Source organism: Leptopilina heterotoma, unplaced genomic scaffold, assembly GCF_015476425.1.
Source record: "Leptopilina heterotoma isolate Lh14 unplaced genomic scaffold, ASM1547642v1 Lhet_57, whole genome shotgun sequence".
Classification (NCBI taxonomy): domain Eukaryota; kingdom Metazoa; phylum Arthropoda; class Insecta; order Hymenoptera; family Figitidae; genus Leptopilina; species Leptopilina heterotoma.
Window position 1 is genome coordinate 510,682 of NW_025111127.1, and position 72,089 is coordinate 582,770.

Below are 72,089 nucleotides of genomic sequence, written 5' to 3' on the forward strand. Positions count from 1 at the left end.
TGAACCAAATACGTTAACTAAATCTATTTATTTGAATCAAACAAATCTTTTCTCTTGAAATAATCAAATTTTTTAGTTATATTAAATAAAATTTTTTGGTTAAGTGTAATAACCATTTGGTTAATACAAATAAACGTATTGGAAGAAATTTTTTGGTTGAATCAAACAAACGTTTTGCTGACTGTATAGCAATGCATTTATTTGGTTAATTCAACCAAAATTTGGCTGTTTCGAACAAATTTTTTTCTATAGATACCTACTCGAAAACCACAAGTTATTTTCTCTCTCACACACTAATGGTCGTTCACTTATCTTACCGTTTCACTTACTATTTTGTACACGGGAAAAAAAAGAATAATCAAATTTACCATGAGGAGTGCACGGAGAAAAATGGAGTTTGAAAAACTGGAAGTCAATATTGAAAAAACAGGACTCAGTCCAGTAAAAGTACATTAATTCATTTCCATCAAGCACACTGAGAGAAATGAATGGTTAGAGCAACTACTTTTTTATTAGTAAAGGCAAAATTTATTCTCCCGTCTATTTAGTTAGTAAAATCTAGTAATTTTACCAGTAAGTTTTAATATTTTGCATATCAAACGTAACTATTTAGAATTAGTAAATGTGAAATAGTAAATGCATCCACAAAAATAGTTGGCTTTACCATTTTCGTTAGTAAACGAGAAAAAAAATGTCGGCTTGACATATGACGCATAACATAGTGTTGTCCTCTTAGTGCATTTGTTAAAGTTTTATGTGGTTATTTGTTTCTAACTTTTTGTTATTTTTGTGATAAGAAGAATATCGAGTGTGTGGAAACTGATGAAACTGTCAAAAGAGATATCGAGAGTCGAAGAATGTAAAGGACGTGTAATAAGTGCAACTTGTGAATATTTTGTATACTCGAGGAAAAAGTGCACACGGAGAGAAGGGCGTAGTAGATTCTACTGACATGGCAGTTAAATCTACTAAACAGAATCGTTAGGTTTGGACTGACGGTACAGACAGTGCCATCTACTGCACTGTTTAGTAAGATAGTAAGATATACACTGAGCAAACAGTATATTCTACTAAACAGAGAGGTGTCGTAGTGTATTATACTAAACATACAGTTGGCGCCACTAACCGGTGCACTAAATGATTTACTAAACGCGTTCTGTCACATTTACTGCAACTCTTCTCTCCGTGCAGTGTTATTTTTGTAAGGATAATGATAATTACTTTTCTAATATTATTCGCACATTAAAAAATATGTTTATCATGTCTTTATAGTGTGCGAATAATATTAGATAAATAATTGTTGTCATATATTTATTTATTGTAAAATGAACTAAGCAAATGTACCTATTAGAACTTTTATTAGTGGTCCCTACCAACTAAAATAGTTGCCTTTACTAATAGAAAATGGTAAATCTTTTACTATTTAAAAATGGTATCTTCAACTGTCCAATTAGCAGCAGTATAGTTTACTAACCAAAATCGTTTTCGTAAGCATTTTATTGGTTGCGATAACTACTCTGTTCTCTCAGTGCATCTTAGGGTATTGCGTATAGTGTATAGAGGGCCTTAGTTTCAAATGTCACTGTAAACAGCATTGAAACACAGGCGAAGATTATAAGGCGCGCTGCAGTGTGCATAGTAGAGAAACTGGACTCAGTCCCCTACTTCGAAATTTTCGCAATAAAGGAACGCAGGCGCGGAACCTGTCAAAATAAATGGCCGACGCAACGCGAAACGGGTGTTTCTTTTTATTCACTTCGTCAGTTTTATATAAAAAAAACAATAACCAATCATTAAAAAAAAAGAAAAATATGTTAAATGCACTCTTTATATATTCATATTCATTAATTCACAAGTTTTATTCTTCCCACATTTTCATACTTACAATTAACAACTAAATGCATCGGAAAATCTTACAATCACACGGGATTGAACACCTACCTAACCATACAACTAAATATACGCATAATTATAAATCGCACGCTTTTACATTAAGCCTCTCGGCTACGCAATCGATGGGGGGAATTTTCTATTTAAGAAACATCCCTTACCAATGAAATAAATTAGATCATGCGTGGATTTTACTTTGTAATTAATGTAAGTATAGATGTCAACAATAATAATAATAAAAAAAATAAACAAAATAAATACTAAAAAAATAAAATAAATAAAAAAAATAAAAAAAAATAAATAAAATAAAAAACAAGTTGTTCATTTCATGACCATTTAGCTTCCTCAATGTATAAAAATTGCGGTTTTGCAAACTTTTGAAAAACTGTACAAAAGGGTTCGTCCAGAAGATTTGTTAAAAATAAAATTATATATAAATCATTTATAATTTATAAGTTGTTATCGTTGTTATATAAATATTTGGTGAAATTTACACTTTCATTTGCCAATTGCTTCTTTTTTATGATAGAATAATCATTTCAAAATATTAATATTAATATTAAATAAATTATGAAAAAAATACAAAATTTGAATTTTGTATTCAAAATTTCTTTTCTTTAATAATTAATTTATTTTCTTTAATAAAAGAAAAATATTTATTAATTTGATAAATTTTGATAAAATATATACTTTGTATACATCAATCGATTCATTTTCTTGTCAGGAATGTAACTTTGAGAAAAATTAATGAAAATATTAACAAATAAAAAAATGATTTCAAAAAATACAAAAAAAATTTTTTTCTAAATTTTAAAAAAATTGTATAAAAAAAATTTTTGTAGATATTTTCTAAAATCCTTGTGTCAGATTTTAGGTATTAATGACTGCAATAAACCTGCAAAATTTCAGGACAATCCATCAAAATTTGTCTGAGATAATTTGTACACAATTTTTGTGACATACACACACACATACACACAAACACACATACATACACACATACATCTGGACATTTGCTCATAATTATTATTGAATATACATATGTTTTAGATGAAAATGAGTCCATATAACCTTCTTTTGAAAAATTGAAAATCGTCACCAATGCAAAGCTTCCTCATGAGGAAGCAAAAAATAAAATAATAATAATAATAATAATAATAATAATAATAAAAATAAAATAAATACTAATAAATAAGTATCCAGTAAATCTGAACAAATTTTGAAAAAACGATTAGCCATATTGCAAACACTATTTTGAATAACTATGAGGTCATATTCGTAATCATCGACCCTAAAAACCCCTGAGTAATAAGTTTTATGCCAATCCGATTAATTTTACTTCCTCATAAGGAAGCTTTGCATTCGTGACGATTTTCAATTTTTCAAAAGAAGGTTATATGGACTCATTTTCATCTAAAACATATGTATATTCAATAATAATTATGAGCAAATGTCCAGATGTATGTGTGTATGTATGTGTGTTTGTGTGTATGTGTGTGTGTATGTCACAAAAATTGTGTACAAATTATCTCAGACAAATTTTGATGGATTGTCCTGAAATTTTGCAGGTTTATTGCAGTCATTAATACCTAAAATCTGACACAAGGATTTTCGAAAATATCCACAAAATCTTTTTTTATACAATTTTTTTAAAATTCAGAAAAAATTTTTTTTTGTATTTTTTGAAATAATTTTTTTATTTGTTAATATTTTCATTAATTATTCTCAAAATTACATTCCTGACAAAAAAAACGAATCGATTGATGTATACAAAGTATATATTTTATTAAAATTTATAAAATTAATAAATATTTTTCTTTTTCACAAATTGAATTTCAAAATATTGTACGTGAATTACGTCACGAATTTCTATTTATAATGAGGAAGCTAAATGGTCATGAAATGAACAACTTCACGGAGAAACTTTTAATACCACTAATTCTTAAAACTGGTGAGACATTTTAGTATGTTAGGTTAGATTCAAGGGAAAAACGACATAGGTTATAGAAATTGCTATTGAGACTATCAAAAACACTCATTCAGTATATATTTTACAGTTCTTCATAAGGAAACTAACGAAAATTAGTATGTTGTTTTAGAAAGAAAATAATAATTTTTGCAAAGTTGGGAAAGCCATGAAAATTAAAAAGAAACACAACAAATTAATTGTCTATAGATACTCATAGAGACGATAGTGATACTTGGATCTGATGGTAGATGGCATTAGTGTATGTCACTGTAACTGTAGGTAAATATATTTAACACGACGTAAGAACCTAACCTATATTATTAACGCACACACGCACACGCAAGTAAAGACACGACGATTGGTCACGGAAACCGAAAGATCGCACGATTCGTTAGAAGTACACAGCTGAATCGTCCTTATATATTAAACGAGTGGAAAAATATGTGCCTTCGAGAGAGAGCATTTTTTAAAATAACTTACTAATCAAATTATGTAAATAAGTAAAAGTCGTGAAAAAAATTATGTTATATTGAGGAACAGTTCTTGAATTTAATTTGGCATGAGGAGACATTCACGTTTATTAATAAAAGGTTTTTTTCTTTCATACACGTGTGAATTTCAACTTCGAAAACATTAGGGTTAGTTCGCGACGTCAGGTGATGGACTCGGTGATGCTCGGGCGAAATCGGTTAAGTCCGCCCGCAGTCCTTCCAAAATTGGTATGTTACGTTAGAATGTCTGTTATATATTCTATCTATATGTGGAAAAAAGGTTAGAATTACCGTATTATTTCACAAACAAAAACTAGCATTTTATTCTTTTCTAAAGAAAAATAAGACTATTTCTAATGCAGATAGTAATTTTTGTACACCGAAGGTTGCTTAATATATAACGAACTTATCATATTTTCGTATTAATGTTGAAATTATTAGCACAACGCACGAAAAATCCTCACATTCTAACGTACTTTTAGAATAAAGATAACCAAATATATTTAATATTAGAAGAAAAAGTTTCTCCGTGTTGTTTTCATTTGTCGTCCGCCATATTTGATCCACCATTTTGAATTTTTTAAAACTTACATTACTTACTTCATTTTCGGATTCGTTATCAACGAACCCGAAAACTATGAATAGCGTTACACTTATGTTTTTGTAACCGGACAGTTTTGCCTGGGTGTGAAAGGGTGTAACAAAGTCACATCTATGTCTTATAGTCCTATTCAGGCTGTATTTTAAGTGCAAGGTTATCAAAATGCAATAAAAAATTTCTCTGGAGAAACAATTTTGACCGCTTTTTGTCATTTTCGCCCACTATGTGGTCAGCATTAGTTTTTCGCGCCTGAATGTATCTAGTAATAAAAATTATAGAATGTATTATGAATAAGTAGCACATTTCATAGAGATTTCAGGGAGTAATTCTGGGAGTTTTTATATATATTTTTGTAAAAAATCATTTAAGAATACCACACGGAGAAAAAATTAGCTATTTCAGCTGTCCCGAAAATAATATGATTTAAACGTTAAGGGGAGGAAAAAATCTATTTTAGGAAAAAATTTAAATTATATCCTTTTTGGTAATACTTTTAGACACAATATTTATTTCATTACTTAATCAAAAAATAAAATAGCTTGCAATTGCGAGATTCGAATTTTTTTCATTATTATACATATATTAGGCATTATAAAATTTTTCAAATATTAAGACACTTTTTACTGATACAGAACTGTAGGGGAGAGTCTCCAGTTCTGAGACGGGTTTCATTTTTGACCCGTAAATTGTAAACGGGTAAACGAAATTGTAAATAAAATACACCGTTCGAAAGGTAACAGAAATACGCAACTTTTATTAAAAGAAAGTATAGTGTTTCGATGAACTCAAAAAATTTTACGATACATTTACCGAGCACATCGCTTTTTTCAAAAAAAAAAATGTCTCCAGTTGTGAGACACTCATTAAAAATTGCTAAAATTTAATAAGTTTGACATAAAACGTTATGTTTAGTAGAAATAATTAAATATATTAATAATATATATATTATATACTAAATAATAATATTTATTCGCCAAAATATGACTATCAAATAAACACAATTTAATAGCTTCAACAAGAGCATTAAAATTGATTTCTTCTGAATCAATTGACTTTTTTCCACTTGACATGCCCAAAAATACTAGAAAAAAAATCAAAACAACATTTAAATAGTATGCCTGCAAAGTCGTATTTTTTATGCTTCCCAGATGGGTGTTGACACCGTCTCACAACTGGTGATATGCTGTGTCTCACACCCAGAAATTGGCGCTATTTTGAAAAAGGAAAATTAAATTATTTTCAACCGTAGATTGGAACAATGCAATATTGCATCACAAAATATAAGGAACACACTAAAAGAAAATGCATTACATTTACCTTTTCCAATTAATTAACTTGGAAAAAAAGTACTTTGCATTTATTGAAAAAACGCTTTTTTGTCGATTATCACACACAGTGTTGGTATTTAACAAAAACAGTTTATATATCCGCTTCGGCGTACACGAAAAAGTTGGCTCATATAAAAAGAAATGTTTTTATATAAACCAATCGTCTTTTTAATATTGCATGTTAAAAAAAATTGACTGTCTCACAACTGGAGGTGTCTCACAACTGGAGACTCTCCCCTATTTTTCATTTATATTATAGGTTCTTGCTCTAAAAATTACTATTTCTATTGAATATACTTTTAAAAAATAGTTTCTAAATTTGAAAAAATAATCTTTGTAATTAGTAATTATTATTTAAGAAAATAAACACGTATGGTGATATAAAAATTCATTTTTGTCAAATAAGTTAAAACATCGCTAAAGAAGTTAAAAGAAATTATCTACATTTCGGGCAGACACTTCGTGACTTTTCCACTAAACTGTCTGTTTGATATTCTTAAGTGATTTTCTACAAAAATATACAAAAACTCTCAGAATTACTCCCGGAAAAAATTCTCGGGAGACTCCGGGATTTTTTACAAGTGAGTATCTTTTTATAGTGAAAACAATTTTTATCGTATTTCGATTATTCTTAAATTCTTATCGTTTATTACAAATATGGAAATGCAATAAAGTAATTATTGTAATTGAAAGATTCTCAGTGAAAAAATCTTATAAAATCTTCTTTGGGTTGCGATTTGTATGTTTTCAAATAATACGGTTTTTAATTTTCTGATATTTCTTTATTAAAAAATCATAATTCAAAGACCTGTTAATAACTTATGTATATGTTTTATATTATACAGGTTAATCTTCTTCATGTAATTACTCATTAAAGAAAGAGGATTTTTTTTGTTAATATAATAATACTAGAAGCTTTACCGGTCATGAAGTTGCACAAAGTCATTAATTGTTAGGTTTTATTGTTAAGTTGAGAGACGAGAAAGGAAATCGTTAAAAGCCACTAATGATGTAAAAAGTCATGAATGCAAGAAAGGATATCAAGGAGGTATAATTTATACGATAAAGAGGATTGACGACTTTAAAAAACGAAATTAACAATGGAACCCTTTTAAATGTTTGTTTCTTATTTTTTCATATTGATTGATTTTATCATTAAAATTAACATTTGATATATTTAAAATTTTTTCTTTACTATATTACTGCATTTTTTCAGAAATCTACTAACATAAGCAAAGGTGGGCACCGTTAACTTAAAAATTAACGTCGTTAATCGTTAATTCGTTAAGTGAAAAAGTTAACTTCTTTAATAGTTAATCCGTTTACGAACAAGAAAATTAACGGAAGTTAACGTTAACCGTTAAAGCTAACATAAATTTAAAAAAATTGGTAATTGCATTCTAATGTACAAAAAAAATGTTCTTTTTCATTAATTTTTATTTTTTTACATCAAATCTAGGAGAGACATGTTTTCTTTCCTAAACAACTAAAGTTTCGACAAAATATTTTTATTATGATATCCTGCTAAAAATAAAATCAGGAATAATAACCGTTAAAACTTCAAATTTGTGCGTATCCCTTTTTTCACAATAGAATCGTGGATCTGTTGTTATGAGCTTCGGGGGTCACCAACCTGATTTTTATTGCTCAAAAGTTTTGCAATTTTAACATTCAAGTGAAATGAATATAAATTCAGAATCTAAAAATCTCCACGATTACAAATATCTAAAATTTATTATAAAAAACATTTTTTAAGGAAACTGTAACGTATTTCGAAAACCGTAATTGATAAATAAAAAAGATTATCAGTTTTGAATTTAAGTTCTAAAGGATATAGGGAAATTTCTACACGGGATATTGTATAAATAATAAGAACATAACGTTAGAATTCTAAGTCGATGAAAAACAAGTATAATGTTTAAATAAATATAAACGTAAACAAATAAAAAGATTTCCCTTCAATTTTATGACGGTCAGTTCGATACCTCCATGTATTACAATCCTATCTTACGGTGAAGGTTAATACAGTCCTATCTTGCGGTAACGTTTTATACAGTTCTATCTTGAAGTGACGGTTTATACCATTCTATCTCAAAATTTTCAATTTTTCAGTTTTTTGCTAAAATTATAGAAGAAAATATTCTGTATTAGATGGTAACACCTAAAATAGTTATATTAATTAGGATATTTATAAAAAACAGTAATTAGAAATAATAACAAGTTTTATCTTCCAAGTAAAAGTGTTCTATCTTTCTTTTGTTTTTGTATCTGTCAAAAAAAATATACACATGTGATTCGTATAATCGCGTTAGAAAAGCAAAAAAGAACAAAAGGTAGAAAATGGATATCCCTTTGGATTTAAGTATGCCATCAGGAAAAAAATTCTTTACTGAATAATAATAAAAATATATAAATTTATAAAGTGATTATTTTATCTGTTAATTTTGCTTTATTTTAACTTTTCTTACACCAGGAGAGACTTGTTCTGACGTAGAAATTGAGATCATTCGAATTCAGACTCGGATTGACTATTTTGACTAATATTACAGATACTTTTATTATTATAATTATATTGTAATTTATAATCTTGTTATCGTTTGTGAAATATATAATAAAATACTAGTATAATATAATCCTTGAAACATACTTATTAATTCTATATTGGAGTGACGTTTTCAACGTTTATTAAAGTAAAATAATGTAGATTTTTAAATTATTTTATTATTATTCTATTTGTATTCTCACTTGTGTAAAAATTTTCTACAATCAAAACCTCGTTTACTTACTTATTTAAATATTTGTATCTATACTTAAAACTCATAAAAATGATACGTTTATTTTAACTAATAATAATTGATAATTAAAATTAAACAAGAAAACTAACAACATTATTTTTATCATTCCACTATCCCGTGAAATATTAACCTGTCATAAAATTAGGTTAATTAACCTTTAGAGACGTATTAAGAATGCATTTTCTTGGCTTGATTTTATATAATTGTGTTTTATTTATGTATATTATGATAGAAAAATCTTTAAAGAATTACATAAAAATTATCTTATGAATATCAAACTGTCATTAATATTTTTAATATGGAATTTACTTTTAATTTGGCTCTTACGCAAAATTGGCAAATTTGAGATAGAATGGTATAAACGGTCACTTCAAGATAGAACTGTATAGAACGTTACCGCAAGATAGGACTGTATTAACCTTCACCATAAGATAGGATTGTAATACATGGAGGTATCGAGTTGACCTTTTTCCAGGTAAAAGAGAGTGTCGACTTTGTATAAAAAACATGACTACTTTTGAATTTTTCTGATTAATCATGACTTAAGTCTGATGTTCTGTGGCTGCAATCATAACAAAAGCAGTTTAAAATCATCAGAGATTCTGACTAAATTTCTGTCGCTTTGTGACTTTATTTTTAGTAGGGTAATTAAAAATTAAAAAAAAAGAAATTTAACGGACCTTAGTTAACGAAAGAGAAATGTAACGGAAGTTAACATGTCCGTTAACTGTTTTTAAAATTAACTTAAAAGTTAAATCGTTAACAAAAAAATTAACGGAGTTAATTAACGATTAACATATTAACGCTTTTCTGCCCACCTTTAAACATAAGGTAGAACGATGGTAAATTGTATATTGAGAAATACCTTTAATTTCAAGTTTGAAATGATTGAAACAGGAATTTATTTTACTTACACAAAATTAATAAATTCCACATCACACGCGGTTGGGTTTGTCACTGTGTGGGTTTAAATTAATTTTATTTTTAATAACTAAACAAATCGCGAGCGCTAACCGACAGAATAAAATTACAAAAACTTTGCGCTTTAAGTTAGGAAAATAAAGAGACTCTAATACTTTGACAAATGAACGGGGGTGATGTCGGACGAATCCTCAAATAAGCGATTAATAAATTAAATTTGATTTATTGGAGTCTATTTTCACCACTTGTTCTCGACATGTTCCTTATTCTTTTCATTAATAATTTTAATTTCTTAGTTCAAAGAATTGTACACACTATGTGGCAACAACACATTCAATACACACAATATATACTCTATTTTCTCATGGACGACCCAAAAATGACGCCTTGTCGACATCGCACAAGTCTTATAAAAAATTTTGACTGATATGCATGCTCCTAAAGGACTACATCCCAGGAATGACCCAAAAGTCATAAAATAATTATTTACCGGAATTTTATAGAGAGTCACAAAATACCTCCTGTTACACTCTTCCCTTTCAGATGTAACGATATAATGAAATTCCATTAAATTGAAACAATTTCTACCTGAAGCAATTCAAATCATGTATTAGTTCAAAAAATATTAATGATAAATCGTCCAAGCGCCCATCCTGCCGGAAGGACGTTCCGAAAAAAAGGCTTTTATAAAAAGGGAATTCAACTTTTCTTTTCTGGCACTCTTTGGGGTTAAAGTAGACGAAAAAATACATATTTTTGACTTTTTAAAATAATAATATTAAACCATTTTTCAAAGCCTTCAAACTTGCTATGTTTTTAAACAGTGAAAAAAACATTTTTTCGTAAATTGAATGTAAAATCCCCAAAAATCAATATTTTTTGACCGGACAAGTCTCTTTCTCTTCAGAAACGTTCAAACAATGAAACCTAATTGTTTAATTAAAAAAATCATTTTTAATATTGTTCAGTATATCCGAGTATAGACTCAGGCGCGAGTCCCTTCGAAATTGCTCTATAAAATTAATATGGAAGCAGATAAATATAAAAATAAATATATCGTTGGAAAGGTAATGAAACAAGCTTTCAAATGATGTACATATCGAGTCTTTAAATTTATAAACCTGGGCTAAGTAATCTCTTAAATAAAGCGGAAAGCGTCCTGCCGGCAGGACCGGGCTTCGTCATTCTGTGACTAAAAATTATGTGAATTTTTGGAAAACTGAACTTCTTCAAACTACCCGGCCCTTAGTTTTGAACTTACAAGCTCGAAATTTATATGCGCTGAAAGCTTGTTTCGTTACCTTTCCAATGATATATATCATTTTTTATTTATCTGAATCCATGTTAGTTTTCTTTAGTGATTTCGGAGGGACTCACCTGAGTCTTTTTCGTCCTGCCGGAAGGACGTTGGACGATCTATCATTAAACAAAAGAAATCATGACAATAATAATAATGTTATGCAGATTCCTCATATTAAACGCTCAATGTAATATTGTAAAATTTCAGTTTTTATTGTCGACCAATTACAAAATTGAAAAAGTGAACAAAATAACTTCTATGAAATGAACATTATCTTTAATAAACTATTCGTCTTCGTCGACTACGTAATATCAAACCAAAAAATAATATGTTTTAGTTTTCCGATGAACTGTTGCCTATGTTTAAGTTCTTTTTGTATTTTGTTGGCACGATCACTGTGATTTCTTCCACATCGCGTAGCTCTGGACGTTCTTCTATGACCTCATCTAAAAAACTTGGTTGTCTGTGGAGTAAACAATGCACGCGAACGACTCTCTGGCGTTCCTCTTCGGAAAGCTCCAATGGTGACTTTATTTGAGTTTTCTGAAAATCGACGACTGATTTTAAAGCGTTTTCTTTGATCAAAAAGTAACAATGCAGTCAGGACACTCTAGACAGTACAGAAATTCATCTCTTCCACAACTAGCGCAGCGTCCCAAAATTCGCTCATGTTCGACTCCGTGAGGAAATATGCAATTCACCGTGCCATATCCTTCCGCTCCGCAAAAGGTGTAAAAGCCTGGGTAGATATGGTAATGAACATTCACTAAACAAATATTCCCGTGCTTTGCAGTTGGTGCATCCAGGTGCAATCTGCTTGGCGACTTAAATAACATGGGTTTGGGTTGAATGATCTACCACCTTGGACTCCTTCTTCTCCAAACGCAACTTCGCTCTCATAGTGGTTGTTGAACGTCTTCTGGGTTCAACAATTCTCCCACTCTAAATCTCTGTAGTGCCTCACGAAAGCTGGGTAGTCTTGAGAAGTAGTGTATTAGAAATTGTCGACACCAATGATTTTCTATCGGCAAAATCATCAACGAACTCTTCAACTGCTTGCTCGAGTCTTCGAGGAGGTAAAGCAAAAGTCTCCCTAGAGTCTCCTCAAGAGCCGCATCCTTAAGTTTCTTACGTTGAAGAGCAAACTTCAACTCGCGACTTTGAATCATCCTCTTCTGGAGCTGCAAATTTTCCAGTTGGTCGACTAAAAGATCGAATTTTCTGACAGTTGACATCGCTTCCGAGATGCTCGGAGATAGATCCTGCAAACCATTACAATTTTCGAAGACTTCTTCTAGGTACTTTCAAATCAGTAACGCTATATTTTTATATATATTTACCAAATTTATCTACTACTTTGACTATTGACGAACCAAGAACTTTGCTAACAAAAGCAGGACCCAAATATTTATAAGCAAGCTTTGCTGAGTAATTTTGAGACTTATTACTTAACTTTTTATTTAGCAAGTCGTATATCATTATATTTTTTAAGTTGACTTTCTACTTTATGTCTAAGCTCATCAATTAAACTCATATGCCCCGCCCCAAAGAAAACTGAGTCATCAACAGATTCGTCCCAGTCCTTGACAGTCTCAAGTTTCTTACAATAGCCTCCCTCCCATGGTTCAAGAAAAAAGGAGAGACCCTAGTTCCTGTATGTGGTACCGTATTGTATGCCAATTGTAACTTTGATAAATTCTCATCCCACTTTTTGTGGTCGTGCATTAGGAATTCAGCGATCATGGGTTAAATGGTTCGATTAAACCCTTCGATCGGATTAGCTTGAGGGTGTTTTATCGGCGTTGTTATTTGTTTAACCTCCCTTGCTATATAGCAAGGGATAACGCAAAGGAATTTAATAATGGGGAAGTGGGATCATACTTGATATCAAGTATGATCCCACTTCCCCATTATTAAATTCCTTTGCGTTATCAGTCACAACGGCCTTGGGGGTGCCCCAACGATCAAAAACCGAATCAAGAACTTTAACAACCATCTTCCCATTTCTTGTACATACAGGAAATAATTCGAGATATTTGGTATACTAATCTAGGACGATTTTCTTTCTGAGTGCCGTTAAAATGTCTAAGTTAAGTTCTATCTTTCGGAACCAGAAAATCGATAATCGTTTGGATCTTTTACGGGTTTGGTCTCATACCAAATTTGTAGACAATATAACCGAGAAATCTAACATCTTTACACGCAAAGCAACTTTTTCCCCGATTTATGAGCAATTTATCTTCCCGAAAAACTTCGAAAACAAACGACGAAATTTGTAGATGTTCATCAAAATCTTCACGCACTGACGACAATACAATCGTCCAAATAAGTGAAAACCTGATCGCACCACTTTTTTGGTAAACCTTTATCCGAAATTAAAACCTCTAAACATTGTTTTAAAAAGTCCATTAACCTCTGGTTGATGGAGCTCCTGTCGGACGGCATCCACAACCATTTTGTAAGGAATAAGCCAATTTTCTCGACGCTTTCTCCGCTGATCGTCTTTGTCCACTGGTAAAAATTACTGGTTGTCATTGTAGCTCATAGCAGAATCGTCTAAAATTAAAAAATCAAATTTTATTTCAAAATGGACAACTTAATACAGGACCTAAACCTCTGATTTACTTCTAATGTTAAAAATTACATTTCTTGTATATAATATCATTTATTTAAAACAAAATTGTGTTTTTTAAGATTCAAAAGCTTGCCATTTTCTTAATTTTTGATGTTTTTGAGTATTTCGAGGTTTAGGTCCTGTATTAAGTCATCTATTTTGAAATAATGTTTGATATTTTTATTTTAGATGATTCTGCTATGAGTTACAGTGACAACCGTAATTGAAAGTAATTTTTTCCAGTAGACAAAGCGCCCTCGGTAGAAGAAAGGTATATATATATATATTTTTTCCAATTTAAAATTCTTTTTTTAAAACTTCTTAGCATACACAATGACATGTAAAAACTTTTGATTAATTATATTTTAAAACTTATGAGCAAACATTTTTTTAAAATCTTCCGATTTTAGGGCTAAAAAGTTACAAGACCCCTTAATGGCTGATAATTTACGCAAAATCTCAGACCACCATTAGATTTAGGAGCAACGACTGCTGCCGGATTAGAAATACTAAAAGAAGTCACAAATGTTCTTCGTCCCTTAGAGTCCGCTACAAGAGAATTGTGTAAAAAAAATTTGTAACTGTAAGTATGGTGATACCACTAGTAAATGGATTGCATAAACAACTATTTTTGTATTATGCTGAAAATATAATTTCAAAATTCTTAAGGGGAGATTCTTATTGCGGCAGTCAAAAAAATTAATTTCTTTTTATTGTATTTTTTTTTTGTATTTTTTTTTTGTAGAATATGTGTGTATAGCGATTTTTAATCCGAAGAATATTTTCGTTTTAATAGAGTCTTGAACTCACCGGGGTCCCGAGCACTGAGTATTAAATGTCAGGCAAATCGAATCGATTTTTAAAAATTTTGCAAATCTGACCTCAGAATCGTAAACTAGTGCAGTCACCTGAAATTGACAGTAGAACTGTTAAGTAAGTATTAAAAATAATAAACATTAAAGTCTAAAATTTTTTGCATAATTTGATAACACCGGCACACAAAAAAAAATTTGGATTGCCAGGACTGCTATGTATTTACACTACAGTAAATATGCATATATTTATGTAGTTTCGTAAAGCGATTCTAAAAAGACTATAGAGTGGATTGAGAAGAAAAGGAATGAAGCATTTATAAAGAAAAAGAAGGAATACTATGTGTGAGCAAGAGGATATGGAAAAACAAAGATGTGTTTAGTTTAGAACCACAAGGGCTTTCGAAGAGATTAAAATCGTCGAACCACTTCTCTTTTTCTTCGAGATTGCTATCCTATCGTTCCTCCTAAAAAATTATGCAGTTTAAAAACAAAAAACTTTCATCCAGAAGCTATTCCAAAATATTTGTTAGGATCAGGTTTTAATTAAAGAGTGATAAGCAAACGATTTGTACAAGTCATAAATTAATTATTTTAACTTTATAGTAGTCAGACACCTAAAGCAATCTTTTTAATTAACACTGCTTAAAAAGTGCAATTCAAATTTTTTTCAAATTCTTTTAGGTGATATTGTTCCTTACGATCACATAAAACTAATAAACCAATCATGTTTATGGAAAAAAAATTTTATTCGATAAAAAAATTAGTAAATAAACAAGTAAGAATACGACAGTAGTCGGCCACCTTCAAAAACCGTAAAAAAAATTTTTTCAATTACAAAAACTAAGGTTTGTTTATGATGATCTCAGAAATGATTAGCAACAAACAAATTGCTTTTGTCTCATACGGTTTTATAGTTATTCAAAATTTAAAAGTGTCCGACAACTCTTTGGTTTACCCTTTTATTCAAATTTTATTTCTGATTTAAAGTAAAATGGAGTTTTACATTTCTTCATATTGATTATAATTTGAATTAATTGTCATATTTGATTTTACATGCAACCTTTATCCTTCGATGAGATAAGTTTTCAAATTCAGCTTCTTACAATTTTCAATGTTGATCTCCATTATTTACTATATCTAACAGAGATTAAAAAATGAGGCTCTTTTCTTTCGTGTTGTTTTCTTCTAAGAGGATAAATTGATCTTGATGCTGCTGCATCCTAAACGATACAGTAGCATCTCCGAATAAAGTGGAGTAGCAACGACCGACTAACAACAGAAGCCAATGACTACTGAAATAAAATATCATTCTTAACTTCTTCGGTACTTTTCGCGAGGCACATGATTATTCAATGTCAGTCACATGATTAACTGCGCGCTGCATTACTCCAAAAGTAGTCAGGATAATCATCTCAATAACCGAAATTTTCATTAATTTCAATTTGTATTTAATAGGGCAATTCCGGAAGAGTTGGAATATTTTTTTTTAAACCACTGCCAATTTCTAGAACATTGATAAAAACGCATGTATGTACACCGAAAAAAATATAATTTCAATTTTAGACTATTCCTCTTCTTTTGCAGCATTTTTTCCTCTTATGTATGGGCACTAAAGTTTTCATTTCTAATTAAGAGGATTTTCCTCTTTTACATTTTCCATTAAATGTCACTTTTTAAGCAGTTTGAAGGTGCGTTCAGAAAAACAAAAAACAGCTTAAAAATCTTCTTTCTAGTATAAATTTGTTTCAATTTGAGAGGAATAATTTCAAACAAAGAAGAAAGGTTAAAATTCATCTTTTAGTTAAAAAAACTTTTAAATATAAACAAAAATTCCTCTTTTTTGTAAATGAATATTCGCATATTAAAAATAAAATGTAAAAATAATTGTTAAGCGGAATTTTCTTCTCACTTTGAAATTTTATTTTTTCGGTGTATGGAAATTTGAACTGATAAAATATCGCGTCCAAAGTGTATGACCTTTCATTTAGGCATTGCTAAAAATTTTAATTTTTTCGAAATTCAAAATGGCGGCTCAAAAATGGCCGACAAAATATCTAAAATTTTGAATAGTCAGAAAAATATATTCTAGACTTATTTTCTCATCACAAATGACTAAAATTAGTATACAAATAACATCTATGATAAAATTTTATCACTATGACTAATTTACCAATATTTTAAACAATTTTTATAAACAAATTGTTTTTTTAATGTCACAAATATTGAAAAAATTTGTTTGTTTACATATAGCTCTTATTTTGATAGTTGCAATGAATGTTGAGGATAAAAATAGTTTAACATCATTACTTAACAATTTTATAAACAAATTAAGAATTGACAATAATTGAAGCTGAAAAATAGTGTCTTCTTCCACCGACTTTTTTACTGTTCTCTTCACTGAGAGAACAGAGTAGTTATCGCAACCAATAAAATGCTTACGAAAACGATTTTGGTTAGTAAACTATACTGCTGCTAATTGGATAGTTGAAGATACCATTTTTAAATAGTAAAAGATTTACCATTTTCTATTAGTAAAGGCAACTATTTTAGTTGGTAGGGACCACTAATAAAAGTTCTAATAGGTACATTTGCTTAGTTCATTTTACAATAAATAAATATATAACAACAATTATTTATCTAATATTATTCGCACACTATAAAGACATGATAAACATATTTTTTAATGTGCGAATAATATTAGAAAAGTAATTATCATTATCCTTACAAAAATAACACTGCACTTTTTCCTCGAGTATACAAAATATTCACAAGTTGCACTTATTACACGTCCTTTACATTCTTCGACTCTCGATATCTCTTTTGACAGTTTCATCAGTTTCCACACACTCGATATTCTTCTTATCACAAAAATAACAAAAAGTTAGAAACAAATAACCACATAAAACTTTAACAAATGCACTAAGAGGACAACACTATGTTATGCGTCATATGTCAAGCCGACATTTTTTTTCTCGTTTACTAACGAAAATGGTAAAGCCAACTATTTTTGTGGATGCATTTACTATTTCACATTTACTAATTCTAAATAGTTACGTTTGATATGCAAAATATTAAAACTTACTGGTAAAATTACTAGATTTTACTAACTAAATAGACGGGAGAATAAATTTTGCCTTTACTAATAAAAAAGTAGTTGCTCTAACCATTCATTTCTCTCAGTGTTATAATGGATCTTTGTGGTGAAAATTATTGACCACAATTATTTAACAACTCTATAAACAATTGTTATAAACAATTGTTATAAACAAATTTCAAATTAACAACAAGTAAACATGTCAAAATTTCGTCTTCTCCTTTACTATTTTTTTCTGTAGGATTAATGAATCTTGAAATTTTAATTTACCTATTAATATTTTTCAATAAAGTTATAAACAAATTATTTATTTACATTAGCTGAAGGTAAAGTGGTGGTATTGGCTTTACTCTCACATAGAAATGACATAGAAAATAGTATATGAAAAGAAAATAGTATATTGTGCATCTAGGAAGGAAAATAGAAGATTTCCACCCGTGGTGCACATACTATTTTTTCTAACACACGTAAACGGAAAGTACAATTACTTCATATACAAAATTTTAACGACAATAGTGTTTTCAACCGAAAGTTTATTATAATAATACATAGTATAATTTTTTAAAATGATTAATTATTAAAAATTAACAATTTTAACAATAACAATAAACAACAATTTAACAATTTTAACAATTTAACAATTAAATCAATTTTAAACAAAAAAAACAATTTAACAATTTTAACAATTTCCAATAAAACATATATTAGGCGTAAATAAAGATACATTTTATCTTTATATACATTGTTATTAAAATATATTACATGTGATTTTGGACGACAGGGAGGTAAAGTACTTTTCTCTCCCCGCTATGACGTCACGGGGAGGTAAAGTATACTTTTCTCTCCCCGTTATGACGTCAGAGGGAGGTAAAGTAACATTCCCTCCCTCTCGTCGGAAAAGACATACTTTCCACCCTCTACACAGGTAAGAAATGATGTACTTTCCGTGCGTGTGTTAGAAAAAACTATTTCTTTATATTCAATTGTTGTTAAAATGTGATTTGCTTACAGCAATTGTTTATAACTTTATTGAAAAATATTAGTAGGTATATTAAAGTTTCAAGATTCATTAATCCTATTGAAAAAAATAGTAAAGGAAAAAACGAAATTTTTTCATGTTTACTTGTTGTTAATTAGAAATTTGTTTATAACAATTGTTTATAAAGTTGTTAAATAATTGTGGTTAATAATTTTTACCTCCAAGATTCATTAAGAGAACAGTAAAAAAGTCGGTGATAGTAGATACTATTTTTCAGCTTCAATTATTGTCAGTTCTTCATTTGATTATAAAATTGTTAAGTAATGATGTTAAACTATTTTTATCCTCAACATTCATTGCAACTATCAAAATAAGAGCTATATGTAAACAAACAAATTTTTTTCAATATTTGTGACTTTAAAGAAAAGAATTTGTTTATAAAAATTGTTTAAAATATTGTTAAATTAGTCATAGTGATAAAATTTTATCATAGATGTTATTTGTATACTAATTTTAGTCATTTGTGATAAGAAAATGTGTCTAGAATTAATTTTTCTGACTATTCAAATTTTTAGATATTTTGTAGGCCATTTTTGAGTCGCCATTTTGAATTTCGAAAAAATTAAAATTTTCAGCAATGCCTAAATGAAAGGTCTTACATTTCGGACGTGATATTTTGTCAGTCCAAATTTTTCCTGAAGCGATTTCAAATTAACCCGTTGACTGTCGCTGACGCATATATATGCGCAAAACTAAACTGGCCAAAAGTGGTTCATGACGCATATATGCGCAACTTAAAAAAGGTGATTAAAAACTTCTTAAATGTTCCTGAAACCGGTTACTCGGCGGTTTTCGAGGTCGCTGATTACGAATATGACATTCGTTTTCCAAAATTCAAAATGGCGGATCCAATATGGCGGACAACAAAATAAAAAAATTGATCAGATTGACTTGAAACGTAGTACTCGGGGGTTTTTGGGGTCGCTGATTACGAATCTGACATCAGTTTTTCGAAATTCAAAATGGCGGATCCAAGATGGCAGAAATTTTTTCAAAATTCGTCGAATTTGCTTGAAACTTGTTACTTGGGGGTTTTAAGGGTCGCTGATTACGAATCTAACACTAGTCTTAAAAAATTCAAAATGGCGGATCCAATATGGCCGACGACAAAATAAAAAATTAATTATAATGGCTTGAAACTGAATACTCAGGGGTTTTTAGGGTCGCTGATTACGAATCTGGCATTATTTATTCAGGGTATTTATCGAAATTTTATTTCACCAAAAATTATCATACATATGTCAGATTAACCAGCTTCAAACAAATTCAATAAATTTTAAAAAGTTTTCCGCCATATTGAACCAGATATTTTGAATTTTGAAAAACTGATTTCAGAATCGTAATCAGCCACCCTGAAAATCCCCAAGTATTCAGTTTCAAGACAATCTGATCAATTTTTTATTTCGTTGTTTGGCATATTGGATTCGCCATTTTGAATTTTGGAAAACTAATGTTCGATTCGTAATCAGCGACCCTTAAAACCCCTGAGTAACAAGTTTCAAGCAAATTCGACGAATTTTGAAAAAAATTTCCGCCATTTTGGATCCACCATTTCGAATTTCGAAAAACTGATGTCAGATTCGTAATCAGCGACCCCAGAAACCTTAGGGTACCAAGTTTCATAAAAATCCATTAAAAATTTTTTCAACACACTTTTGGCCCAAACAGTGAAAATCTCGTTGACAGCCAAGGGGTTAAAAATGTAGTTTTAATGAAACAAAAACCAAAAAATTTGATGTTTTTTTTGTTCAAACCATCATAACTTTTAATCTTTAAGTCAAAAGTTAAATTTTCTTGCAAATTCTGAAAGAGGACGAAAAAATACATAAGAAACACGATGTGTTAATTTTTTTAGCGAACTTTTGGGACTAAATGGGCTAACTGACAATCAGTGACTGACTTTTGCTTCTGAATCAGTTAAAGATAACTGTTTTGCAGTAAAAAATAACTGAAAATCAGTTATTTTTAATTAATTTTCAGTAGAAATATTACTATTTTAAAACTGGTTAAACATATTTTTTCTCGTTTTTTATAAAAAAACAGATATACTTATATTTTACTTCCTCATAGAGGAAGTATTGCAATACCAAAATTTTTGAGTTCGATTTTTTGACATATCTTTATGTTATTTAACCTCAGGAGTTCAAAAATGACATTTTTAAAAAATGTCATTCCGTGTGTGTGTGTGTGTGTGTGTGTAAACATCACATTTTCATAAATATCTCGAAATCATGAAGAGCTTTTGGGCTGAATTTTTTTTAAAATTGTAGATCTCACCTGCGGACATAAAGCGATAGTACTTTTTGATATATTAATAAAGTTTAACTAATTTTTTTTTTATTTTTAATTTTGCAAAAAAACGTTTTTTGCCCATAACTTTAAAAAAATGTTAGGATACCTATAAATGTTTTTTCATAATTTTGTAGAGTTTTTTTAGACGCATCTTTTGAGCCCTGATTGAACATTTTTCGTCCACATTGACCGAAGATAATAAACTTTTAAAAATCAAAAATTTTGGAAAATAAGACTTTTTTGAAAATTTTGTTGAAAAACGTAGAAGTAACTTTAAAATTATCGTTACCAACTTGTAGAGCATTAAAAAAAGCTTCGATTGACCTATTTTTGAACCTAATTCGATAATAAATTTCGAAATTATTGGTATTTTAAAAACCAAAAATTGTAAAAAATGACATTTTCTCAACTTTTTTGTTTGAAAATTTTGATTTAACTATTAAATTATTGTAACTATCTTGTAGTGTATTTAAAAATACATTGATTGACTCCAAATTCAATCACTTTTACCATATTTATAAAAAGTTATTCATATAATTATTTCTATTATTTTTATCTCTATGAGGAAGTATACAACTTGGCAGCGGTTTTTATTTTTGTATAATTGTCCAAATTTTCGAGTTATGAATTTTCGAATTTTTAAAATTCCTACCGAGTTTTTTTTTACAAAATCATTCATTTAAAAGTTATAATTTATTATACTTCACCTCTACACTGTAAAAAAAAGGTACTAATTTAGTACCAATTTTGGTACTAAATCGTAATTTGGTTCTATTTTAATACCGAAATTAGCTCTAATTTAGAACCTTTTTTTTACAGTGTAGAACACATAATAATAAAATGTTGCTGGAGGTCGTATCTCCTTAAACATCTTCAAAACTTATTAATGAAAAGAAAAGTAAAAATAATAATAATTTAATTTTTTAGTAATTCAAACAAAAAAGGGTCTCTTTCAGGAGAATCACCCATATATATATATATATATGTGACCTGGTCTATGAAAAGGGACCTTACATGTCAAAAAATCATTTTTCACTTTTTTTGTTGATTCGGATAGAGTTTGAAACGCTCTTCAAGATGAAAACTGATGTTTTTTATCATACAAATTAAAATAACAGTAGTATAGCTAGGAGAGTTCTGCCCCAGGTTCTGATCTCGGCTAAGTACCCTCAGTCGGTAATGCAGATTTCTACTTTATCAGCAGTCGGTAAGGTAGGATCTGACAGCAATTTTGACTCAACCGATAAGGTATGGATCTGTTTTACCGACTGAGTTAGTTTGAAGTTAAACCGCTAGATGGCGCCACCAGCGAATTCAAACCCCTATGGCGGGATATTTAAATTTTTATTTTTAAACTTTCAAGTGGCTTAGAAAGGGTTCTCTGTTTTACCGACCGATTTTTTTTAGTTCCGGCCGCCACCGCTAGATGGCGCCACCAGCAAATTCTAATCAGTTTGGCGGGTAATTTAAATTTTTATTTTCATAGTTTTAAGTGGGTTAAAGGGGCGCTCTGTTTTACCGACAGGGTTCAACGATCAACCGATAGATAGCGCCACTAGCGAATTCCAAACCCTCTTGGCGGGAAATTTAAATTTTTAAACTTTCAAGTGGGTTAGAAGGGGTGCTCTGTTTTACCGACAGTGTTCAATGTTAAACACATAGATGGCGCCACCAGCGAATTCAAATCAGCTTGGCGGGAAATTTAAAAATTTATTTTTAAACTTTTAAGTGGGTTAAAAGGGGTGCTCTGTTTTACCGACAGGGTTCAAGATTAAACCAAAAGATGGCGCCACTTTAATTTTTAAATTTCGCGGGCGTTACTATCCACCATTTTGCTTTACCGACAGGGTTCAAGATTAAACCAAAAGATGGCGCCACTTTAATTTTTAAATTTCGCGGGCGTTACTATCCACCATTTTGCTTTACCGACAGGGTTCAAGGTTAAACCAAAAGATGGCGCCACTTTAATTTTTAAATTTCGCGGGCGTTACTATCCACCATTTTGCTTTACCGACAGGGTTCAAGGTTAAACCAAAAGATGGCGCCACTTTAATTTTTAAATTTCGCGGGCGTTGCTATTCACCATTTTGTTTTACCGACAATGTTCAAGGTCAACCTAGTAGATGTCGCCACAAAAATTAGTAAAAAGATTTATAATTGGTATATATAATTTATAAGACTTTTTGAATTTCGTGGGCATTGCTCTCTACTATATTTTTCTACATAGTTTAAGGTCAACCAAATAGATGGGTCCACTAAAATTTAATTTTACAAGCGTTGCAAACTACTATCTTGATTTTTTAAATTTCCCGGGCATTGCTTATAATTAAAATAAGTTTAGAGTTCTACAATTAAAACTGATGTAATGTTTACTAATGCAATTAAAATTTATTGAATAAACAATAAGCTGTTTGAATTCAAATTGAATTACACCAGATCGGTAATGCAGATTTCTACTTTATCAGCAGTCGGTAAGGTAGGGATCTGGTAGAAATTTTAACTCGGTCGATAATGTAGGCATTTGTTTTACCGATCGAGTTAGTTTTAGGTTAGACCGCTAAATGGCGCCATTAAAAATTTAATTTCACAGGTATTGCAGTCTACTATTTTTTGTTTTGAAATTTCCCGGGCATTCATGTCCACTATTTTGTTTTTAGAACATAATAATCCAATAAATGGTGCGTGTTCTTGAGTGTGAAATATAATAATAGTAAGTAAATAAAAATTATATAAATATTTTATACCATTTTAACATCACTTAAGCTTGTTTATGTTAAATAAATTATTCTTCTAATTTCTATTTTTCTAGAACCTTTTTTCCGAACTCTGCAATAATATTTTTTTCTTGAATTTCTAGTTTACTAATATAATTTTTTCATAACATTACTAAACATAACCTTAAAATCCATTGTATTAAACATAACCTTAAAATCTATTTTATTAAACATAACCTTAAAATGTATACCTTATTATCTAACGTAATACTAGTGAAGGTATGTAATTAAATACAGTATTAATAACATTTCATACATTTATTATATTCAATATACAATATTTACACTTGTTTTATTTTAAATTCAATATGGTTGTATGGACCACCAATATACTTCAGCCGTAATTGTCCAGAACTAATAGCTTCTTGCATCTGATCCAAGCATATAGAGTCATCAGTGAACATTGGTACAAATCTTGAAGGTAGGAATGTATTGAACTTTTTATCCACCTCAACGACGACCTTGACTCCATACCTGGTGTTGACAACCTGGATCTTCGTTATAGGATACTTATGTCCAGGAGTCAGCTCGGATAGCGGCTTCGTAGCTAGGAAAGCATCCATGCGACCAATGGCGTTGATTTTGGTTAGATCCATCTTTTCTTAGAGATAATACTTTGTGAAGTTACAAAACAGAATGAGCTTTAGAGCTCAAGGTGCCTCTATTTATACCCAAATATCACGCATTATCCCCACCATTACTTTTACGCATGCGCAGTACCCCTACCACTATTTTACGCATGCGAAATAGCTTTTTATGTTTGTAAAATACCCCCACTTTTTATTATTGAGCCACGCCCACTTTGTGACGTCATAAGACAAGTCTAGATTAGTTTTAACATGTTTAATAGTTTTTCACATGTGTAATAAAGATAATAGGATAGGAAAAGGTTAATTAAAGTAAACATTAATAGACATTTAATACATTTATTCATTATATAGGAAATTTTCACAATCATTATAAAAATCTTTCAATGTACAATCATTGTCAACTTCATCATTATTTTCTATATTATTTCGTAGTACATTCGATGGTTGTATCAACCAATTTCGTAGATTACATACATTTTTCACAGCACAGTTGCTAAAGCTACGTGTGTGATTTGTACATGTAGATGAACTATCTACGCTTAAACTTTTTAGCGACGGACATTTAAAATCATCTAAATTAAATACATTTAGCGTATATTTTTCTAACCATTTTTGTTTTTCTAAACCTTTTACATAAACAGTAGGTGTACCTATTAATACTTCTTTTATTATAGGTTGTAATTCTTCATAAGATACGTCACCAGCAGCCCAATCGATACCATGATAATTATTTGTAAGCCATCGATTCTCACATTTGTATCTTGCAGGCAATCGACTCCAGGCATATGGCGGCTCGAAGAGGTAGACCAATGGATGAGCATCTTGTTGAAGTGGTAGAATCGCCAACTCTTTGATGACAAACTCGTTGTATGGTCTCTTGAAGCACTGAATATCTACGACGTACGCCATGGTATCTGAAATAGAATAATGGCTCAAGCCTTAGAGAGACGCTCTCTTTATAGCCTTTCCCCCACCACTCCAAATACCCCCACTACCGATGTCTTCTATGATTGGTCATTATTTCCACCAATCACGTTACTTTTTTAACAACGCCGCTGATTGGTGTATACTGTATAATGCGGTCGTGAATTATAAGGCAATATGCAGCTGTATTGGCTGGAAAATTTACACTTGCTTCAAATTCCAATCGCACATCTACAGATGCTTGTTTTAGAAATTCGTTTTGTTTTGAGCAATCAATAACAGCCAATGGTGCATAATCTTTAAAGTTATTTCTAGTTAATAAAGGTTCAGATTCTTTTCCATAGTAGGATGGTTGAAAATTACAATACATTTCATATAGTATGGAAAATTTGTTTTGAGTAAAATTTAAATTTAAATCTCCATAAGGATAGTACTGTGAGTTTAAGAAAAGTTTAACATTGAGAAGATTACAGGTATCAAATAAATTTGCATACCTTCCTTGATCTTCTTTTCGATTTGTTTGAAAACCAAGAATAACATATCGAGGTTTTTCAACTTGTGTTGAAGTTTTTACAGTCCACACGTGCTTTTGAGTGGCAGGAATCATAGGATACTCATACAAATCCCATGATCTAAAACTCATTGTTATAAGTGAGTCTTTTTCAATAAATTTCAATAATTCAATTTTTTGGCGATCATTTACCATTAAATATGGAATCAACCATTCAACTTTATTAATTATAATTTTAAATTCTTCACGCTCAGCTGCTCCAATGTTTACTACAGCATTGAGATCAGTACGAGATCTTGTTAAAATAAGTTCATGTTTTGCATTTACAACAATCTTTCGATAGTCTTCAGCAAAACCAATAATCATACTTAGTGGAATATTTACATCAAAATATCCAGCATCATTTGTTACTCTACTATCATCATCATAAGGTAGATAACCAGCATTTTCAGAGTAAATCATTTGATTAGGTGTTTGAGAAATTAGATTTTTCATTGTGGTTGTAATACCAACATTTTTAGAGCGATCAATTTCAACACCATTTAATTCATAACGAATCTCATTAAACAGGTAGGAAATACCATTGCTAATTAACTTTGTATTAGTTACAAGCGTATTGTTTGGCTTAACAATTCTGCCAGTGACGTGTAAAGTACTTTTAGAGGGAAGAATGTACAAGTCTTGATGTTGAACTGCAATTCGAATCTCGTCACTGTTATTGAATGCTGATGACACGTATGGTTGATGTGCATGAATCTCATAGTGTGCCACAGAATTATCAAATTTAACTGGACTTAGAATGTTTAAAATTTCTTCCATTTTTGTTACAACAACAAATAAAAAGTATGTGAAAAATTAATTTTTTCCCTTGTTTTCTTGATAAACTCTTAGGCCGAGCTGCTTCAGAAATAGTATGTTCTGAGATGTTAGTCTCTTGCGAACTGATTGAGGAATGAATGACTTCTGACATGGTAACTCTTTTATATAGCTTCCACCAGTTTTTCTATGAAATACAATTCCCATTACGTTGATTTAACGTGTAATCGAATTGTTATAGTTTCACCTCTAAAATTTATTAAATCTCCGTCTTGATCAACGATTCTTACTTGAATATTATGTATTGTCTTCACGGCGATTGGAAGGTAAATGACGTGAGATGGAACTTCCACAATCTTATATCCAGCTGGTACAATTGGAAAAAATTCGTGAATTGTGTGTACCTTTTTATTATTTATGTATGCTCCAGTAGTAATGTTACATTCAATTCTGATAGCATTTACCTTAAGAATGGCTACTGGTACATCTGACGTATGAGGCTTATTAGCTGTCAATATTCGTGGAGTAAATCCTAATAATTTACCAATTGAATCGTTTTGTTCAAAACTCACTTCAAGGCTGCTTGTTATTTCACTACGTAAAGTATTATTGTTAGGTTTGATTCTTACAATTTCAGATCCATTTTCAATAGAGTTTTGAATATATTTTTCAATATCTTCAATTTCATAACTTCCAGGAGGTATAGTAATCACTTTATCACCAATATAAAATTTATTTTTACCTTGATCGATATTAGGAATTGAATTGAAAGTTAGTAATTCAACTAAGCCAAGTACATAATTTTTATTAGATAATAATTCTATAGGAGGAAAATATTCTGCCTCCAGGACAGATGAATTACCTGAGATAGTCAGAGTAAAAGATTCTTCCATGTTGATGACTTTTTATAAACTGATTAGGTGGAATGACTTACAATCACTTATATAGAATATATTTTTGAGTTAATTCAAGCTGTCCACATAAGAATTGCAGACATAAATGACCACAATTAAAGCTATTATAAACTTGATAATTTTGATGATTATACTGTATTAAAGTATTATAACCTAAGTAATTGACAAGTTCATAGGGTGGTTGAAGATTACCAAAACTATCAAAGTATACTGCTTTATTATTAACTTTTTTATATGCAACCCAATGAGTTCCAGAACCATCTTTATCATCTAAATTAATAATGGCGGATTCATTTTTTCGAGGACCTCTTATAGGTAGTTCATTTCGCATAAAAACTCCTCGAAAATGAGGAATTTTCATTTCTTTAGCATATTTAAGTAAATCTAGATCAGTAAGTGCTCGTTGAGGTAGCTTTAAACTTTTTTTTTCGTACATTGTCTCTTAATACCTTGTCCTTTAACGTATGGTTTTAAATGAAGTCCCAACCCTTGTCGGTATGGTTTTAAATGTAGACCTTTACCAAGTGCAACTGCTTCCAACTCTCTATTGTGACGCTGAGCTTCCTTCAACTGCTCTTTTGCTGCACTTGCATCATTAACAGCTTTTGCTACACCAGCAGCTCCCCCAGTAAGTGCTCCAAGTGCACTTAGCCCAGCAAAAATTGGAATTAATGGTAACAGACCACCAACTTTTGATGGAACAGGTAGAATTCGAGGTGTTAAAACCTTTTCTCTACCACCTGCTTTCCTTACAGCTTTTCGAGCTGTTTCAATAGCTGACTTTATTGTTGATCGAGCATCATTACCAGGAATTATTGATTTTCTTGCAGCATCCACAATTTTTCTAAGATTTACTCGTTTTTTTGATTTTGTCTTCTTTACTCGTTTCTTTGACTTTGTCTTCTTCTTTACTCCCATTCCAAATTTTGATTTTGCTTTCATAGCGTTTGTTATTGCGTAAGCTGCAGCTCTTTCACTATATTGTGCGTCTGGAGCAAATACACGTTGCCACGCTTTGTCAGCTAATACTCTATCAGCAGCGTTTCTTTTTTCAACGTTTTCTCGATTTTTCGAGTAAGCAATATCGTGCTCTTTACAAGCGGCGTCTAATGGATTAACACCTGGATCACCTCGGTCTAGACGTTTTGCTAACTTTGTACCAGGTCCACAATATTGATAACCTGGCAAATGTAATTCAAATGGCAACTTGTTTATAAGTTTATTAATTAAACCTTTTCCTCGAGAGTGATGATATATAATCATACCTTACTCTGTGAAAGTTAAAATTAGAATGACTTGTGAGCTATATAAGCGCTGTATTTATACCTTTAGCGGCAGTCTAAATCAGGATGCGGTTCAAGGAACAACTTCACAAGCTGCCAGTCGTCAATCTAGACTCGATTGTTGAACAACAAGACAAGAAAGTGAAGCGTCATGGTAGCTTGTTATCAGGTAGTATTCGAGCTATTTTTTGTGGACCATCAAATTGTGGAAAGACAAATGTACTGCTTTCTTTAATTTTACATCCTAATGGTCTTAGATTTGATAATATTTACTTGTACTCAAAGTCTCTACATCAACCCAAGTATAAATTCTTGGAACAAGTTGTAAGTAATGTTGAAGGAGTAGAGTATTTACCATTTAGTGAGCATGAAGAAGTCATTACTCCTAAAGATGCAAAACGGAATTCAATATTTATATTTGATGATATTGCTTGCGAGAAGCAAGATAATGTAAGGGCATTCTTTTGCATGGGTAGACATGTTGATGTTGATTCTTTTTATCTTTGTCAAACATATGCCCGCGTTCCTAAACATTTAGTACGTGATAATGTTAATTTACTAGTTCTTTTTCGTCAAGATGAGAAAAATTTAAGACATGTTTATGATGATCATGTTAATACTGACATGACATTTAATCAATTTCGAGAATTATGTTCAACATGTTGGAATTCAGACAAATATGGATTTGTAGTAATTGATAAGGATTCTGATTTAAATGATGGAAGATATAGAAAAGGATTTGATAGCTTTGTAACACTATAAATATAAGATCATTTCTAAAATATTGTTAGTTCAATATGAAACCTTGTAATAATAACATGTTTCATAAAGAAAAAGAATATCTTCATCAAATTGCTAAAGCTAGTGAGGCAATTAGGCGAAAACATCGTATGTTAAAATTAGGAAAAGAAGAAGCTGAAAATGTGTTAAATGAAACTTTCAAACCGATAATTCAACCCTTACAAAAAATTATCAACTTGACAGACAGTGAACATGAAAATGTCAAGATTGAAAATGTTAAGGTTGAAAAGAAAGAGCAGAAAGAGGATGATAGCATAAACTATGAAAGTGAAACTGAAAAATCTCCAGATGATGATAAAATAAGTAATAAATTTCTATACTTATTAAATCATAATAGAAAGCAATGTTTAGATTCAACATACGGCATACGTAAGCTAAGTGATGGATCACTTATGATTGGTGATTCACCAATAACTCTTGAAGATCAGTTTGTTAAAATTGGTGATAAACGATATCTTCAAACACCTGGATTACTTGAACTTTTATTCAAAAGTAAACCTACCAGATCGTTTATAAGTGAAGCTGATGAAAGAAACTATAAAGAGATTCTGATTGCTACTAATGCACACAAAAAGAAGTACAGTTCCTCTGAATCAATACGTACAGATAAGAGTTACAAGTATTTGAATTTTATATCTCAATTCTTCCCTCGAACACCTACCAAACAGCCATCTGTAAGCGGTAGTTCATTACCTAAATTTATGATTACAAACAAACATTTTCAACGAGAATATATCTATTGGGATGATCCAAATGAGTTGGTTGACCGTCTTAGACTATTAATGGCTTCTCAAGCTGCTGGAAATCCTAGTCACAATAATGAAATCATGTCTATCATTGAGGAACTACGTGAAGCTAAAATTATATATTAAGATGTGTTTTAGCAAATATCATTCATTTCAACAATGAGCATTGACGTGTTCGGACATCCTCTCAATCAAAGAGGAACAGCAAGACGAGGGCCTCCTGGAGTTGGTTTTAAACTTAATTCTCAAGGTAACTTTGACGTTGAAGGAAGAAAACTCTGTAATCTTGCTAACGCTGAAGAAGAAAACGACGCTGTCAATTTAAAACTTGTACGACATATGATAAAACACGAAGTGCGTTTATTGTATGAAGCTAGTGCCTCACTTAGATCAGAGGTGGACAATAACAACTTATTTCTAAAAGTTCTTGAAGACTCTATTACAGAAAAAATAAAAAATTTTGAAAAAGATATAAATCAAGACTTATCTTATCGAACAGCTGAAATTATTAGTGAATTGGATACTCGCTTAAGTGCTCTTGAGAATGAACAACAAAAAATTAACAGTAGTGAATGAACTTCATACTCAGGCTAGAAAAAATTATCCTCGACGGCGAGTTGAAATGCGTGATATTGATGAGACATGGCAAGCAGATTTAGTAGAAATGATACCTTATTCAAGAATAAATAAAGGTTTCAAGTATTTACTAACAGTTATAGACATATTTTCGAAATATGCTTGGGCTGTTCCAGTAAAAAGTAAAAATGGAAAAGATGTTTCTCATGCAATGCAATCTATATTTGCTAAAAAACGCATACCAAAAAACTTGCATAGTGACAAAGGAAAAGAATTCTATAACTCACAATTTGAAGCATTAATGAAAAAGCATAAAATAAATTTTTACTCAACATACAGTAATATGAAGGCTTCTATTGTTGAACGGTTTAATCGAACACTAAAAAGAAAAATGTGGATGCAATTTAGTTTACGAGGAAATTACAAGTGGTATGATATATTACCTACTCTTATTTCCAACTACAATAATACAAAACATAGAACAATTGGAATGAAGCCTAAAGATGTTACTTCAGAAGACGTTGAAATTTTAAAAGAAAGGATCTCTAAACTGAGAAAAATTCCTTTAAGACGACCAAAGTATAAAATTGGTGACAAAGTTCGAGTAAGCAAATATAAAAACGTTTTCGAGAAAGGATATACACCCAATTGGACAACAGAAATATTCACCGTGGATCAAGTTGTATCAACTCAACCAGTGACTTACAAGCTCAAGGATTACCAGGATCAACCCATCAGCGGAGGATTTTATGAAGAGGAACTTCTTAAAGTAAAATATTCAGATATTTATCTTGTGGAAAAAATTCTCAAGACACGTGGAAACAAAGTTCTTGTCAAATGGCTTGGCTTTGATAATTCTCACAATACGTGGGAAGATAAAGCAAATGTATAATCTATTATTCGCAAATCGTCCCTAGTAACTTAACGCAAATGTCAATCAACCAGCAAATCAATCAAAGATTAATGTTAGCGTAGAACCTCTCTATAAATCAAAACTGCTTCCAACAACAGACCTTTACACTGCCAGTGCCAAATTTAATTAACATTAAATCAATAATGAGTCATTAATGAATCATTAATGAATCAATAATGAATCAATAATGAATCAACAATGAATCAATAATGAATCAATAATGAATCAATAATGAATCAATAATGAATCAATAATGAATCAACAATGAATCAATAATGAATCAACAATGAATCAATAATGAATCAATAATGAATCAATAATGAATCAATAATGAATCAATAATGAATCAATAATGAATTAATAATGAATCAATAATGAATCAACAATGAATCAATAATGAATCAATAATGAATCAATAATGAATCAATAATGAATCAATAATGAATCAATAATGAATCAATAATGAATCATTATTAAATCAGTTGGCACTGGTATTGTAAAGGTCTGTTGTTGGAAGTAATTTTGATTTATAAAGAGATTCTACGCTAACATTAATCTTTGATTGCTTTGCTGGCTGATTGGCATTTGCGTTAAGTTACTAGGGGCGATTTGCACATTTAAATTAATATAAGTTTTAATCATATGTTATTATGTATATATGGAAGGTTTTTTTAAATAAAAACACATGGAAATTGTATATAATTGCATTATTTATTAACAAACCTTTTATTTTTTTACAATCATGTTTTACAAAATCATTCGTCGATTTTAGGGATCGCATAATGTCCCCACGGTAGAGTGTCAGTACTCCCCGGTAACAAATATCGTTTGTCGTCTTGCGGACTTAAGGCTACTTTTATCTGTTTTACAGTTTCGACATTGTGTAACCGAGATCTAATGTTATATTGCGTTCGAGTTTGAATGTCAAAATCTCTCAGACATTTTACATAATCATCAAAGTGAATACTCTTTTTAACAACGCCGGATTTAATGCCTTTAGCTTTTTTAATAATGTCTTCACCTTCAACCCGTACGCTGTACATCTTACTCCGCAAGCCAACAAATTCGGTAACGATCTTGCCGTTACATTCGTCTTTCATTAGACCGAGAATCTTTTTGTTGGCTTGCGGAATGCCGTACACGTTGTTTGCGGGATAGTCTGACGTATCGAACTTTTGGATGTCATTTTTCATGTCATTGTAGACATCTTTACATTTAATTTCGTAGATTAGACTGTCTGTATCGGTATACATCAGTTTACAATTGTCGCCGTATTTTTTTAACATATACCCGTAGTGAAAATCGTAAATAAGCGTTTTGGAAACATCGAGCACACTTAACCCCACATAGATCGGTTTGTTGAGTAGTACCTCGGTTTTACGCAGTTCAATGGCAACCAGATTTTCGTCGAATATCGCTCGACTATGGAAATTCGGGCGAGAAATAAGGGCTTCAGCTCCATAGCGGCCAAACCATTGGGTGACAAGCTTAATGTCGACATGTTTACGGACATTTTCCATTGTTTTACCGTATACCGCATTGTTCATGAGCTTGAACAAATTTTTCTCGAACTCATTCTTGGCGTTGGTTCGCATCATCGTATTATAGTCTATATATGGTTTAAGCCATGTTGATTGCTTAAACTGTAAGACTCGATGAATTTTAACAAGCTTAATGCGGTTGGCGACAACTTGTTTTAAAGTGCGGTAATGGATCACATATTTTTCTTTTGGTTGGAGAGTTGTTAATAATTTCTCCTGTTTCGAGAGGGGTGGTTTCGCATTTTCTGCGCAAAATGGCATATCTTTGTGAGTATCGTGGAGATTTTCAGGATACTCCAAGTCAACTTCGAGTATGTACCCAACAGGTGAATCGTCAGGCACATTAAAATCGAAGGAGTTGTCGACATTATCAACCCATTTGAAGCCGCCATAAGGGAGCGCTTGAGCCATTGCCCAGCCATATAGATTATTGGCATCGAAGTACATAATATAGCTTGTATCTTCATTTTTGTCAAATTTCTCCATATACGGATTATTTGCTTTAGTATATCGGTTGCAACATTGGCTAATGCCACCTCTAATACCAGACTCAACAAACATAATCATATCGATGTCAGTTATAAGTTGCAATCCTATGCTCGTGTACTTGAGCATAGCATCCCAAGTTAAACCGGGGGTTGTGTAGTAGTGGGCAGGATCTAACCCGTACGCTTTTACACATTCTTTTCGGAAATTTTCAAAGACATCCGCAAGTAACAATACATCTGTTTTCATATACAAATGTACATAGTCGTATAGATTTTTACAGTCAAACTCGGTCCATACATTTTGCGCATGCGCATACTCGTCATCAGAAATACCGGCGTCATACAGAGTACTATAAAATTTCTCGATCGGGGGCAATTCGGTTTCGTCGAGTTTGCTTTTTGAGTCAAAGTACTCGTAAGGGAATACACCTTTACGCGTTAGTAATTTTATTTTATCAGGATCTGTCACCGTACTGGCAAAAACGGAGTTTACAATTTTATACTCGTCTAGGTACGATGCGAGTTTTTCTAGGGATGCTGCCATGAATCGCAATGAGTCAATGAATCGAAATTTGACCTCACTCCCCTTGACATGTTTAGTAAAAGAGATATACTTCTCTTTGTTAATGGGGAGGAGGTCAATTTTCCCTTCAAAGCTCGTCGAGATCGCGTGAATTATAAAATGGGCGTCATAGCCACTTAGGTTGTGGAACACCACGGGAATTGTTTGACAATCTTGATAGTTTAAATTGCATGATTCATGGGCAGCACCCCTATATTTGCCAGTAAGGTGACAGTGATCGCGGACTTTCTTTTCGCTTGCTAGTATTTTCTCATGACAAATGTGACATATTGTCGCTCGCTTGAAGTCACTGATTTCTTGAGGAGTTAAGGCATTCATTGGTATCGGATTTTTAAATACATTATCAATTTTTTCAGATAATTGCCTTAATTCCTCAGTAAACCATTTAGCAGGATCAGATTCATTTTTCGGGCATGGTACATATTTACATAACGATTCATCGTAGCTGCATTTTATATAATAGCCAATACTCAATAACTTATGGCGCTGGAATACTTCAGTCTTACTTAAATTGTCTACATCTTCATCGGCGGGAAGAAGTAGACTTTCGCAGTCGGCGTAAATTACATACGGTACTTTCTCTTTATTCTTATAATTTTTAAATGTGATCAGACTCTTGTTAGGCGTCGGTAATTTAATTTTACACTCATTCATTTTTTTACAATTTTCGATGTGTGCGTTCAATCTATCTACAGATGAAAAGTAGTGTAAGCATCGGTCACAGATATGTTTTTTACCATTTTTAGCCGATAATTGTTTCGATACAAGGCGTGACAAATCCTTAATCCATACATAATGGAAGTTTATAAAATTATCGTTGTCATACAATACATTATCATCATCACTTTCATCCGCATACATGTCGGCAACATACAAGAGATTTACATGCTTATCTCTTTTTTCTGTAGTAAGGTGAAGAGGATGTGTTGAGAAGTCCCCATAGTATTTTGATAAACCATAGACATTAATTGAAATATCATTTAATTTTTCAAATTTCGGGACATTTTTAAGCGTCACTGAAAATTCAATTCCGTCAAAGTTCAATTCATCTTTAAATTCTTTATAACTGGTAACGCGCTCAGGATGTGATACATTTGGATGTAGGGCTGACAATACTGCCCACTTGAAACATTGATTATCTTTATTTTCAACATTAATGCATGCATGCTTGTTTTTTATTTGTGGAGGTAAACCGATGTAAGAGCTTGCACGCATTGGATTATATTTATTTACATTTATTTCAAGCCTTATAATCGATTGAAGGTTCCAATTCGAACCCTTTGCATAGAACTCTTCGACGCTGTGCAAAATCGGATGTTTGATGTTCTCATCAAACCAATCGTCTAAAAGGGTTGTGGGAAAGATGCTGTTGGCCTTGGTTCCAAAAGGAATAGGCTTAACAACCTCCACATCATTCTCAACCCTCTTAAAATTGGCGATGAGAACACCATACACTACAATAGGTCCATTTTTATTTAAGGCACCTCTAATGTGGTCCTGAAACAGTATGGACGCGTCGTTTAAAAACGAGCTTACGTCGACGTGTACTAGGTTCAAGACCATATTAGTGTACAGTCTACACGCGAAAGCACTCTCACACTCTGCCCAGCGAACACGTTTCTTAATGTCTGGGTCACCGATCCCAGCGCCATCTATTACGTGGGATTCAAACAATGCGTGAAACCTTATGATGGATTGTAGAATGCTCACACATCTTTGCTTTTGATGTGTAAAGTACATCGATTTAAGAATGCTCGATAACACGTTTTCATGTTGTGAGCATTCTACAACCCATCGTTCGATAAAAGAGCGTCTCTCATTTACGTTACTTAAATAAGGTATCAACTCAAGGGCTTCTTCAATGAGAGTAACAGTGATGTCACTCTCGTCGAGAATAGTACCGTAATTCGGATACTTACGTGGTGGTCCATCGGTGGTCGTCGCCTTCCGCTTCATCTCTGCACCTGAAATTAAAAGAAACACACTTACAAGCTAACACACTTACAAACTAAACAGAACACACTTACAAGCTAACAAAAGAACGAACTTACAAACTAACAAAAGAACACACTTACAAACTAAAATACTTATACTAAACAAAACGAACTTACAAACTAAAGAACTTAACCTAAAAATCAATACAAAGTAAATGCAATAAACACAGAACACAGTAAATATAAATAACAAAAAAGACGGTAAATATAACAATAAATGTAACAAAAAAGACAGTAAATATAACAAAAAAGACAGTTAGTAGTGGCAATGGGAATCTGCTGCTGCTGCTGTTGGAACCGCTGAACCTGTGAACAGAACAGCTACTGACTAAACTCGTTAAAATCCCTGAATATATACCCCGAAATCCCCACTCCTACCTTTCACGCATGCGCACTAGACCATTTACCCCCACTCCAACCTTTCACGCATGCGCACTAGACCATTTACCCCCACTCCAACCTTTCACGCATGCGCACTAGACCATTTACCCCCCACTCCAACCTTTCATGCACCCCCACTCTTAAATTTTCCCCCACCAATTCGCGCATGCGCAGAATAAATACATACTTTATTAATATTATTATGAATATTAACATTAACTATAATACGCCTAGTGGCACGCTGGTGATGACGGTGACGTCTCTGCGCCCGGGGTAGCGGTAGTGTCGTCTCCACCCTGGGCTCAAGAAAATGCGTCCTGGCCTTTGTCCTCTCCACCCTGGGCTCTGGTGATGGAAGTTGCCTTGGTGAAGTCGTCAGAAATAGCACCTCGTTACCTTCATCCTGCAACTAATGAATTTATAATATATTAATTATATTATATTTTACTATATTATATTAATTATATTATATTTTACTATATTTTATCAATTATATTATATTTTACTATATTATATTAATTATATTATATTTTACTATATTTTATTAATTATATTATATTATATTACTTACGTTATACTCCGACACCATCCTCACGACGCAGTGGTAGCACCGGCAGCTTGTTTCCATGGTGGACTGCTAACTCCACTGCTATGAGCTGAATGAGCTCTCTGCCGTGGACCAGCTACCTCGTAGGGCACTCTCCCCACCAAGCGGTTCCCCCACTACGCGCTCGACACTCAGTGTAGCGTGTGGCGGTTGACTTGAACTACTGTGAGCTCACCGCTGGTAACGCGCGAAATTCAATTTGAATTCAAAACGCTTATTGTAGTTTTAAGTAATAATTTCACTTACCTTAATTATAAATTGTTTATAATTAATAAAATAATAATAATAGTAATAATAATAATATTAATAAATAAGAAGTTAATTAAACTTACCTTACTTAAATAAATAAATAGTTTTAAGAATAAATAAATATTAATTATAAACATTTGATTATTATTTATATACAATACATAAATATTAATTATAAACAATTAGTTATTTTATATATATATATAATAAACAAATATTTACAAATAATATTTTATAAATAACAATTAAACTTATCTTCATTTATAAAAATTCAGTCGCGCCATCTATCGGTGGTAGCCGGAACTACACCCTGTCGGTAAAACAGAGCACCCCTTCTAACCCACTTGAAAGTTTAAAAATTTAAATTTCCCGCCAAGAGGGTTTGGAATTCGCTAGTGGCGCTATCTATCGGTTGATCGTTGAACCCTGTCGGTAAAACAGAGCGCCCCTTTAACCCACTTAAAACTATGAAAATAAAAATTTAAATTACCCGCCAAACTGATTAGAATTTGCTGGTGGCGCCATCTAGCGGTGGCGGCCGGAACTAAAAAAAATCGGTCGGTAAAACAGAGAACCCTTTCTAAGCCACTTGAAAGTTTAAAAATAAAAATTTAAATATCCCGCCATAGGGGTTTGAATTCGCTGGTGGCGCCATCTAGCGGTTTAACTTCAAACTAACTCAGTCGGTAAAACAGATCCCTACCTTATCGGTTGAGTCAAAATTGCTGTCAGATCCTACCTTACCGACTGCTGATAAAGTAGAAATCTGCATTACCGACTGAGGGTACTTAGCCGAGATCAGAACCTGGGGCAGAACTCTCCTAGCTATACTACTAATAACGAAGACGATAATTTGTTATTATTTAGAAAAGCTGACAGTTTCCTTGACAGCTGTCAACTGTAAACTTGTCCATCTGACAGCATATTCGTAATCAGCGACCTCGAAAACCTTATTACTGTCTTTTTTATTAAAAATGATTAAACCCCAGTTTGTGAAATACTTTTACAAAATTTAATATATATATATTCTCTCTCCGTGCAGTAAGCAGAAATTAATTGTTAATTCTTAAAACTAAAAATAATTCAAGTTTTAAAAGCAAAATTGACTTGAATTGGAATTTCAAATATATTATTTGAATTTAATTATTAAAAAATATTTGTTTAAGATTAATCGACTGGTTATTATTATAGGTAGTAGTGTGTCGTAAGTTGTCTTTAAGTTAAGAGCGCGTTAGCTAAATGGACAGGGCATAGGGGCATCCTGGCATTTCAAATTTGTGATTTACACGTCGTAAAGTCTGCGGGCAAACGCTTAACTCGTATTTATTTTTCGCCTCACCAATTGCAAGCATATATATACACATTTGAGAATAATGCATCATAAAAGTCATGACGTCATGTCATTTCTTTTACGTTCTAAAATGGTTATACGATCCTGGATTACTGTCAAAGGCATCAGAGATAAATATTAGAAGGATTTTATTGAAATTTTCGAAGTTCATACTATTAAAGAAAAATATCTACATGACACATTATTTTCACAGAAAATAGTAAGGTGTTAATATAATACCAGACTGGATTAAAATAATCTGCAACAGTTTAATCCCTCTAGGATTAAATTAACACCAGAATGGATTAAAATAATTCACTTTGGTGTTATTTTTTACTACGAATGAAATTTCACTACAGATCATAACCAAGTCTATGATTTGTCAAAATTCAACGAATTTATCTTTACCAGGGACTTTTTTAGTTTCTTACTTGCGCCCGTGTAGAAAAATTTCGGGGCAGTCTGGAGTCCAGTGATTGCCCCAACTAGACGCATCTGGACGGTCTAATTTAGACTTTCTAACTGTATGCTATATGGGATTTTTCTGGACGGTCTAATTTAGATTGTCTAACTGTATGCTATATGGGACTTCATTGGCATCACTAGAATTTAAAATTTTTAAAGTTCAAATCACAGTACATACAATCAAGACTTTAGTGCCCGATTTGTCGGTCTTCTTTGAATTTATACATGGATTGTCACTTCAAAATTCAATGGAATAATTTAGTCAATATAAAGAATCGTTCAAAAATAAATATTGTAGGTTTATATGAATTATTATAAATAAAATTTTCAATGAATTTAATTAAAAATTCTAAAGAACTTAGATTTTTGAAAAATGCCTAATAATTCAAATTCTCCTGAAATTAGATAAATTTTTTAACATATTGTATTTGATTAATTATTAAAAATAATTTATCTGTAGAAGAATTTTAGTTAAAAACACTATAAACAATTGAGTGTTGGAGAAGTTACAGATGATTGTAGAAATTTAATTATTTTCAAAAGTAACAAAATTCTACACAGAAATTCAATTATGTTCAAAAATTTTTTTAAATTCTCATCAAAATTTCAATTATCTTTATAAATAATAAAATCGTTCTCTGAAATTCAATTATTTTCCAAATTTTTAACAAGATTCTTGGCAAAATAAAATGTAAGCAAAAATTTAATTATTTTTATAAATAATAAAATTCTCAGAATTTTTTTATTATTAAAAATTTCTTAGTTAATTGCAGAATTAATTTTTAATACAATTTTAATCGAATTCTTCGAAAAGTGTATAATTATACTTAAGAATTCTATTGAAATTCGTCATAAGAATTCAATTATTTAAAAATTTTTTGATAAAACTGAAAGTAATACTTTTAAAAATTGTTTAATGATTATAATTGTAGTAAGAATTATTTATTTAAATATTCATATATAATAATTAAAATAATTCGGGATTATTATGTGTAATAATTTTAGTCATAGTTTTTACTTCGTCCTTATAAGCAACAGCAGATATGACACTGGTATTGATATAGTAAATTAGGAGAGTTCACACCCAGACTTCAGTGGCCGTGCGGTTTAAATGCTTCGAGTCGGGTCGTCAAGGGTGAGGAGCGTGAGTTCGATCCCACATGCGAGCGGATATTTTTCATTGTAAGTGTTATATAAAATAATAAAATTACTATATTTAACCTGTATAAGTGTTATTAATTAAAATTGTAAACATGTTTGTAAATAATGTTAAAGGCCTGTTAAAGAATGAATTTAAAAAATGTACCAATTAACGCAAATTGTTTTTTTGTTAAAATTATTTTTCAATATTATTATTCTAAATGATATTTACTGCTAGTGCAGTATATTATTTATTTGAAAATAATATAATTATTATAATAATAAGTTATTGTCATTAAATACATATACACACATATATATGAATAACAATAATATTTATTTATTATTAATAATTCATATTTTCACATTACACTGAATAAACGTGAGAACCGAGTAAATTTGGGTAAATTATTTAAAATTAAAAAACTGAAATATTGAAATCGAACCTAAAATTTTAAATATTAGCACTGCTCATTAGCCCTGATTAGCTCGTCCAGTCTGGACCAACGCGTGGTTCGATCGTCACTGGTCTGATTAGCCCATGGTCAGACAGTCTTTTCAGCGCTCAGTTAGAGAACAGACTGTCTTTCTGGCACCACACTAGAACCTAACAATTTTTCTACACGGGCGTACTTACTCATTTACTCAGATCATTATCTATTGTTCGTGATAAAGCTCAATTCGGACAATTTTGACAAATCTTTAACTTGGTTTTCATTTTAAGTAAAATTTCATTCATAATCAAAATAACACCAAAATGGATTATTTTAATCTTTTTTTGTGTTAATTTAATCTGCAACGCTTTTTAATACCTTACAATTTACTGTGTTAATTATTCTCCGACTTACACGTATGTATACTGGAGTGACCAGTTTTCAAAATAATAATTTATCAATACTGATATTTCTGAGAAAGCATTTTTTCTAATCAATTGAAATCTTCAGAGTTCTTTGACAAGCCTTTAAAATTGAGACCATAATTGAAACGTTGGCAATATCTTTTCCGATATATTCGTGATCCGGTTTCAAGATCGCGATTGGGCCCTGGGCTTGTCTTCTGTCAAGATCATCGAAAAGGGAATTCGATCAATACGACCGGTTTAATTGCATTTTTTAATGGGAAAGAAGTTGCAAATTTCAATCTATAAGTGTTAACAAAAATAAGAAGGTAATTTAGACAAAATAGGTGTATAGCATCACTAATTAGGAACTAATTAATATTAAACATTTTATTTTTGATAAATTATTTTAATACACAGAATTTTTACCTTTTTATTTTAATTTTATAAACAATTTTTTAAATCTATTTTTAAATATATTTACATACATGAAAATAATTTAAATGTCGCAAAAAATTATTTTTTCGCAGCATAAATCATGCAAATTTAATTTTTTTATAAAATCAGTTGTAGTTGCTTTACCTTTATTAAAAATAATTATTATTAATATCCAAGAAAATTACATTTTTGTAAAAAAATCCCAAAAATTTTGCAAAATATAAAATTAGTGATGATATTATTTATATATTTTTATGAATATAAGGAGCAGCGATATGAAATATTCATTTTGAAGACGAGAAGCAGTCATGGAAGTGCGTTTTAGGACAAGCAATGAAATGGGTACGTAAAAAAAGTAGAAGTTAAAATGAGAGGAGTAGAGTCAGTTGAGCGAAAAGACGAAGAAGAAATGTTGCGCAGACTACTCGAACCCATGTACCAGAGATTTATTGGCAGTCAGATTTGCATTTTAAATATGCGACGCCTCGCGCCAGAGTGGGTGGAGGATGTGGCTGCCTGAAAAGAATATTCCGCACCACCTTGGGAGTAGCCATTATCCCCTTCACGATATTTCCTATCTCTCTCCCTTTCTCCTCTTTTACTTATTTTTGACCCCTTTGGGTGCCCTTTGCATGCAAAAAAGAACACAAAGAAAATAAACTGTCCAGAGACCCCGAGTATAATAATAATTAACGTGCATTATGCGACTGGCGCGATAATCACCAGGACCGCTTGGACCGTTCGCCTTTTTGTCATTCGCGGCTGTTTCGTGGTTGCTGTATGTCCTAGTCACAAAGACCTCTTAGTGCCTTATTTGCATACGGCTCTTGCACCCGAAATGATTTCATTGCTGATAAACCTCAGCGTATAAGTTTATGATTTTTATATTCAGTCCTTTGAATGTGTAACATATTTTTCTGTATCTTTCTTTTTCTCCCTTTAAAATTCGAACAGAGGACTTGAACTGACTCTGACCTTGACCCCGAGGTCTTTAAAACCCTCGTAGAACGTGGGAGCATCATTGCGAAAGGTTGGAAAAAGGTACTGAGAGGTGCTGAGAGGCAAAGGGCTAACAACTCAGTTCGCTATTGTATAGCAACTGTTCGTTATCGTCTTGCAAATTTAAATCAATTTTGAACTTTCTTTTTAATGCAGAAAACTTGCAAACAGTGAAAAATCGGGGAATTCACATTCTCCACCAAGGTGACACTATGCAATTACAAAGTTGGCATAAAGTTGACTGTTGAGATAATTCAGTCAACCTATAAAATAAACAGAAAAAAGTTTACATTTGAAATGGCATGTTTTTTATTTTTAAATGGTATCATTCTTTCGTTAAGCGACGCATTGTTAATATCTTTTTTCTTCGCGAATAATATCATTCAGTTCATTTGGTAAATGTATGGGTAAACGATTAATACATTGACTCCTTTTCCCTAAGGGTTTACTTAAAATTCTCCAAGCTGCCTCAACTGTACAAACATATTTATTTTCTTCAGAATGAATTATTTTATTATATGCATAACAGTTACCTCCCTCACCCTTTGAATTTGCCATAACAATCTATGCAGCATATCATGTCACCTAAAAATATATTTATATAAATGGGTGATTCTCCGTGTAGCGCAGAATTTAATGTCCCTGGTGTTTTTTTAAGAAATCAATTTCATATATTGTAATAAATACAACGTGGATAACTTATTTCCATGATAACACATAACAATCTATTGTCGTTTAATCTATTGCCATTTAATGTATAAAATGTTATTTTTTTAGTAAAATATAATAATAAATATAATGAATATTGACATTTTCTTATTGTCTATGTTAGTAGAATTGAGAAAAACAAAATACTTGTGAAAAAAAAATTTATTTTTTAAATATTTTTGTAGTTATTTCTTGTCCCTCTTTTTCGCGTCATGGTATAATCACTTTGTAAAACTGCATAATTTACATAAAAAATCAAATCGAAAAATTACTTAACATTAATAAAAATCATTAATAAACTCTCCTAAGTAAATTACTAAAAAAGAAATTAATGCAAAAATTTTTTTTTCTGTTTTATATGTGTTACAAGCATGAAAGTTGCATAGAGAATCACAGAATCGTCACGGTCGAATCATAATATATTTGCAATAAAATGAATAATTATTTATATTTTACGTCAAAACAAGTTTAGTAGTCTAAGGTTAGTGAAAACAAATGACGTTAAAAAAGAAAAACATTAAAATCGCTAATTAGCAATTCCACGGGAAGTGATCTGAAGAATTTTCGATGATTTTAGCAATATTAATAATACTTACTGAATTTGTTTCCTCATATACATGGAATAAAAATGTATAAAAGTTTTTTCAAAATTTTCAAAATTTTTTGAGTTACCGCTTACTCAAAATTTTGGTCGGTTTTTCAAAAAAGGCACATAACTTTTTTCTTTGTTAACCGATTAAGATAATTTTTTTTGGAAAATACTCATAATAAGAAGCACTTTAAAGAAAAAAATAAAAAGAAAAAAAAAATTTTTTTTTTGCCCGAAAAAATTAAAAAAAAATTTTTTGAATCAAAATTTTGAAAAAAATACCTCTTTGATTTGAAAAATTTTTTTTGTAGTTATTGTCTATAAAGTCAAGAATACTTCCTATAAATTTAATTATGGGACAACAATAACTTTACGAGAAAAAAAATAAAATGTCCAGCGCGGCATGCCGGGACTCGTGAATGTATTCGCTTATGGCGGCGCAAGTTTAGTTCCAAATCACTCTACAAGTCACAATTTTTTGCCAAAACGGTTATTCTTTTTTTCTAAATCTTCGTAATTAAGTTTTCTATCGATCTCTCGAGCCCGGTTTTAAAATTTTGTTTTTAAACATTTTTTTAATAACAATAAGTTTTAAAAAAATCATAAAATCGTAAAAGTATACCAATTTATTAAATTGTTTAAACAATTAATTGTTATTACTTTCCTAAACTGTACTTAGGGTTAGAAACTTCTAGTTTTTTTAATTGTGTATTTTTTGTAACTAAAACATTCAAGAATAAAAGAAAAACTAAAAATTAATTATTTAAACATTGTTTAAACAATTTATTTTTTGTAAAGTTTTCAATTTACTGAACTTAAAACTAGAAACTTATTATTTAATTTATAGTTTTTTATTTTTTAATGAATTGTACTTTGAAAAAGCTAGAAACTTTAGCCCTAAGTGCAATTTATGAAAAAATGGCAACAATTCATTGGCTAAACAGTTTTATAATAAATAATTTTTTATTTCTTATCATCAGTAGATGTTTTACTCATGAAAAATTGTAACAATTAAGAAAAAACTAGAATTTTCAAACCCTAAGTATATCTTATGAAAAAGTAACAACAATTAATTGTTCAAAAAATGTAATAAATAAATAATTTGGTTTTTTTCAAATGTAGATGTTTTACTCCTGAAAAATTGAACAATTGAGAAAAAACTAGAAATTTCTAACCTTAAGTACAGTTTAGGAAAGAAATAACAATTAATTGTTTAAACAATTTAATAAATTGGTATACTTTTGTTATACATCAGAAACATTTAAACATTCTTTTAATAGGTTTTTTGATTAATTTTCTGAATGATTGAAGCTGAAAAAAAATATATTTTACGATTTTATGATTTTTTTAAAATTTATTGTTATTAAAAAAATGTTTAAAAACAAAATTTTAAAACCGGGCTCGAGAGATCGATAGAAAACTTAATTACGAAAATTTAGAAAAAAAGAAAAATCGTTTTGGCAACAAATTGTGACTTGTAGAGTGATTTGGAACGATACTTGCGCCGCCATAAGCGAATACATGCACGAGTCCCAGCATGCCGCGCTGGACATTTTATTTTTTTTCTCGTAAAGTTACTGTTGTCCCATAATTAAATTTATAGGAAGTATTCTTGACTTTATAGACAATAACTACAGAAAAAAAAATTTCAAATCGAAGAGGTATTTTTATCAAAACTTTGATTCAAAAAATTTTTTTTAAATTTTTTCGGGCAAAAAAAAAATTTTTTTTTTCTTTTTATTTTTTTCTTTAAAGTGCTTCTTATTATTAGTATTTTCCAAAAAAATTATCTTAATCGGTTAACAAAGAAAAAAGTTATGTGCCTTTTTTGAAAAACCGACCAAAATTTTGAGTAAGCGGTAACTCAAAAAATTTTGAAAAAACTTTTATACATTTTTATTCCATGTATATAAGGGAACAAATTCGGTAAGTATTATTAATATTGCTAAAATCATCGAAAATTCTTCAGATCACTTCCCGTGGAATTTCTCTAATAATTTGTTTAAGAAAATAGTTTTATTTGCGCATCGTGGTCGAATCACTGCGTCATGGTGTAATAAATTTTACATGGGTGTTTATTGTAAAAAAGAAAATTATAATTATTTTGTCTGGCCTACCACGAATATTTTATTCTTGAATGTTGAACTTTAAAATTCTATATCGACTTTCACTTAATTTGAAAAAAAAATTTCAAAAATAATAAAATCCAAATTGTGCGCTACGCGGAGAATCACCCAAATATTTTGCAGATTTGATACTAGAAACTATTTCCACATTTATATGACAATTAAATATTTCTGAATTATTTCTTCGACGACAGTGAATAAAGCAATTTTCTTCAAATGTAGTTAGTTTAATGGTAACTTTTTGGAAAATATTTTCAGCACATTTTCATCAATCAAGTACCAATCTCTACAAGGTCCGTGAATGTTATTTTGCATGATTATTTTATGTAAAGTAGGATTGATATTTTCATCAAGAATTTCTGCATAAATAAAACGTTTTCGAATTTTACTAGCCCTAAATAAATAATACAATTTCTTTTTCATTTATAATTAAAATCTGTTATGTATTTAAGGAAACTATTATGAATTGTTAATAAAAACATTCAAATTATTTTAATTTCGTTCAGTTTTGCTGAAAAAATTGTAATATTTCGCCTAGATAGCCCCTAAAAGACAGGGGGTCGTTTCTGGCTCCCCGCACGGAGAAAATTTTATTTGTAGCGGTTACAAAACTTTTCTGTACTGCTCGGACGAAACGATCATTTTAGACCACTTTTGTTACAACTACAGAGCAGTTCTACTACTTTTCAAAATAGATCTGCTTAAATTACAGAACGCATCTGTAACATGTCACGAAGCCTACTGTACTTTGCTTCCGAATTTAAGTTCCGATCTTAGTAAGGTTCGAATGGTAAGCGATTACAGAACTGACTTGTAGCGTTGTTAAATGTGGTGCCTTAGTGGCGTGTTTACGTGTGCATATATAATAATTCAAATAAACATAAATTATTAATATTTAATTTCTTTAAATTATTAATTTTTTATTGACAATAAATTATTAATTTCAAAGATATAGATTTAAATGTTAAAATACTGTGAAATAAAAGAAATTAAAACTCTAATAATTACAAATAAATAGAAAAATTTTCGAAATATATAATAATTAATAGTTTTATTAAAGATAATTAAAAAATTTGTGTAAATTCAAATTTATTATTATAGAATAAAGTAACTAATTTTAAGAATATTAGTAAATTACTACTTTCTTGTCATATATAAAATTGACCCTGATCATAATTGATTTTTTAAAGTTAAAGTTTTATCAAATTGATAAACTTCTTATTATGTATTACGTTTCTCGCAAGAGCAAAAGAATTTGAGAAGTTAGTATATAAGAGCAGTTCGGAATATACTTAATATAGCGAATGTAATAGTATAGTGCGTTTATGTTTGTACTGCGTTAGTTTAGGTTAGTGTTAGGAATATATGTATATAAGCGAGTGAAATTAAAATGTATGTGTGAAGTGAGAATGTGAACAAAATTTGAACGTGATTGTATGCCAAAATGGTACAAATGTGAGTAAATGCGAAGAAAATAATTTTTATTTTTTACTTTATTAAATCAAAATTACAGTTCTGATCCGTTATGATTACAGAACTGTTTGTGAACGGGGCACGTCTGCGCTTTTTCTGCGCAGGTGTCACCGGTTTCTTATTTTACAAAACAGATCTGTATTGAATAAGGGTACGATCATAATTTTTTCCATTTTTATTCCGTCTTTATTAATAGGTAATTTTATTTAACCATTATTGTTCGTGGCATTTCGTCCGAGCAGTACCGTGACAGTTCTGTAATGGCTACAGATAAAATTTTCTCCGTGCGGCCATGTCACGGCTAGCGCTCAGAGTCAATTTCCACACGGGTCATGAAGTAATCAACAGGTATACTGTTTTGTTTAACTATTAAACGCAGAAATTTATTTTGTACACGTTTAATACTATTAATTAGATACTCTTGATAAGGTCTCCACAATGTGGATTCAAATTCCAAACAAGCGCAAAATACAATATTTTTAATACTTTTATAATACGAAAATATTTAGCATTTCTCATGACATATCCCTCCCTAGTAGAAATTTGTCCTTGTTATTATAAAGGAACTGTCCAGTCGCGCTTGAAATTGTCTAGTTACTTTACAAGCCAACTGGCTAATAACTGGAATGGAGTGTCACGCTTTTTTCATCAAGTTATTATCTAGCCCAACTTTATAAATTCTGGTCAACGGTTCTGTAGAAAAACTAGACAAATTAATTCTTTTAAAATACTGAAAATTTGTATAATATTAAGATTTACTGTAGTTAACATATTTATTTCATGCAATTAATATAAAATTTCTATTTAGCATTAAAGAAATTCAATAAAAAATATTTTTGGATAATTTCTGTATCCATTATAATATATACATGGCTGATTCTAAAAAAATGTCGAAAATGGCTTTTCCAAGTTGATCAATTTATTTTAACTCATTATTGAATTTTTTTTCACAAACCGTATAGTTTATGCCTTATTTGATTTAAATATTATCATGGTCCCTAACTTTTTTGAGTTTAAATTGAATATAAAAATAAAAAAATTTTTCTGAAAATGAAGGTATAACAGAGTCGTGAGGGAATGATTTTTAATATGATTCCACAATAATTAAAAACTCTGTGAAGCGACAATTATTCTTTTATTGCAAAACAATAATAATTTTATTGCAAAATTATAATAATTAAATCTATAATGTAACAATTTAATTGTTATACGAACAAAACACAGTGATTTATAAAAGTAATATTAAATAATTTAAATGACAAACTTTGATTTCTATAATCAGTCTAAAATTTTACTTATGTTTTTAAGATTGTTAAGATAAGGATATATTTTCATATTAAAAATCTACGTCGCAGAATAATAATGAAAGAGAATCTAATGTACTTTTCAAGTTGTTTTAAGAGAAACGAGAGAAAAAGTATTAAAACTAATTTGAAACACTTATAAATATTAATTAAAGTTCATCTATTGAAATTACGCTGCGCACCGGTTGAGGTTATAATGATTTTAATTAACGAATTTATAATTTTTTAACAGAAAAGTTAGACAAAAATGTATAAAAATGATAAACAGAATCTTCATTACTTACTAAACAACAAATTTCTGAAAAATATTTGATTTTTTAAGTGCACAAAATAGCCCCATAGAATCCTGGTTTTTCCACTTTTCTCTTCAAATAGTCAATAAAAAGTTAGCGCATTGCGTATGTATCATCACAACACAATTGACAACAAATATCCAGCTCAGTTTATGAGACACATTAAAAGTCTAGAAGATCTGGTATAATTTTTCCGAACTTTCAAAATTTTTGACACAATTTTTCCGTCTTTAGAAATTCTTTTGCCAACTGACAAAAAATTAAATAATAACATTTATTGCTCTCTATTGTCATGTAATCAAACTTTAAATTAACAAAATAATTCATTTTAATAATTATATTCATTAAAAACGTCGCGTTCACACAATAGCCCCAGTTGACGGTACTGAAATAAATAAAGCAAATATAAATATTTTACACCCTGAAAAAATGATATTGTCAATTCCGACATACGAGTATGGTTAGAACGTATAGCTGAAACAGCAATACTGTATTTCTGTTCTTAAAATACAGTATTGGTGTTCTTCACATACATATGGCTGTTCTACACTGCGTATAACTGAAACAGCAATACTGTATGGCAGTCCTATATCCACCAATATAATATGTGAGAATTGGCTATATTTATATTGGCAGTACCATAAATATATTTTTTTCAGTGCACTTATTAAGAAATATACATCATTCCCTCACAAGGATCATTCCCTCATCAAAAAATATAATGAGGGAATGATGATGAGGGATCCCTATTGAAAATCCCCATATGGGAAACCACATGGGATCCTATGTAAAAAACCATGTAAAACCCTACTTCCATGAAGGAAACCACGTGGTTTACCATGTTGTTTCCCATGTCAAACCATATAGGAAATTGAGACAGGATTTTAGTTAGGAATAGACATGAGGAATTTGAACAGTTCATCTATGCATAAAACCATATCAAATCCCACATGTTTTTCCCAGTCAAATCCTAAACCGAATCCCATGTGAAAAACAGTATCATTTATTTATAATTATTTTCCCAAGTCAATCCCCAAGTGAAGAACAGTATCATTTATTTATAATAATTTTCCCATGTCAAATCCTAAACCAAATCCCATGTGAAAAACATTATCCGCCTTATTGAATATACATGGGAATCCACTTGGAATTTTACAAGGGATTTCACATAGGATTTTATATGGGAATTGACATAGGATTTCATGCAAGATTTCACCTAGGATTTAATGAGATATCATATAGTATTTTATTAAAGATCCAATGAAGAAATTTTCAAAGGATTAAAAATTATTTAATAAAAAATTAAATAATATATAGTATTAGTGTTACAAGTCATCAAAAAAGTAAAAAAACGATCATTTGAAACACGTCCTCTCTGCTACAGGTTCTCAGCTTTTATATACTTCCAGAATCGTCTCAACAGCGAGAGAAGTCACTTTCGCCACCTAGCGGTGAAAGTATAGGAGCGACAGTAATCTTTAACATTACTAAGGAAACCATGTGGAATACCACGTAGGATTCCATGTGGTTTCCTACGTGGGGATTTACATGGGATTTTACTTAGGAATTCATTTGGGAATTTATTTCTACTTAAATTCCTAAGTAAAATCCCATGTAAATCCCCACGTAGGAAACCACATGGAATCCTACGTGGTATTCCACATGGTTTCCTTAGTAATGTTAAAGATTACTGTCGCTCCTATACTTTCACCGCTAGGTGGCGAAAGTGACTTCTCTCGCTGTTGAGACGATTCTGGAAGTATATAAAAGCTGAGAACCTGTAGCAGAGAGGACGTGTTTCAAATGATCGTTTTTTTACTTTTTTGATGACTTGTAACACTAATACTATTTATTATTTAATTTTTTATTAAATAATTTTTAATCCTTTGAAAATTTCTTCATTGGATCTTTAATAAAATACTATGTGATATCTCATTAAATCCTAGGTGAAATCTTGCATGAAATCCTATGTCAATTCCCATATAAAATCCTATGTGAAATCCCTTGTAAAATTCCAAGTGGATTCCCATGTATATTCAATAAGGCGGATAATGTTTTTCACATGGGATTTGGTTTAGGATTTGACATGGGAAAAACATGTGGGATTTGATATGGTTTTATGCATAGATGAACTGTTTAAATTCCCCATGTCTATTCCTAACTAAAATCCTGTCTCAATTTCCCATATGGTTTGACATGGGAAACCACGTGGTTTCCTTCATGGAAGTAGGGTTTTACATGGTTTTTTACATAGGATCCCATGTGGTTTCCCATATGGGGATTTTCAATAGGGGAATGACGAAACGAAACAAAATGACCATAATCTCAAAAACATAACCTTACTTTCTTATGTACGAAGAAAAGTACGATATTACTACTTGAACCACATGCAAAGATACTACTCTCTAAATCTGAATATGTGAAAATTCACATATTTGTACGTTATAAGTCGTCTTCTCGATCAATAAGTGCATATACACTTATAATAAGTGAAATTTCACTCAGAATAAGTGAAAAATTCACTTATTTATAAGTGTATATGCACTTATTGATCGAGAGGACGACTTATAACGTACAATAAGTGAAATTTCACATATTCAGATTTAGAGAGTATGATTATTAAATAAAAAAGTGCTTAGCGTTATAGAACGCAAATGAGGGAATGACGTTAAAAAATGTAACATTTAACAAACTTATTGACAAATTAGTTTTAACAAAACATCCTTTCTACAACCATTTACTCTAGTGTATGTTGTCAATGACAATGTTGACAACTTTGAAAAAAATTAAAGCAGGGTTTCGTAGGTCTTCAAATTTTGCTCCAATCACACTGTTTTAAAACGGTGAGGGAATGATAAGTTTTTCAAGGACAAATTTTGAAGTATAATTAAAAATATTTCCATTGGCTTTTTTTAAATTACAAACTTATGTAGTTACAGTCAATACTATTTTATATCAGTAAAGAATAAGATAACCAACAATTTGTAAGGAATTTTACGTTTTGAGTTAATAATTCTCTTCAAATTTAGCAATTGGGACATAGTAAGGGAATGATTTTCAGGGTAATTTCTTGGACATATCTTTTTTGTTTATCATATAAAAAATAAATTTGTTCCATAAATTCGAACATCTAGTACAGTAGTTTTATTAAAAAAAAATAACTTTTCATAATTGACGATCCTGATTTACAGAAATCATTAAGGACATCAATTTCGATTTTTTCTTAGAATCAGCCACACACGAAGTAGTATAAGGAGACCTAACGGGACATAAAAATCTGCACACATTTGGGGGGACAGAGATATAGGAGATTGCACCAGTAGCAGAGGTTGCGCCTCTGTGGTTAAACTATTGTACTAAAATTTTTCGTCTGCTACTGTATATGAACATAACCTACAAATTATTGAAATACGACGAAGTGTTATGGCGGCCATGGTTTACATTTCAGCCGTAATGGCGCAACCTCTGCTTGTGGTGCAAATACTCATAACTCTAACCCCCCCCAAAATGTGTTGATTTTTGCCGCTGCTAAGCATTGGCGTGAGGTCTCCTTATACTACTTCGTGCAGCCACATAATAAATGGAATAGAATAAAGAATTATATAATATTTTATAATTTTTAATTAATTAGTTGAATTATTATATAAAAAAATGTAAATAGTAAATTATTACATGTAATTTTCCACGCAGGGTGTCTAGCGAATTATGATTTTCAAATTCCCGGATTTCCCGGACCTAAAACTAAATTATTCCCGGATTTATTTTTAAGACATTAATGACTATACTATTAAAATTTCATAATTTTTTAAATACTGTGGAAACTGAATTATACGAACTAATTCAGGCAGGATCTGGTTCAGATAATCAAAAGTTCAAATAATAGAAATTGCAATTATTTTTTTTATATTTGTGGATAAATGATTATTTTTGAATTATTTTGCAATACCCAATGACATTTATGTCTTCTTTTAGATATTTACATTAAAAGTCACTGAGGTTCAACTGCAATAAGTTAAAAATATTAGGATTTATAATTAAACTTTTAATTGAAGACTTTAAAATGTTAAAAACGTATGCAACAATTATATAAATAATAATAATATACGGTCAATTCTACGTCACAAGTATATTTTATTTATAGTATATGGAGTGTATAACTCCTTTTTCATTTGAAGCAAAGTGTATAATAAAGTAAAGAAAAGTAAAGATTTCCTTCTTCTTCTTCTTCTTTATTTTATATTTTATTTATTCCTTTTAGAAAAAAGGTATACGTATCCTTTATTTTTCTATTCTATAGGGGGACCAAAATATTTTTTGCAAACTATCCTTATTATTTGTAAGTATGTATTAGATAAGTTTTCTAAATTCAATAGTTTTAGAGTTATAGATTTTAGAGTCTACTTTTAAAAATCCAAAAATTTGGTTACCTATAAAAAATGAAAAAATAGATTTACAATAATATATTTTCATCCTAATTGAAAATGTGGACTGAAATTTAACGTGAAATTGCCTATATACTTAGGTATAATATATCTTTTTTTCATTTTTGAAAAATATAAGACTGAAGGTAGTTCTCTGGCTTCTACTCTTGTAAAAATTTATTTTCTTCAAATTTTAAGGAAATGTTTCTTTTGGTGCCCTTTAAATGTGGTAAAAATTTCAAAACCCTTTGCGATGCTAAATTTTGACTTATTCAAGTTCAAACTTTCACTTTTCCATGCGTTTATGTTAAAAATAAAAAATGTCAACCACAATATCTCGTTTTTTGACATGGCAAAAGGTTTTGAAGTTTCTATCACATTTAAAAGGCATCCGAAGAAATATTTCCTCAAAATTTGAAGAAAATCTATCGAAAATCAATTTTTAAAAGAGTAGCAGCTGGAGAACTACCCAGGCAGAAAAGTTGGAGGTGTGCCAGCACTAACGACCGGCATGGTACCGAACCGGTTGTAAAGTCGGACTTATGCCGGTACCGGCAAAAAGGTACCGGGCCGGATATGAAATAAATACCGGTCCAGTACCGGCCCGGCGGTAAATGTGGATTTGTACCGGTACTGGTAGTGTGTACCGGGCCGGTTGATAAAAAATATCTGGCCCAGCACCGGCCCGGTACTATAATTTACTTCTGTTTTTATACCGCCGAAGAAGATTTGCCGGTGATAATTTTTTTACCGGCCCAGCACCGGCGTAGCACCGGCCCGGTACTGTCATTTCGCTCTGTTTTATACCGCCGGAGGAGATTTGCCGGTGATAATATTTGTACCGGCCCAGCACCCGCCCAGCACAAAAATTTACTTAATACTTTCTACTGGCACAGAAGTTTTGCCGACAAAAATATTATTACTGGCCCAGTGTCGTCCCGGTTGTTTGCTAATGTTAAACTAGCAGAAAAAGAATTAAAGAAGAGGAAAAAACATTCAAAAATTAATTTAATAATTAATTTAATAATTTAATTATTAATAATAAATTAATTAGTTAGTTGTGCCGGCAATTATATTAATACCGAGTAGGTTGCTTATTGGTGCCGGCCCGGTATTTAGTCGGTGAATAGGGCGGTTATTATTATTTATAATTACTATTTTTATTTATTTATTTTTAATAATTTAAATTGAATTAAAATAAATTAGAAATACAAATACTGGCCCGGTACCGCACCGGTTGAATATTAGTGCCGGCCCGGTACTGCTGCCAGGTGGAATGTCGGTTGGACTTTATAAGCTCACTTTGCATTTACTTTCCATATGCAGGTTTAGGTTAGCAGATGTGGTGTCGACTTTGCAGCCTCAGGGTCCTGAGTTCAATTCCTCGAGTCTTCAGATTTTTCTATAATTGTTTATGTTTCTCTGTTTCAGCATTAAATATATTGACTGTTTCCAATTTAAAATTAATAATAACATTGATAATAATAATAATTAAACAATTAATCAGACTGAAATGTAATTTTTTTAACCGGCCCGGTACCACACCGGTTGTTTTTTAGTGTCGGCCCGGTACTGTGTCAGATATTCATTAGTGCCGGCCTGGTACGGTTGCCGGATACCTACCGAAGTTATCATCTGGCAATTTACCGGTACTGCGCCGGTGGAATGAACAGATTTATGCCGGTACTGGACCAGTACCTAGCCGGTTGTGCAGCCGGTAATAAACCGGCACTAAATGCCTTCCAACAATAACCGGGCCAGTACCGCCCCGGTGGACAATTCGGTACCGGCCCGGTACGTATGCCGGATACCTGCCGCAGTTATCATCCGGCAATTTGCCGGTACCGAGACGGTAAAAATTACGGTCTTATGCCGGTACCGCCCCGGCACTTATAATCCGCCGTTTGTACCGGGCCGGTACCATCCCGGTCGTCAATTTCTACCTGGGTACCTTAAATTGAAATTTTTTTTTATAGATTTTAATGAATTAGAGAAAATTTCCAAAAATTCCCGGCAATTTCCCGGGTTTTTCCCGGTCGAACTAAATTCCCGGTTTTCCCGTTTTTCCCGGACGCTAGACACCCTGGGTCCACATTACTTTTTGATTTTTAATTCAATTAAAAAAAAATTCTAAATTCGAATATCCTAAATATTTACTGTTTTCAAACAACTTTCATTTTTTAATGCACTATTATTAACAATAGCACTAAAACAAATATTTTTTATTTTTATAACTTTTTAGTAATTTAATTTGCAACGTTAACAATTAATAAATAAATTGATTACTGTAATTAAATTTTTAATTATTTTTATTAATTTATTATAAATTATTATAAATATTCATTGATTAATTTTATTATTTTATATGATTAATTGATTATTAATTAATAATAATAAATTTATCAAATTTTTAATTAATAGAAAATTATAAATTAACTAAAATGGAATTTAAAAAAATTAATTTTTAACTAATTTTATTATTTTGCTTCCTCTTAAAGGAAGCCTTATAGTGATGTCGATTTCCGAATTTTTTAGAATCAATTATTTTTACAAATTTTCAAGTGTAGTATATATAATTCGTCGAGAGGAACAAATGTCCGGATGTATGTATGTGTGTGTGTATGTCACCGATTCTTGTGGACAAATTTTCTCTTACACGTCTTGACGGATTTTGATAAAATTTTGTAGGTGTATTACGGTCACGAATACCAAAAATCAGACAAAGGATTTTCAAAAATATCTAACAAAAAAAATTTCAACAATTTTTAAATTTTTGAAAAAATTAATTTTTTGATTTTTTGTAATAACTTTTTTCTATATTAAAATTTTCATTAATTCTTGTCAAAATTGCATTCCTGACATGAAAACAAATCGATTCATGTATATAAAGTATATATTTTATCAATACCCGTGTGGAAAAGTGGTGTTGGCCCACGCCGGGGGCCCGCATGGATCGCCCACATCCATGAGGGGCCCACGTGGGTGATCCAGGCGAGGCCCCTCATGGGAACGACATGCTGATCGATGAGGGCGCCCGCATGGGCGATCCACGCTGGCGCCCTCGTCGGCCCCCTGCGTGGCCCTCGCGTTTGCCCTCGACTTACCCTCACCTTTATATTTCAAAATAAGGTTAATAAATTAATTATTTATTAATAACAAGCAAGTTCAATTATTAATAAATAACATTGTTATTTAACGATTTTTACTTTTTTTAATTAAATCGTGACCAAAAAAAAAAAATCTGACGCACTCGGGAATAGAACCTACGACCTAACGGACTATCAGACAAACGCTTTACCACTGTGCTAAGGGACCTACTTGAAAATTATTGCTTTATTATAGGTGACTTGCTGACTTGCTTTTGATGATTCAATAAAACATTGTTGACACTAATACACCATAACAAAAAACGTGTTTTTCATTGTTTAAAATCATTATAATCATTAATTTTTGTTGTAAAAAAATATTTTTTGTTTGGACTTAGAAATTTTTGCAAGTCAATGATGTGGGCGATCCATGCGGGCCCCTCGCGTGGGCCCTCAAAGATTTGCCCTCATGTGAGTTTTATATTTTTTAAGAAGTAACATTAAATATTTGTCAAAAACGTGTTTTTCATTGTTTAAAATCATTATAAACATTAATTTTTTGTTGTAAAAAAATATTTTTTGTTTGGACTTACACTGAGAGAAGTCCGGGAACTAATACGTCCCGTGCGAGGCTTGAGTGATAATTTTGAATGTTCTTATGTGAACCCTCGATCGGGACGTCTCAAGCCCCGATAAAAAACGTGGAACGTCCCGAAGCGGGATTACTTACAACTTTTAGTTTCGGTCACGAGTTGTTCTCTCACATGCGGGAACAATGTTTGACAGACTCGGGGCGTCTGAGCCCTAGATTCGAAACATCTCAAACGCAACAAGAACAGTAGCTTATAGCGACGTCTAGCGGTAACTATTACGCCCTGGACTTCTCTCAGTGTAGAAATTTTTGCTGGTAAATGATGTGGGCGATCCATACGGGCCCCTCGTGTGGGCCCTCAAGGATTTGCCCTTATGTAAGTTCAATATTTTCAAAAAAATGTCAAAACATTTCTGTTAAAAACGCGTTTTTTATTGTTTATAATCATTGTAAACATTAATTTTTTGTTGTAAAAAAATATTCGTTGTTTGGACTCAGAAATTTTTGCTAGTCAATGATGTGAGCGATCCATGAGGGCCCCCTGTGTGGCCCTCATGGATTTGCCCACATGGATCAGCCCTCGTCGGCCCCTGCCGGGGGCCCTCACTTTGTGTGGGCTTAATGGGGGCTTTATCCACACGGGTATTTATAGAATTAATAAATATTTTAATTTTTTCCAAAAAATTGAAATTTTGTATTTTTTGAAATTTTATCTTAACACTTTAAAATAATTATTCTAAAATAAAAAATTAAACAATTGGTATATATTACATTAAGGAAGCTTAATGATCATGAAATGAACTACTTGTTTATATTTATTATAAATGATTGTAAATAATTATTAATTAATTTTATTAATTAATATTATTAATTTATTGGGGCGGTATCAATTGCCCAAAATTCAACTGTATACAGGAAAACTGCACACGGGAAAACTGTATACAAGCAAATTAAAAAAATAAAATCATTAAATTAAATTTAAAAACTGTACAAATTTAAAGTGCATACCGGTAAACTGACCACAGGAAAACTGCATACTAATAAAAATTGCAAATTTTAATAAAAAAATGAAATTAATTTAAACTGTATACAGTTAAACTGACCTCAGGAAAACTGCACAAAAGCTTATTTTCTATTACATTTATTAAAATTAAGCTTTTGTCCAGTTTTCCTGAGATCAGATTAACTGTATACAGTTTAAATTAATTTCATTTTTTTATTAAAATTTGCAATTTTTAATAGTATGCAGTTTTCCTGTGGTCAGTTTACCGGTATGCAGTTTAAATTTGTACAGTTTTTAAATTTAATTTAATGATTTTATTTTTTTAATTTGCTTGTATACAGTTTTCCCGTGTGTACTTGAACGTGTGCAGTTTTCCTGTATACAGTTGAATTTAGGGCAACTGATACCGCCCCATTAAAATGAAAAGTTTTAAAATATTGGAAAGAATAAGAACAAATTTATCTCTAGCAAATAATCAGTCGAGCTGTCTAGTTATTAGACATTATTCCAGTGTCATCGACACGACAAACTTAGAACTATAATTTCTAGGAGTATACTTTAAAGTAACACGGAAAAAAATTTCCTGTGATAATTACAAGATTTCCTGTGCCATCTATGAACGGCGGTTGTAGTATCCACAAACGGCTGAGTTTGGGAAATACACAAACCAGAATGAGTCTTGTCACAAACTTCAGTTTATGATTCAACAGCTTAAACAGTCACGCAGCAGACGACAAGCAGTCGTTCACTTGAATTTTCTTGCGCATGCGTGGATTTCTTGGTGTTATAACAGATTGGTTTGTGGTACACACAAACCAGCTTGTTGGAATCACAAAACTCGCCTGCATAAAGCACAACTTAACCTATTTGTATATTTTACGAAAAAGTTTGTGTTTTCTATAAGAAATTTTTTTCCGTGAACATTAAAAAAACTAGACAGAAGTTATGTCTAGCCAATATCAAATTCAACTTGAATCTTTGACGAAGAGCGTTGGTCAGTAACTTTACAGTTATTTACCAGTCCGCCTATAGAATCAGCGTCCGTGGCAAAAACTATCCAGTAACTTGAACAATCGAGTGGCTCCATGACAAATTTCTACTAGGGCTAAACCCTGGTAGCCTTAGTAACTGTATACAAAATGTGATCTGTAAATGAAAATGAATCGTCACGAAACGATTTTGATCGTCACGAAATTATTACTTCAACGTCACGTACTGTAGACGCTCTTGGAAAAACACTAACCAGCAATAAGGTAATTTTGTTCTATGGGAGCCAAAGATGTAGAAAATATTATGATTTTACAATTATTTAAGTTTAAAAACAGTTTGTCTTTGTTAGACCAAGACTGTAGGTGATATAGATTATATTGTAGCTGCGTATAATCACTTCCATTAGATATTTTTATATCATTTAAAAATAATATAAATAATAGGGTCTAACGCTTGATTCCTGTGGGTCTCCAGAAGTTTGAAAAAAAACATCAGAATATTCATGTTCCAATTCTTACTGTTAACATTCTATTTTTAAGATGGCTTGTAGTCCATTGCTTGTGGACTAACTCAAAGCTTTCCAGTAGAATTCCATTTTTCTTATGGATCCGTGCTACTCATCGATAATCAATAATTCTACTGGTCTATAAAGTTCATCATGACTAAACTCTCAAAAATGTTTGCAATTTTGCTTCATAAAAGGTTATTGGACAGTAATTAGTTACATATTTTTTATTATCGTCTTTGTGTATCAGAACAATAATTATACCACGTTTCCATACATTTGGAAAGATGCCGCAAGAAAGGGACTAATTAAATAAAATGTAAAGTGGTTCGATAAAAAATACAACACGACATCAAAAGAGACGGTGAGATCTCATCTGGTTCTACCCCTTTATTGATATCTAATGTTTTTAGATTTGATAAAATTGTGTTTCTTGAGACGTGACAGACTCTTATAAATTTCTCTGCATCTGTTTCACCTATTGTAGATAAAACAGATGTGACTGTTTGAATTAGTAAAAATTTTACTGGCTTTCAGTAACATACGACTAAATTTCAGTGAAAATTTTAGTTTTTTCCAACTATTTTACCAGCAGCGGAATTTAACTGATTTAAATATATAACACGAAAAATCTACTTTGTTTCTACAAGAATCTAATTTATTTCCATTGCATTCTAACAATTTTTGAACCAAAGCGAGTAAATATATCATCTACAAAAGTCGAAGACGACTTTTATTGTATGAAAAGGGGACGTGAGTTTGTACTTTTTTGTTTGGTTGTAATAAGCAGTCATGTAAGACCCTTTATAGTAAGCTCGGACGTACTACGACGTAGTAAGGCTTGCAGAACCAGTGAGGGAAGTTGAAGAGCAGAAAACAGGAAGAAAAGAAAGAAACAAGTTGGAAGATACGTCAGAAGAATATTAATGCATTTTGAGACTTGTTCGCACTTTTCTGAGGCTGTTTATTCTCTTACAATTCTTTCTTTATTTTGTTAGTTCTTGCGTCCTTAAGATTCTGAGTATAAGCCTTTTCTTTTCCTCTTATTCATTCTTATCCCTTCCCAAGCGTATTTATCTCTTTGTTTCACTTTAATACACGTGCTTTTAAACCTCTTGACACACTTGTATCAATAAAAAGAAAGGGAAACAGATATCTTCATTTGGCTTTTGGAATGACATACAACTTCTCAGAATTGAAGTTGCATTTCTGTCATTGTAACTGAGAACAATTAATGGCGTTTGATATCAATATACTTTCTGAGAGGAATTCGATTCACAGCTTGACTAAATTCAACTTAACGATATCCAGAAGAAAAAGTTGTGAATTTAAAAAAATAAGCTCAAATTAATAGGAGAACTATCGACATTATTGCAACTACTTTTAATAATATACACATTTCTGTAGCAATAATACCAATTTTTAAATTCAGGTTGTATATAAAATTCAAAGGTCCGGGAAGTCAGGAAAAATAAAATTGGTTTTTGAAAATTTGTTTGGTGCATGGGTTTGGCGCATTCGAGTTTATTCGAAAGATTTGATTCAATTTTTCTCTCCACTCAAATTAAAGTATACTTGATGGACTGTAAGTGTGAACAAAGTTTTAATTTTATTTATTAATTATAGTGGAGTATAGATTAAAATAATTGATTTTGGTACTCTAACTTAAATTTTTAACCTCTTCATTTTTTTGTTATACATATCTTTTTAGGAAATAATTTTTAAAAAAATCAAATAATAAGTTTTGAGTTTTAAATATTTTTTATGATATATTATATTTTATTATATTATTTATGAACATATTCTTTAAAATAAAATTGCCAAAAACCTAATTTGAAAAAAAATTTGTAGTTCGGTTTACAACAACAAAAGAAAAATAAAAAATCTGAACCACTTTTAGAAAAATGCGATTATCTCCTAAAATAAAATCGACAAAGTCAAATATTTATGAATTCCTTCTGAATAAAGCAGAAAAATTTCTGTTCGTACGTTAGCAGAGGGAAAATATGTCCTTATGATTAGAGCCTACAAAAAATTTTGATGAATCGAAATGTGCCCCTTTTTCAATCAAAGGAAACATTATTGATTGCGGGAAATATAAAAATAGGAGCAACTGAGATTTCAATTCTTAGAAACGGCAGTGATGCGAATGAAGGGGGGAAATTTCTGATCGAATGCAGGTATAGATTCTTTTTTTCGTCGCATGGTCCATACCTGCCCTCGATCATTCTTAAAAACTCTCATATTGAGGTCTTAGACTTGGCCTAGCAACTAGATGTAGACAAGAATTCTTTGTAGTAGTCTCAGGTCCAGGAAACTTGGATGCTGATGGTTGTACGATACAATGTAGATTTCCCCTTAAGAATCTAGTTGGCTCTCTTGCTGCGTCACGATTGAAAAGAGCGTTGACCTCTTCCTCTTTTGCAGGAGAGGAGGTCCATAATGACGGATAAGAAGCGCTGCAGTCGCTTGACGAAAAACTTGTTTTTAAAGGCAGATGAACCCGCGATAGACAACAACACTCTTCAGTATTTATATCCGAATTATATTACCATTTACTTCAAAAAAAGTTTTCTCTTACTTTAAAAAGTATACTTTGCTTTTAAAATTGTCATTACCTAAATGTTCTTTTTGATTTAGAATTTAATACAATTTAAACTTGCTACAATATTACAGTGTCAAACTTATTCAAGATTATACTTTTGAAAAAACTTAACACGATGCGCAGTTGAGTTGAAATTCTAACCTTGTAGCAAGTTTACATTGCAACCTTGCGACAAGAAGAAATTTTATTATTATCAGCAAAATTGCCGTGTAAGTTTACACACCTTACATGACGCATACTGCAAGTTTTTTGTCTGATTGGGATAAATTCAGTGTTGTCAAGTTAGTGGATTTATTTCCACTAAATTTAGTAAGATTTTGCCCTTCAGAGGCAATTTTAGTGGAAGGAATATTTTAGTAGAAAAATTAGTATGTTTTTTTTCGTTTAGTGAATTTTTTAGTGTTCTTTACGTAAAAGTAATTTTATACTTTCACACTCATGATCTAGTTACAAAGCGCGCTTTAAGCATGTTTTCATATGTGAATTATATAAATGAATTTTACTTAAAATTAATAAATATTCGAAATGTTTTAAAAATATCTGTAACTATAATAGTAAATTGTTATACATTAAACTATATTATATTTTATGGCACAATTATTTAAATAACTTTTGAAAAATCAATGTGTAAATTCAAAAAATTTGCGTTCAGATACTTTTACACAGAGAAAAATAATTGGATAGATTATACTAAGTATTGGATAATGTATCTATTTTTGATAGACTCTGGAGCGCGATCCGATTAGTTGGATAGTGCGACCAATTTTATTGGATCCTTAAAAGTTTGATATTTTAACCAATTCCAATAGCTAGGAAAAACATTCTCCTGGTTGCTTTGTCCAATTCTCTAGTGCACATTTACTTTCGAGTTAGTTAGTTCATCTATTTTTCACTGGTAGAATATCTACCTTTTTATTTAATAATATTAATAATATTGAATATTGAGTATCTGAGAAGTATAAATATGAAAAACCCTTTCATAACTACTACGTTAATTTCAAGTAGGCAAAAAACTTACATTCTTCTTTTCAAACATAACTTATTTTTAAATAAAATTTAAAAAATAATGAGTCTCCTTCTAAAAGTTTCAACTAATAAACTGCATATTAGTTTCAAAATCACATACATAAAAGATAAATAAAGTAGGGTTAGGATAAAACTTTTGTGGAATTTTCACTGTATTAAATGTATATATATGTAAACTACCCTTTAAATGAAACAATCAAAACTTCGGAATTGACTGGAACAGCTAGTCGAATAAAACTTTTAGTGTTTTCGTTCATTTATATAAAGCGAAAACAATTCACGAAAACGCAATGTCAAAGACAGCCCGGTGACACTCCTATACATTTCCATATAATTCTGTGGCAACATGCTGACTGGTGCCACCGCAGCGCTGATTAACTTTAAGGCCAATATTTTGGCGGGAATTTAAAAAAAAAATAACATTATTTTTATTATTTATAAATATTTATTAATATTTATTAATTATTTATCAATATTTTGCAAAATTAATAATTATTAATATAAAATAATTAATAAATATTTAAAATAATATTATTTTTTTTTAAATTCCCGCCAAAATATTGGCCTTAAAGTTAATCAGCGCTGCGGTGGCAGCAGTCAGCATGTTGCCACGAGTTGTAAGGGTGGAGTCCCATGGCACCTTTTTGCGTTGCGTTTTGTAACTAGGCCATGAGTATGAGAGAGATGGAGATATATGTTTGCTATATTTGCACTCATGGCCTAGTTACAAAACGCAACGCAAAACGCTGCCATGGGACTTCACCCTAAAGCAGTGTCACCGGGCTGGTCAAAGACGCCTTCACGACAAGAACCATGTGACATCCATTAGTTTTCTGTACACAGCGCTTGCGCGACACGTGACTGACCCGGTATACTTGCGAATTGGATACTTTATCCAACACGTTGGATAAAATAACCAGTTATAATGATGGAATATCCAACTACAGATTAAAATTTTTAAATGTTGTAGTGACCATCCCAGTTAGCTGATCAAACATTTTTGATAGATAATGCAACTAATTTTATTTTATCCAATAAAAATTGTATACATTATCCAACTATTCTTCTCCGTGTAGCAAAAAAAATTTTTTTTTAGGGAAAAATATATATCACGATTTAGGTGCAGGGCTCGAACCAGTAAAAGTATTTTAAAATACGGACTTTACGGATCAATTGCTGACAAAAATATAACCAGTCCGAGTCAAATAAGAGAACATTTTACTTAAAACTAGAAATTAAAATTTTCATAACTAAAAAACATGACGATATCGATAACATGAAGTTATCGATTTCTTCATATGTTTTATAATAATTATAGATGACCTGTGGTAAAATCATTATCAATTCAATTATTATTTTCAACAATTTTTAACTAAAATTCTTCTTAAAATCGATTATTTTTAATAATTTTCTAAAAGTTCTTCGACAATTTTCAAATTCATTTGTTTACAATATTCAATTTTACGAAATTTCAATTATTCCTAAATTCTTCAATTAAATATATTAGAAAATAAAAACTTCAAATAATATAAAAAAATCCGCAATTAAACTTTCACAAGAAAAAAATAATTCCACAGAATTATTAGTAAAAAATATGAAAAATTCAAATTTTCAAAGATTTTAATCTGAAACCTTTTCAAAATTCTATTATTTCTAAAAATTTACGCTCTGATGCTTTTAATATACAATTATAATCTAAAATTTTAACTGAAATACATTTTTAAATAAATTTTTATGAGAAAATTCTACTAGAATTCAATTATTTAAATACAAAAGAAAACAATTTATTGAATAATTGCATGTTTCTTAAAATTGAATTCTCATAAAGAATTTTATTAATAAATTTTTAAATAATTGAATTCTTTTGACGAATTTTAATAAAATTTTTAAGAATAATTACATTTTTTCCAGGAATTCGATTAAAATTGTATTAAAAATAATTGAAATTCTGCAATGAGTTTTATTATTTATTAAAATAATTGAATTCCTAAGAAGAATTTTATTGTTTACTAAAATAATTGAATCCCTGTAAAAATTTTATTATTTATGAAAATAAATTTATAAAAAATTTTTTGTAAATAATGAAATCCCTGTGAAATTTTTATTATTTTTTGAAAATAATTAAATGTTTGTGTAGAATTTCATTAAATTGTTTTTTAAATAATTGAATTCTTTTGGAAAATTTTATTAGAATAGTAGATACCTATTAAAAATTATTGAATTGAGGAAAATTTTTGAAAATAATTGAAATTTTGCCAAGAACATTATTAAAATTTTTGCAAATTATTGAATTTTGGAGAAGAATTTAATTATTTCTAAAGATAATTGAAATTTTGACAAGAATTTTATTAAAATTTTTGAAAACAATTGAATTTTTGCGAAGAATTTGATTATTTGAAAAGATAATAATTGAAATTTTGACGAGACTTTTTAAAAAAAATTTATTCTATACATAATTGTTAGTTGAAAAGTATGAAAAATTTAGATTTTCTAAGATTTCAATTTGAAACCTTTTCATAATTTAATTTTTTCTAAAAATACATGCTCCAATGCTTTTAATATTCAATTATTATCTAAAATTTCAATAAAAATTTATTTTCAAATCAGTTTTGATTAGAAAATTCTACGAGAATTCAATTATTAAAATACAAAAATAAATAATTTATTGAATAATTGATTACTCCTTGAAAATAAATTCTCATAAAGAATTTTATCAACAAATTTTTAAATAATTGAATTTCTGTGAAATTTTTTATTATTTTTTGAAAATAATTAAAAGTATGTGTGGAATTTTATTTTAAATAATTGAATTCTTTTGGAAAATTTTATTAGAATAGTAGATACCTATATTAAAAATCATTGAATTGAGGAAAATTTTTGAAAATAATTGAAATTTTACCAAGAATTTTATTAAAATTTTTTGAAAATAATTGAATGTCGGAGAAGTTATCACAGAAAAAACTTGGTTTCATTTTTGTTGCGTGTGAAATTATCCAATGTTAAACGACATAGAACATTTTCATTAAGATTAATACCCAATGGGAAATAGCCATTAGTCTACCATTGGTGCATTAATGGCCCAATATTGGAAGCCATTGGTTTTCTCTAGGTTTATTATTGGCACCCAATAATGGACCACTAATGGTAAAATCGTGGGATATCCACGCCGATGCCAATAATTGGTAACCATTATTGGCACATTATTGACTGCCATTAAAAAACCAATAATAAAAAAAAATTTTTTATTAAATTTTATTAAATAATAAATTTATTTATTTAATAATTATTTTATTTATTATTATTATTTATTATTATTAAAAATATTAATTTTTTTAATTAATTATTTTATAGAAATGGTTATTATTTTCTATCACATCGAAATGTGAATAACCCTTTCGTTTAGAGTCTAAAAATGATTTACCTCACATCCATCAGTGCAAAAATAGGAGAGGACGGGCAGAATAAAATTCTACAAACATTCGTGAGAATGCTGCCTCCTTATATACTTTTCAAGTTTCATGTTAGTTGCGAGAGAGTTTTAAGCAACACCTCCTACGGAGCGTTGAGCGAACTACATACAATTACTTACCGACGCTGCAGAAATTATCATGTTGCTTAAAACTCTCTCGCAACTAACATGAAACTTGAAAAGTATATAAGGAGACATCATTCTCACGAATATTTGTAGAATTTTATCCTGCCCGTCCTCTCCTATTTTTGCACTGATGGATGTGAGGTAAATAATTTTTAGACTCTGAACGAAAGGGTTATTCACATTTCGATGTGATAGAAAATAATAACCATTTCTATAAAATAATTAATTAAAAAAATTAATAGGGTAAGTGCGGGTATAGTCGGACAGTACTAGTAGTCGGACACTTTCGTGTTTTTTGGCAAATAAATAATAATGCATTGTGATAATTACTTTAAAAAGTATACTAGACGAATGTGTGAAGTTTATATTTTTTAAAATAGTGTTATTTTCGAAAATAATTAAACAAGAAATATTTTATTTAATGTTTTAAAAATCATGGTGTCCGACTATAGATACAACCATTTTCGAGTAGCGCGATGAGTGGCACAAAGTTTTGTTGATAATTAATCATAAATATTAAAACTTATAGGGTTTAAATTTTATATTAATAACTTCTAATATGCTTTAATTCCATTTTCCAGCAGATAGCAATTAAAAAATTATCTTTTTTACTTTATAAATTCTAAATATCTGACAGATGTCCGACTATAGAAACAAGGGGAAAAAGTGTCCGACTACTAAAGCATTTGTAATTTTTTATTAAAATGTTTATATTTTATTAAATACTCAACTATTTGTAACAAATTTATATGATTTTTAATCCTGAAGAACTCCTTTAATTAATAATGTGCTTATAAACACAGAAGATATTTGCTATTTCAAGAAAAAAACCATAATTTAAGATTGTATCCTTAAGTGTCCGACTACTAGTGCATTTACCCTATTTTTAATAATAATAAAAATAATAAATAAAATAATTATTAAATAAATAAATTTATTATTTAACAAAATTTAATAAAAAACATTTTTTTTTATTATTGGTTTTTTAATGGCAGCCAATAATGTGCCAATAATGGTTTGCCAATTATTATTGGCATCGGCGTGGACATCCCACGATTTTACCATTAGTGGTCCATTATTGGGTGCCAATAATGGGACAATAATGGAATGGTGGCTCCCATTATTGGGCCATTAATGCGCCAATGGTTTTTTTTCCCATTGGGTATACATTTATATTAAATGCATCACAAATTGTATTAAATTTAATGTAAATGTATATTATTTTTAATAAAAATGTATATTAAATTTCAACACTGATATATTGCATATTTGCTTCTTTATTTAGTTGAAATGTTAGAAAATAAAGTATTCCAAATTTTCAACATTACCCGTGTAGAAAAATTGTTGGGTTCTAGTGTGGTGCCAGAAAGACAGTCTATTCTCTAACTGGGCGCTGAAAAGACTGTCTGGCCATGGGCTAATCAGACCAGTGACGATCGAACCACGCGTTGGTCCAGACTGGACGAGCTAATCAGGGCTAATGAGCAGTGCTAATATTTAAAATTTTAGGTTCGATTTCAATATTTCAGTTTTTTAATTTTAAATAATTTACTCAAATTTACTCGGTTCTCACGTTTATTCAAAGTAAAGTGAATATATGAATTATTAATAATAATAATAAATATTATTGTTATTCATACATATATTTAATAACAATAACTTATTAATCTAATAATTATATTATTTTAAAATAAATAATATACTACACTAGCAGTAAATATCATTTAAAATAGTAATATTGAAAAATAATTTTAATAAAAAACAATTTGCGTTAATTGGTATATTTTTTAAATTCATTCTTTAACAGGCCTTTAACATTATTTACAAACATGTTTACAATTTTAATTTATAACACTTATACAGATTAAATATAGTAATTTTATTATTTTATATAACACTTACAATGAAAAATATCCGCTCGCATGTGGGATCGAACTCACGCTCCTCACCCTTGACGACCCGACTCGAAGCATTTAAACCGCACGGCCACTGAAGTCTGGGTGTGAACTCTCCTAATTTACTATATCAATGCCAGTGTCATATATTCTGTTGCTTATAAGGACGAAGTGAAAACTATGACTAAAATTATTACACATAATAATCCCGAATTATTTTAATTATTATATATGAATATTTAAATAAATAATTCTTACTACAATTATAATAATCATTAAACAATTTTTTAAAGTATTACTTTCAGTTTTATCAAAAAATTTTTAAATTATTGAATTCTTATGACGAATTTCAATAGAATTCTTAAGTATAATTATACACTTACACGGAGAAACTTTTTCTTCTAATATTAAATATATTTGGTTATCTTTATTCTAAAAGTACGTTAGAATGTGAGGATTTTTCGTGCGTTGTGCTAATAATTTCAACATTAATACGAAAATATGATAAGTTCGTTATATATTAAGCAACCTTCGGTGTACAAAAATTACTATCTGCATTAGAAATAGTTTTATTTTTCTTTAGAAAAGAATAAAATGCTAGTTTTTGTTTGTGAAATAATACGGTAATTCTAACCTTTTTTCCACATATAGATAGAATATATAACAGACATTCTAACGTAACATACCAATTTTGGAAGGACTGCGGGCGGACTTAACCGATTTCGCCCGAGCATCACCGAGTCCATCACCTGACGTCGCGAACTAACCCTAATGTTTTCGAAGTTGAAATTCACACGTGTATGAAAGAAAAAAACCTTTTATTAATAAACGTGAATGTCTCCTCATGCCAAATTAAATTCAAGAACTGTTCCTCAATATAACATAATTTTTTTCACGACTTTTACTTATTTACATAATTTGATTAGTAAGTTATTTTAAAAAATGCTCTCTCTCGAAGGCACATATTTTTCCACTCGTTTAATATATAAGGACGATTCAGCTGTGTACTTCTAACGAATCGTGCGATCTTTCGGTTTCCGTGACCACCCTAGTAGAAATTTGTCGTGGCATGACTAGATTTATTCAAGTTACTGTACAGTTTTAGTCATGGAAGTTTAATCTAGCTTAACTGGCGAATTACTAGACAGCTACTGCATAACACTGTTAAAGAAAATATAAAGTTGAACTTGATTATTACTGCATAGAAGTCCTGTACAGTTATTTTCATGGCACTGTCAAGGCGTTCCGAGAAATGATGTTCCAAAGTTTGTCGTGGCGTTAGCGCTACCGCCAGTTTCAGTAACTAAACAGTTGTGTATTGACATTTTCGAAATATTTTCTATAAAATAAATCTTTTGGTTTTACAGTTTATAGTTTTTATAATTTTAATTTTGTTCTTTTATTTTACTGTTGACAACTAAATAACAAATTTTTTAAATTATTTAATATTAAAATTTTGATTTAATAATAAAAATTTCTTTTCAATCAAAATTTATTTTTAATGAAAATTCCTTTAGAAAAAAAAAATTTTTTTAAAATTCGCTTCAATTAATTGAGTTAATTAAAATAACTAATTTTTTAAATTCAGAAGACAATTTCTTTTCAAGATTATATACTCTTATTATATGTATAAATATTAATTTAACAAACCTGTTACATACAAAAAGTTAGAATTGGTCCAATAAAGTGAGGTTATGTTTTACATTGATGAATTGACGTTGACATATGTATAGCTCTCCGATCTGAATAACAGAACTGTCTATAATTAATGACAGTAGACAGTAACAATTTATTACTAATTCCTTACGGAAAAAATAGACATAATTCTAGTTACACCCGCGAATTATTTCTTTCAGTGTATACTCTGATGTATTTATGAAAAATGTCTACACAACACTGTTCAGTTGCTGGACTGACGGTAGCGCTAACGCCACGACAAACTTTGAAACATAATTTCACGGAACGCCTAGACAGTACCATGAGAATAACTGGACAGACAGAACTTCTATACAGTAATAATCAATAAGTTCAACTTTAGAGTGTTATGCAGTAGCTGTCCAGTAATTCGCCAGTTGAGCTAGAAAAGATGAAAAAGGGAACTGCTTTACCTGCCGGTAGAGTATGGTTCTTATTTTTCCGGAATCGTCCATCGACTAGAACGGCCGTGATGCGTAAAGCGTGCGTTTAGGTATTTCGTCCCAGTGTGACCCGAGTTCGCTCCCCGAAACCGCTAGATATTTTTCGTTTGATCTGAATTAATTCTTCATATTAGGGTTTACTTATAAGTTTGTAGTGTGATAAAATAATAATATTTATTTCAGTGTTGTGCTTAATTAAAGGAAAAAGTGAATGTTGTTTAATGTAAAAAAATGACATGTGTTCAAGAATCAGTAATTTTTATATTTTTTTTTAATTATGTAGTTATTTAAAAATAATTTTACAGATAATTTATTATAAATCATTTATTATACGGAACAATAGATACACCAACAGTAAAAATATAGTTTCGTAAAATTTTAATTTATTTAATTTGTTGACAAAAAAATTTAACGTTATATTTTCAAATTTGTACGTGTTTAATACGTAACGTCAATATAAAGAAAGTTTTGACATTTCCAAGTGAATTATTTTGTATAGTTTTTCTACAGGACTGATGATCAGAAACTGTAAAATTTGACTGGACAATAACTTGAAGAAATTAGCGTGACATCACTTTATAGTTTTTAGCCAGTTTAACTGTAAAGTGCCTCGAAATTTTCCAGTGGAACTGTCCAGTGCCCTTAAAGATACTATGACAAATTTCTACTAGGCAATCGTCGTGTCTTTAC

At 30.4% G+C, this 72,089-nt stretch overlaps 2 protein-coding genes across 3 annotated transcripts; one reads left to right on the forward strand and one right to left on the reverse strand.

The window, feature by feature from the left end:
* The first annotated feature begins 29,758 nt into the window (after positions 1–29,758).
* LOC122508788 lies at positions 29,759–30,634 on the forward strand. Its single transcript, XM_043622335.1, has one exon. It carries the CDS (start codon positions 29,759–29,761, stop codon positions 30,632–30,634), a length of 876 nt encoding a protein of 291 aa, XP_043478270.1.
* Positions 30,635–32,749: 2,115 nt separating this feature from the next.
* LOC122508795 lies at positions 32,750–37,746 on the reverse strand. Of its 2 annotated transcripts, XM_043622343.1 has the most exons (3): positions 37,556–37,746; positions 37,023–37,393; positions 32,750–36,981 (listed from the first exon to the last, which is right to left on the reverse strand). In XM_043622343.1, exon 3 carries the CDS (start codon positions 36,563–36,565, stop codon positions 32,753–32,755), a length of 3,813 nt encoding a protein of 1,270 aa, XP_043478278.1. In that variant the 5' UTR covers positions 36,566–36,981; positions 37,023–37,393; positions 37,556–37,746; the 3' UTR covers positions 32,750–32,752. The 2 variants fall into 2 exon arrangements, with proteins under 2 accessions (XP_043478278.1, XP_043478277.1); XM_043622342.1 differs by having other exon boundaries at positions 32,750–37,393.
* Between the last annotated feature and the right edge of the window lie 34,343 nt (positions 37,747–72,089).

Bases quoted from the DNA above. Each gene is read 5' to 3' on its own strand.
- LOC122508795 (XM_043622343.1), bottom strand. From the start codon at position 36,565: ATGAAGCGGAAGGCGACGACCACCGATGGACCACCACGTAAGTATCCG.
- LOC122508788 (XM_043622335.1), top strand. From the start codon at position 29,759: ATGAAACCTTGTAATAATAACATGTTTCATAAAGAAAAAGAATATCTT.